The 72089-nt window shown below is 41.5% G+C and overlaps 2 long non-coding RNA genes across 14 annotated transcripts in view; one reads left to right on the top strand and one right to left on the bottom strand.

Annotated features, from left to right (window-relative positions):
- Positions 1–3750, top strand: part of LOC116782041 — a 153500-nt gene extending 149750 nt beyond the window's left edge. The window contains exons 5-6 of the long non-coding RNA XR_004355101.1: positions 1109–1167; positions 3624–3750. This is a non-coding gene — a long non-coding RNA (uncharacterized LOC116782041). The remainder of the gene's footprint in view (positions 1–1108; positions 1168–3623) is intronic.
- Positions 3751–29293: 25543 nt separating this feature from the next.
- LOC116782040 lies at positions 29294–69140 on the bottom strand. 13 transcript variants are annotated; one of them, XR_004355093.1, is made up of 7 exons: positions 59381–60088; positions 53195–53276; positions 44255–44340; positions 34977–35103; positions 34679–34811; positions 31916–32152; positions 29294–31050 (listed from the first exon to the last, which is right to left on the bottom strand). It is a non-coding gene; the product is annotated as an uncharacterized LOC116782040 (long non-coding RNA). The 13 variants fall into 13 exon arrangements; XR_004355100.1 differs by lacking the exon at positions 31916–32152 and having other exon boundaries at positions 29294–29890; positions 30347–31050; positions 59381–60086; XR_004355092.1 differs by lacking the exon at positions 31916–32152 and having other exon boundaries at positions 59381–59485; positions 59946–60086.
- Between the last annotated feature and the right edge of the window lie 2949 nt (positions 69141–72089).

Genomic DNA, 72089 nt, shown 5'->3' with positions numbered 1-72089 from the left:
GTATCATGCCACTTATATTTGCTCTCTCTCAAACACTCTGCATTTTCAGTATTGAATGCTAAGTTAGACAAATTCAACCTTGAAATAAGACAACCGTTTCCTAGCAGTAAGGGTAATTAAACACTGGAAGAGCTTACCCAGGGAAGAGGTGGACTCGCTACATCTCGGAGTCTTTAAACTGAGATTTTAGAAGCCTAAGACAACTTTCTGAAAGACCATTATTTAATCCAACTTCCATCCTCAACTGGGGAAAGATTCTAGTGTACCTATATGGGAGGTCATATGAGACAATCACCCAAGTCCCTTTTGATTTTTCAGCCTGTGGCCTAAACCTGCGTTTGGATATGTTTTGGTTCACATTTAAAGATCAGTTATAACATCTACATACAGAAATTGTCTTTTGGGAATATTAAGATTAAATATGTTTTCAAAACTTTGTTGTCTGCTGTAGACAATAATGTTTGCCTGCTAGGTTTTGCACTGCATTCTGTTTTGTTTTTATAAGTAGATACAAATTACAAAGGTTAATGCAGATTAAAATAGTCCAGTACAAGATTGCTATGGCGGAATAGAAGGCTTTCAAGCCTAAAGATTCACAAGTGGAACAAATGCAAAAATGATTTCTAGTCTGTTGGCTTCTCAGGTGCAATAAATACTTTTTTTAAGAAAGTACAATTAATATATTTTTCTAACCATAGAATACTGTGATTGTACTTAGTGTTTCATCTCTTTTGAAGCTTATGCATTAGATTACATATAATTGCCATCAAACAGTGTGGTAGTATTCTGTATTCTGGAAGGGTAAACAAATTCTGTTTAGCAGTCGTTAAATATTTGGTTTGCTGCAGTTTGGCCTTATGAACACCTTATCCTTGTTTTCCCTTTAAAAGGCAAAAATTAAAAGTAAGAACCATTAGGGATTTCTCTTTAAATCCAGCAATCTATGCATACTACTAACAATCAATGCTCTGTAAGCGTCTGGTGTTCTGCAATAAATTCTAGCTTTTATAGACTTTTTCTGCGGCCAGGTAGCTTCTAATGCCATAGAAATTGATTATTTGTGGTGTTCTTATCACTGCTAAAATATCTAATTGCTTTTTCTCCACAGATTTGGATTTGGCTTGCTTGATGCTGACGATTAATGAAGGAAGCCCTAACTGGACAAAGGTTGGTCTCCTGAGACAATGTGTTGTTGATAATGGGTCTGATTTGAGCAAGTCCAGTCAAATTCAATTTTGATGGGATTAAAGGCACACGCAGGACACATATCGCTGAGTTTTCAATTGGTTGTCAGGTTTCTTTATGTCTGTTGTGTTACCAAAGCTTATTCCCATTAAGTATTAAAGTTGCAAAGCAGCAAAGACACATACCTGTCAGCCGCAGAAAAACAAATCTTGCCTCAGTAAAGCAAGTTTTGTTCAAAATTTGCCTTTATTTCTTTCACACTGTGCAGACTGGAATATGTAATTCATCACTGCATGACTGTTCCCGTGGAGGAATTATTGCACTGATTATTTGAACCCTAAAAATTATTGATTGAGGTAAAAAAGAGACCAAGAAGGTATTGCAATCAGTTCTCAATTTAGCAAGGGCAGCCTTTTTAAAGGCAGCTAATCCTTAGCCTAAAGCTGTATGCAGTTGCTACTGCTCCTGTAGGATTTTTCACGAAGCTGTGCCTGTGTCATTTATGTGAAGTTAAGTACAAAACATTTTCCACTGCACTGCCAAATGAAGATAAACACCAAACATCAAGTCACTATCTTACTGGATCACTGTATTAAGTGTGAAATTCAGCTCACAACTCAGTCCCAGTTCTAGCTGAGGAGGAAAAGATCTCGTATGCCACCAGAACACTGGACTCCAGGATGTCTCGTTCTCATCAAGTCAAAGCAATGACATCTAGAGTTCAGTAGGGTCTAGAGTACTTTCCTCCTTTCAAGAGATCTTTTTGCTAGAGATAGGTAAACCAGAGGGAAGTGGAACTTACATCATGTACTTTGCACCCTGTCTAGCCATGGTGACAGTCTCTCTTTGTCCCCAGAGAGGGTTACTGAAGGCAAACCTAATGGCCAGCTCCCTGGAGGTCTAGGCATGCACTGTGCATTGTTTTTAAGCACCAGCTCGCAGAAGTGACTGCAGACCCTGGTGTTTGTTGTCTTTTGAACACTGTGTAGGGAAAGGTAGAAATCTCAGAGTGAGAAGAAAAACGTATGGAAAGCACAAGGTCCATGCCCCAGCTCCAGCATCTGTCTGTAATCATAGCACTTTTAAGCAAAGTGGTCCCTACCTGGTTTGGGGCATGGAGTCCTCTCCTCAAGCTGGCACTAACAATATTAAATTCAAATAGATCAATAACGCCATTCTTGTCTTTTGCAGCATTATCACAGTCACAGCAGTCATGTTGTAAACTAATTTTTTATCTAACAGTCTAGTAATGGTTTAGGCAATGTTTCACTTATGAGGACACTCCAGGTCAGTTCTCTCTCCAGCCCCAGAGCAGTCAGCCTTGTCACTACCACCTTGCAGTGGCACCCCTTAGACACAATGCTCTGAATCAGAGTGCTCCCTCTCTGTTGGGGGCATGCAATATTTTAGGAAACAATGTAAGGTTTATTAGTCTGGGAAAAAACAAGAGACACACCATAATTTCTTTTTTTCCTGCTGTGCAGGTACAGGACCCAGTTACCTAGGAGGAGCTCACTCCACAAGCCAAGGCATGTTTTTGTTTATGCATTTTAGCCAGATTAATGTTAATACAGATGATATTCAAACAGCTGGTTTTGTGCACCTATGGATGAATGACTTCTGCATGTTTTTCAAGCCTTTCTATAGAAAGGGCAGGAATGCTCTAGAAAGGTGCAGTCATGTGACGTCATTGCTTCCCAAAAACTTTTCCTCTGTTCAATCCTGCAGTGATTCTCCAACAAAGCAATGGCTGAGAGTTACACCCCAGAGGGACAGGAGCACTTTCCCTTTTCTCTGTCAATATTACATGTAAAAGGCACAGCAAGGAAGTCTGTTTCTCAGCATTGTACCTACTTGAGGCTCCTAAAGGTGTGATTAATTAGGTGTGATTAATTAAACCATGAGTCATGACCTTTTTTTCCTGTCACATTATTATGAACAAGAGGGCAGTCAGTGACATTAAATGGTATGAGAAAGTAAGTTTAGAGGAAAATTTAGAAAGAAATTAGTTGTGTTGCATGTGGTCAACCTAAGGGATTTGCTGCTACAGGTGACCACCTGATAAATAGGGTTCCATGGTTGGAAAGAGTAGTTGTTAATGCTTTTACCATAACTGATGGTACCAGTGATATGTTTCTTGGACTGCTGGTTGCACTGGAAAGGCAGACGGTTTCTGCTTGACTAATAAAGTAAGATCAATTCTCCATGTACTGGAAGTCAGGCAGGAATGCTGTCCTCCAGCAGCACTGCTCTGTTAGCTTGATCTGTGAGTGCCATTTTCTTGTTTGGTTGTTGCTTATTTTTCTGTCTTTTTAATTCCTCATGGAAAATACTGTACTGACTCTCTGTGTTGACTGAATGACCAGGCTTTGGCAGAAGACATAGCATTCTTCTTCTCTGACCTTTATATCAAATCGTTAACAATAATTATTTTGCAGAAAAGGATTGACAATAAGATGTGGATGTCATCTTTAATGAACTCCAGTCACCAAGTGAAACATCAGCTAATTTTTGATGATGCAACAGACCACCTTCTCAGCAATAGCTGAATATTTACTCCTTCACGAAATGGCAAAGTAATGTGTATTCATAGACAATATGAAGAACAACTTTTTGTCTCTCGTAATTTCCTGGGACCTTTCTCATTAGTGGCAGTAGCAGGATGTGCTGGCTAGTATGTATGGAGTCAGAAATGGCATAACTTAGAATTAGAGCCTGTGTAATCCTGTCAATATTCAGAATTTTGTGTTTATGTATTTTAATCTATGTAAAGTTAAGGAGTCCACTCATGATCTAATTGATTTTGTTTATTATCAAGCTTGCCATTTTACAGAAGAGTTCACTGGAAGGTGTCTATTTTTTATTGTTCTCACTTCCCTAACAGAAGACCTTATTTAAAAGAATCTTTGTTTTCAATTATGAAAATACTTTCCTGATCTCATCTCATTAAGCCAAAACAAAGATGAAGTGCTATTTTTCCTTTTTATTTGTGACAATACAAAGTAAACACACCTATGGCAAACCAATTACTGTATTTATTTTTTTTTATACAGAGCAACCTATTAACAGTGAACATGAAGAGATGAAGCAAGCAAAAAACAAAGAGAAGTGTGAAGAGTTTCGCTGCTGTATCATCTGTGACACTGTATCAGCTCCTAGTTTTAGGACCATGAGTAAATAGGTATATAAGAGATATGCTGTTATTCTACAAAGAAGGGTTATTTAAAAGAAATAAAGGAAAAAAATTAAAAGGGATGTCAGTATATTCTTAGGTACTATATGATGACAATGTTAGAGAGGGAGCTTCATTGGTGTTCTTCTAGTTTTGAATCTATACGTGGAACAGTACTACAGAGAGATCTAAATAATAATGTCCTTGATCTTGTCAAGTATTGCCATAGGACTAGTATTGTTACTTTCTTGTTGAATTTACTCATGTGAGAGGAACCACTCTGTTATATAAGTTAAAGGTTCGCATTCTGTCGTGTCATTTTTCGCTTTACATTATTGTTAAATAGAGAAAAAAAGGGACTAAAGGAGGCAGGAAGAGAAGCAAAAATAGAGGTGAATTGATAGCAAAAATCAAATATTATAAATTTCCTTTAACTGCAAGTCAGAGATGGGGATTATATTTGACCAAACAACCAAATCCTCCACCACAAGCCAGGACTTCACTTTTTATTTCAATACTCTTGATAGAATGGACCCAATCAGTTATTCTGTGTGTGCTAAATAGTGTACTACCAACACTAGTAGACCAAGCAGATAGTTTTGTTTTATTGTCTGAATGGTGTAATATTTTACTGCAATATAAATAGTGTAGTCATTTGCCTGATCCAAGTTCCCAATGTACTTTAGAATAACCAAGTAATTTTGAGAGAAATATGTTGACCAACCCTAACCTAACCACTATTCACATAGTTTAATACTGAAACAAATTCCATCCACTAAAAAGTGAATGGTATTGCATCTACTTTACAAGTTGAAGGACAAGGCAGAAATGCAAGAGGTGAGCAATAAGAACCATGTGGTCCCTGCTCTTTAAGGGTCTCATCCCGAGTCTGTTAAGGTAATGTGCATATTCTTTTTGATTTTAACAGACTTTGCATAAGTCAAAAACTATTGAAAATTAAGAACAGGAAAAAGAATCACTCTGTTTACATTTGTTAGGTTATATCCATAATAAACTTGTAAAAAATGAAAACAGAAGAAATATTAAAGCAGATCCAAATATTACATTTATTCTAGAATTCAAGATTGCTTCATTTCTGCTCCAATATAAGTGCACGATGTCACGAACATCAGATTTTTCCAAAGCCTTTACTGGAAACCTTTCCCATCATGGAATACTTCACCTTGCTTTCTTCTTACAGCTGTTCCTTCTAGAAAAATGCACCTTCGGACAAGTAGTTATGAATATCGGGGGTAGTCTGGAGGCATACCACAATGGAGGCACCAAAGCATTACAGATTGCTCTCATGGAATTGCTGGGTGGGAGGGTGGTGGTGGGTCAGAAAAAAAGCCAAAGCAGAGTGCCCAGGAGTGCCCCACGGATCAGAAGCAGGGTCAAAACATCACTCTTACAAAGATTTCTGACCTAATCTAGATTTTCATTTATGGTTAGACCAGACAAATTTTATTCTTATAATGGATTTTTATCTCAGATAAATCAAACAAGCAAAAGGACTATAAGATTAGATCTCATTCTGCATTCCACCAAAGGAGAACTGAGGAAAGAACAGATAGAGTGATTTACTGGGGCAAGATGAGCCCTAGGTTGAAAGAGACCTCCTGTCCTGTTCAGGAGGCTGCGCTTCCTGACTGTGATGTAGAAGAAACACAGCTATCAGTAGGCCCTTACAAAAACCCTCCACCTGTTTTTACTCAAGTGACAAGCCCAGAGGACAATGTCTGTATTCCCTACTGGTCTGTAGGGAGTGTGATGTAGCTGATGCAATTCCCGGCTCCAACACACCTGCAAGGTCTCATTGATCTGCTGCTCACTGCTCTGAAAACTCAGAAATCTATTATCAGTGCAAGCATGTGCTTATTGATCAGATTACCTGCTTCTGTTCCCTGTGTGCACCTAATTGTACCAGCGTGCGCGGCGCGCACACACACATAAATACACACACATGTTTCATATATACAGACACGAACACACAGGTTACAGGGATGTGTGTATGTTAAAGGCTTTACCTTTTTTTTTTATTTTATTTTTTGCTTACAAAACTGCACATAAATAAAAGAATGGACCTTCTCTGTGAAACGTGAGCACAGGAACACTCACAAGTGGCCAAGAGCTGCTAAATAATTAATCAATAGAGCAGTGTGGCAGTTTGAAATGTAAATGTGATGGATGAAGGTGTGATGCTTGTCATCAAGCAGAAAATGATGTGACTGGAATGGATAACCCACAGTACCCTGCTAACTTGCAAAAGCTTGGACACAAAGATAAAGTAAAGCCATCAGAAAGCAGCCCCGGCAACCCCTAATTCTTGCCTTTGACCCACAATTCACTTTCATGTCTCTATCCCAGAAGAGATGTTTAAAAAAATGATGAAGAGAGATCTTGGGGTGGGAAAGGGGAGAGAAAAAAAACCATCTGAAGAAATGCTACCTGACAAGGCTGCAGGCTACATTCTTGAGAACACCTTTCTTTTCTTTATGTTCTCCTACTCCTGTTAAATAAAAATGCGGCTCTTTTTTTCCCTTTCCTTTCTTCCAAAACTCTCCCGAGCCATTCCTGCAAGTGGTTCTGTGACTCGGGAGCTGACAACAGCCGCGTGCAAAGGAACAAAGAATGAGAGTGACAATTCAGAGTGCACGCAGGTGAGAAAGACACCTTTACTTATCAAACTAGGCTGCAAAAAATGCTCTTTTTACTCAGTGAGCTAGAAATAGCAGTGATCTAACAAGGCACTGATCCAAATTCTTTATTTATGCTGAGATGTAATGCTAACAGGATTTTTAGGTTGACTAGTAGTCTGTGGCCCCTCCATTCAAGTAAGGAAACATTCCTCTGATTTGGAAAGAGGAAAATCCATATAATTACCGTATATTATGTGACAGGAAAATGTATGCTGTGATGGTAAAGGGTGACAGAAAATGTCCATCAAAAAATTTGTTTTCAGTGAACTTCCTATGCCAGTCATTGCATTCTCTCCATGGGGAAATGCAACCTGGTGGTACTTATTCTCCAAATTTCCTTTTTTTACAAAAGTGATTTTTGATTCTTTTTTTCCCTATAAAATTGCAAACTTGCAAGTAGGATTTAAAAGTTTGATGGCTCCTTCTCCCTGAAAGAGACAATCCTATTTCTCAGTAAGAACCACTTAGCAGGTTGAGGGATTTTTTGCCTCTTTTGTTATCAAAAGCCCATTCTTTACAGAAAGTGAAAAATGCTATAGTTTAACATTAGATTTTCAAACTCCCCAAAATATAGATTAGCAGATAACACCCACTAAAAAGTGAAAGCTAAATATAGATATATAATAGTGCTTTGTCACACTAAATAGGTGTTCTACGATTCTTAGATATAAAATATACATACAAGTATTCTCTTAAAATCTTTGGAGTTTTTAAGACCTCTACAGACATGAATTGACCTAAAGAAGCAGCAGATCTCTGGGTGAACTGACCAGTGTTTTCATATTTCCTCAAATTATTATTTTTACCTTGTTTTTGTTGGGATCACGTTTTTAATCTTTATGATACACTTATACAAGAGGCAGCCAGAAAACACTTAAGTATTTAACCCAAATTAATTTTAGAAATCAGGAATTAGAGCTTACATTGGAATAGAAGTCCAACTGACCAAGCTTCATAGTAAACAACCTACTTCTGGTCTGGGACTTTCAGTCCTATAACTTGGCTACCTGGATAAGCTTAAACAGAGTGCCATCTATGTACACAGGAAATCACCACACTCTAAAGAAATATTTCCCATTTAGAATGCCAAAACTGTGGTCTGATAGGTAATTAAGCTTCAATTTCGTTTCTGTGGCATTGTAAATTTTGTTTTCAGATTTGTGCTTTTGGAGCTTTCATCTAGCTCATGCCAAAGCCACTCAGCTGTATATCTTTACCTCCATGGCAGGTACATTCATATTAATTTTAGTCCTTTTGCACAACTTCTGGAATGCAATATCATTATAAGTAGGAATCAGACCCTACAGTTTGGAACTATCTGGATACACTAGTCTAGGGGAAGGAGGAACGACCCCACACCATACATCTGCTATGTTTCTGACAGGAAACGTTCATAGATTTTGCATTAGACTAAAGAATTTGTCTAATGGTGCAGAGAGATTGATGTTGAGTATAAGCAATTGCTGTATGTAGTAATGTAGCAATATTTATGACTCGTAGGACTGGTAAAGTGGAAAAGAGCCAATTTAGGTCTATGTTGTCACTAAGCTCATAGAAGGCATTTCTGTACCTTCAGTCTGTCTCAGCCAGCCACAGAGGAACTTAAAATAGGGAAATGACAGATTAGGCTGCAAATGTGCATCAGTCATCCCCAAACTCTGGGAAAGAGATGCACCTACTTCAGGCTAGAGAGAGCTGCGATGCACCCTGTCCTTGTGCCCACTCTGGAGGACCAGCTTGCTAGGACAGTGAGACATGCTCCTACGTGAGCTCTGTGCTGCAGAGCTGCCCACATGTAATGTAAAGGTGCCTACCAGCCTAGCAGTAGGAGCAGTGGTTCACTGTGGCAGGGATTGTACAGATACACCAGCAATCAGCCACTAGTTTCAAGTATCGTAGAAATACAGAGGGACCAAAAAGACTTTGGTTTCTTCATCTTTCAATTTTCTGGGTACATAGAGGAAAGGGACATAAAAATTGCCCTAAGAAAGGCAAATCTAAAAAAAGACCCATGTTTTAACCCCAACAGTGGCCACCAGCAGCTGGTTACTGAAGAGAAGAAGCTGGTAACCTCATAGCAGAGTGCTCCAGCTCACTGTCCCAGCCTCCAGAAATTTGAAACTTGGAGACTTCTCAAGCTGGAAACTTTGCCTGACTTGCTATAGTGATGATTGGTTAAATATGCAGCAATGACTCTCCTATACCAGCAGGCTTTGTTTCACCCCAAGTGTTATGCAAAATAGTTGTATATCATCATGAAGAATAACGCATTTCCCCAGAGTTGATTTCCTATGGCACATTTTACTTAAACACTTCCTCAACACCCTCACAAATATGTTATATATCTAAAGCACAATCTCCTTTTCAATATGAATGGGTATGATTACAGACATATTCATTTTGTAAAAGGTACAAAAGGATACAGTGTGTCTTTCCATCTCATATAATGTCAAAGTAAGACCCTCTTGCCCTTTTATTTGATCTCCGCCATTTGAAAATAAAAAAAATGACTTGATTATATGTTTTTTACCATTAAGTGTATAATTGCTTTTGTGTTTTGACATTTAATTCCTCTTACCAAAATACATGGTAGAAATTAAAAGTCAAATCTTTTATGCATTTGATGTACAGATCCTTCCATGTATTTCAGTAAGAGAAATAGAACAGTGAAACCTTGTGTCAAGTATAGTGAAGCCATCTGAAAATGAAGACACTTTTTATACTGGAAATTTGACTATGGCCCCAGTTCTACCCTCCCTTATCCAGGTCATTGGTTTTTTGAAATTACTGGAATGTCTGAGTCGAAACCAAGCAAAACCTGCAAGACTTGACCTTTAAAATAGAGGTGGGGCAGATTTCGAGGTTACAGTCCAGTCTGAAAATTACTTTCGAAAGCCCTAAGAGAGAAGCTGACCCAGCACTTGAGTGTATTGACCTGGTATGGGATTACAGTAGTGAGGAACGCAGGTCCTTATAGCATCAGTGGGGTGTCTTGGCTGGCCCAAGGCCAGCAGGAGGGCTCTGATGCTGAGAGAGGAGGCAAACTCTGCGGGCTGGTGAAAAGGTGTGGCTGCACGCAATATGTTGCTTGTGGATGTTTCAAGTGGTTTTTATCTCCCCTTTGTCTCAACTTTCCCCATAAAGTTTTTCCCACCTCATGCACTGTCCTTCCCTCCACTGCGTTATTCCCTCTCTTGCTCATAGTTTTCACTTTCACTACTTGTGCCCTTTAACTGAATTCTCTCTCACTCCTTTCTTCTCTGTAGGGCACGCAAAATTCTTCATCTTTATTTTACTTTCTGTTCATACTCATCCAAAACCTACGTGTTGAGATTTATTCTGGCTGTATTTCCCCCCACGAGTCACAGTGCTGTGATTTATCGCCATTCACTGAACTCCTAAAGTGGCTTGACCCTACAGCCATAGCTAAGATTAGTTCCCTAAGATTCAGATTTATGGAGTCTGGTGTTGTCTGCAAAAGTTTTCTGCAATCCAGGAAGTAGACACTAGCTGGGATCTCAGATGAACTTGAGCTTGGGACTGGATGAGCAAGGAATGTTGATGGCAGGCAGTAATGGCAAACAAGAGCTCAGCAATGTTCTTCCCAGTGTTAATATTCTCACCCAAAAATTCTTGTCATGCCTTCTCTATGCCCATTAAAAAAAAGTGGTTCTTTACATGAATTTGCTCTTGGAGTAAGATTTGTGCTGTCTTTCTCCTTTTCCTAAAGCCAGGGACAAAATTTTTCTTTATTTCATCTCAGAAAAGACATCCTCAGCAAAGGTAAAGGACAACACACGGGTATCCAGAAAGAGAAGTAAAGGGAGCAGGAAGGGTGCATCAGGAAGAAGCAAGTCAGAGAGACAGGGAAGGGGGAGAGGGAATGAGAGAGAGAGACACAACTGAGTGTATCTCCACACAGCGATTGTGTCACCATATCTCATGGAGACACACTTCGCTTCCCGTAATGAAAGCAGCTTGCATTGCATGGGTGCCAAGCACGTGGATGCTAGAAGTTGTCTCCCATTGGCCATCACGTGCTTGCACTTTGCAGGGGGAATGAGACAGGCTGGGTCTGCTCCAGCCCAGCCACGGCTTTCAAGGGCCTCCTTTCCATGCATCCGACTGCTGATAGGATTGTAAATGTGAAGCATTTTTCAGGTACATGTTAAAGGTGTGTTTAGACATACACACACGTGTACATGCACGTGCACTTGCACATTTTTTCCTAACATTTTTTGTACATGAAAAGTTGCACATTTAAAATTAAAAGGGAATGGAAAGTCCATAACATGCAAATTATATAATTGGTCCCCGCTCATATCTTCAGGAGAGGCAGAAGGTAGGACTTACAACCAAGAAATGGAGCCAATGACATTTTTTTTTAAATAATAGAATAATATTTATAAATAGAATAATATAAGTAATACTTATACCTATGTTGTCCAATCTTTGAAGAAGTCTCTTGATTAAAGTTTAGGATCAGGTATCCAGAATATCTTGAGTTTGTTCTTGTGAGTAGCTATTTTACCCACAAGGTGGGTGTTATTTGAAAATTCTGTATCTTTGAAAATCTGTATCTTTGCTCGAGGGCTCTGCTTCCCGGTAGTCATCAACTCAAGGAGGTGCTTCAAAGTTAACCATTTTTTTTCTTTTATGATCGTGCAATTCTGAAATGGGGAGGTGCAAGAGAGGTGCAAATTACTGCTTTCCTCCAGGTCAGAGTGACTGAAGTCTTCAACAGGTCACCTGCTACAGTATTTCACAACACACTTGCATACAAATAAGAATATTAACTAACGCTACTCATAAGGGATTCTCTGTTCACACCAGTCACAGAATGGCTTTGGGGTCATTCACCATGCCCCTTTAAATATTTTTTTACAGTAATAATGTCAAAAAACTATAGAATTTACTGCTTCTTAGCCTGAAAGGGAGATGGTTCTCAGAACAGGGAACTTGAGGAAGATGTTTTCACTCATTTGGAAGCTTTATGGGGCAGATTTCATCCACAGTCCAGAAATAAATGTCACCTCCCTCGAGATTTTGAAACTCAGTGCACATTCAGCCTCAGAAATCAGGTGATGAACCAGAACTTCAGACACTCAGAAACTGAACACTTAGTGCTTCAGAGAGATTTGGTTTAGTTTTATTTTTTCTCAATTTTTTTTCCTTTTTCTTTAATTTTGATGGATGGTGTTTTGTTCTGCAGTAAGTTTTAATGTGTGTCACTGTGGAACATTTTCAATTGTCGCAAACAACAACAACAAAAAGCAATATTTCAATATTTCTCAAGAAAAGGCTTCAAAGGTTTCAGATCTTTTTAAAATGTTTCTGCTTTATTTTGACGTGGCATAAAAGTTTTGTATGCATTCTCGCATCCGCTATTGTGACAGCTGTATTTAATGAGTGCAAAATGATCAGAAAAACATCCTTTACTGTTGGTTGCCATTGCCAGCAGATGACAGGAGAGAGGCAGTACTGTAATAACAGAAGCGGTGAAGTAGTTCACATTATTACTGATAAGGTATTTCTAGCTCAAATGACTAGGTACGCCTTTTGAAAATAATGTATTGGTCACATTGCCTAATCTTTTCATCAAATTTTGTTTCCAAGTGCGTTTTGAAAAAAAAATCTGCATCCTTAGCCTCAGGTCATTATGTGGTTGGTTGCGACATATTATTTGGGGAAAACACAGTCAGTTTCCATAAGATGAAGAGGGAAAGGTCCTGGTCTTGCCTATAAATACCAGCCTTTCCATCAAACTAATGCTAAGCATGAAGTGCAGATCCACAGATACACTAGAAATGAAACATTACACAATACATTTGATTTCTATTTTATATGCATATTTAATATCTGAGTATTTTAGTCAAATTGGAAAGAGTATAAAAATAAATCTAAATGGATTTGAAAGGCAGGGTATTTCTTTTTTCATAGCTTCATCGTTCCTGACTTCGTCTGGTGACTGTTAACTTATCATGCCTTTGTACAGGAGATCTAAGTGTTTCATTCTCTCTTGTGTCTCCATATGGTACCATTTCACAGATAGTCTTCCTTTGGTCACAAAATGACAGTGAGAATGGATTGTCAAACTGGACCACTATGACAATTTACTCTGGGGGAGAAAATCCTGTGAGTGTTTAGAAGCTTTACCGTAAGTTATATTTGATTAACTTATCCTACTACTGACAAATAATTAGGTCAGCAATTAATTTCAGAATGCAAATGTGCTACAGGCCTTCATGTTTTAAGAAATTCCCTTTGTCTTTAGTTTCTACTTGTGTTAAAGTCTTAAATGGATTTAGCTGAGTGAAGAAACAAAATTATGTTTTCTAATGCTTTATTTACTAGGTTGATTTGGACTTTTTCAGCAAATATTGACAGCAAACGTTTGTTCAGAAATGATCATGTGGGATGGAATTTAATGGAGTAAGAAAACAACAGAGTAATGATGAACCACTAATTTAAAATATATGTACATCTACCTTCATGAAGGAGGAACAGAAAGACAAGCCAGAGGGTCAGGAGCAGATCATCTTAGCAAAGTCATTAGTACTTGCTTAAGCAGTCTGAGAAACCACAGTATATCAGAAAAAACCCAGTGCTTAATATTGCTACAAGTGTGACTGAAAGAAACCTATCAACCAGCCTGTCTCAGGGTTTTTATTATTAAACAAACACAGATTAAAGGCTCAGACCTTCCCAAGAGAAGCTCGAGGGAGTTTTCTGTTGACTTTAAGGGAGTGAAGCCTCTAAGTTTTCTGAAATTAAAATCATGCAGCTTTTTAGAAAATAATCAAAATATGCAGATGTAAACAAATCAAATCAGCTATCCTCATGTAAAATCTGAATGAATTTACATAGGTGAGAGAATTACATTAGAATTTACTAAAAATTTATTTGCTTAACTGTTTCAGGTCAAGAAGGAGAGCAACTACTCAAGAACTGGGTGAGGGTTTTTTACAAAATTTTTAATGACCCAAAGATGAAAGCCAGGGGTTTTATACTTAACTATGCAAACCACTTTGGAAAAAATAACTATTAAAAAATAAAAGTCAAGGTTTGTTTTTTCTGGGGTTTTTTTGGTGCAAAATGGTACTTTTACATCATATTCACTTAAATTAATAATGTAAATAATTATGTGAGGAAAAAAAATCCAGAAAAAAAGGATAAAACTAAACATTGTATGCAGGACAACTGCATGGGGGAAAAAGTATGTGTCTCACCTACACCGAAAAAGCTTGGTTTCCAATCTCCTCCGAAGGATTACATGCAGGACCTTCTTTCCATCTTAGGCAGCATCTGAAGAACTTTGAAGGTTTCACTAGGTAGGAGCAGGCAGCACAAGGCTGATGAAACTTGATTTTGAGTGAGGGAGAATCTCTCTCTTTCCCCCCAGAGCTGTGGGAAATAAAATCAGAAATAAAACTGGATATGAGAGGGCTGAGCAGTTGGGAGCTGTGCAGACAGAAGCTTTCTTGTAAGATAAGGCAGTGCTCATGCTGTTCAGCTGTACACTGGCATGGACCTCCTTTAAAGCATCGCTTTTCAAAAAAGATACAGCTGCCTTTAAAATTGTCCAAAGGAGAGGAATGGGAATGATCAGAAGTTTGGGAAATATCACCTGCAAGAAAATCTGAACTGGGGTGATTTCATCTGGAGAAGAAAATGAGTGGACATAAAAACAAAAGCCTTCAAACATTAAAAGCCTTCTGCAAAGAGGCAGGGAAGAGTTTGTATTTCAGGACTACAGCCAAATGACAGAAGGTTACAGTCCTACATTGAAACAAAGGAGAGTCGGGTCAAATGTTGATAAAAATTTTCTCACAGTGAAGACATTGAAGCTGTGGAAGGGATTGTCTATGGAGAGTCTGGAGTCCCCCTCACTGAAGACTTTTGAGAATAGACTGCACAAACTACTTTCCAAAATAATGTGAATATTGTTTTTAGTTGAAAGCAATTCCTTAGCAGATATTACATTAGTATTTTTAATTGATTTTAAGAAGCTGAGAGAACTCCTGCTTTTGTGGTCTTATAAATAAACTTTTAAACTAATTTTAGGGAAAGAAGTATCCTATGAATGCTCCGCACAGCTGCCATAATGAGTGACAGCAATTGCAATGGGGTTTTTCTGCTGAACCTGGACAAATAGAATGGTCTGAATGACCAAAGTTGAGCTCATTTAAAAAAAAAAAAAAAGATTTCAGTGATCGATAAGCTGGCATTAAAGACTATAAAATAAAGGAAACCAATATGCCAGAACTTGATCATTAAAGCTGGAGTATATTCAACAGCTTTTAGAATCAGAATCACGATGACTGTGCCTAAGCAAAGAAATACAAAGCAAAGCAATCTCAGAATCTGTCCTAATGTTAATATCAATTTGATATAATAGCAACCTGGCAAAGATATATAGAACATAGCTGGTATAATGCAAATTTGAGTCAAAAAGATTATTTTTTCCAGGTAGTATCTGTACATTTGATGAAAAAAATAAATAACATAAAAAATAAATTACCCTTATATTTAAAAAAAGTAACAAATGTCTCATGTTGTTTAAAACATAAGTCTTTCAAATCAGAATGATCTCTGGAGTCACCTGCATAAGTGTTAAAGTATGTAATAAGGTAGAAGGGATTTTGAAATATTGCCACACTAAAATTAGGACATTTTAAGTTATTTTATCTCTTTACATTGAAGTGAACACACTAAATATCGTGGCTGCTTTACAAAAGCCTTCTCCTGGCATCCCTTCCCTTGGCTACTTGTGTGCTAGCGTTCTCTCTTTGTCTCAAACAGGGAGCAGCACATCGTACCTCACACAGTCTCTCTTTCTCTCCTTCTGTCATCCTTGGGAATGGAGGGATTTTCCTTATCCTGTAAAATGGTGATTGAGGATTGCCTTGTGGGGATCAGAGGGGCATTTCCCCTGGGATTGCCAGGCAATGGCTCAGGCCTGACGAGTATTTGTTCCTCCTGTCATCCATTCTGAAGGGCATAATCCCAAGGAAATCAGTAGGGAGTTTTAATATGGACTTTGAAGGCCAGATATGCCTAAGAACATAAAGGTGATTAAGAAATTATTCTACTGAAGCTTTCCCAACAATCTGGGGTTGACTTTTTTTGAAAGACAAATCAAAATAAAAATTTCTTGCTTTGTTTTTCACGAATATCAGATGACAAATCTTAGCCTTTTCTTATGGCCTAAACCACATTTGGCATACAACTGCAAACACAGGTTCCAACTTAGGTAAACTTGTTACACGAAATCCTGCCAGTGGTGTCATCTGAATCCTAAGTGTAGTTTTGAAGTTGGCTTCATTCTTTTCTCATGTCAGCTCCAGTAAGGCTTGTTCATGTATATATAAACTGTGGTACAACTGCCTTTTTCAAATTAGTGTATTTCACAAGCTTTATCAAAAAGAAAGTTTGATTTGATAAACTTTTATAAAAAACATGCAACATTCTGCTTTGATAAAGTTTTTTCTTTGTCATAGTATGCTAACATCTCTTTTTTGTATAACAAGGTAGAAGTCGGACTCCACAGACTATCTGGTGTCATCTCAAAGCGCGTACCCCCTCTTCACCTCGCAGCAACCCAGCAATCTGTCTTTGAGTGCCTCCCATCATCTTGGGTGTCAGACACTAGGCATCCCTTTGTTTCAGGGGCCAAATCTCCAAAATAAGGAAGCAGACACATACTCCAAAGGACCAACTGCCTTTCAGAACATGGTCTCAGCAGAGTTAGGAGCAAAGGGGTAGCTTATGACTCTTGAAAATCCTCTTCAGTGTTCCAAAATCCCCACTTTAAGTGTCATAATCACTTGCTGGTGTCAGCATCACTTTACAGCTACCACTGAAGAGTAACAGAGAGAAGACAGATGCTTTAAGTCAGATGGGACACTTTACTTTTTTGAGGAATAGTGTAACCACACACAAGCCAACCAGCAAAGCAAGAGTGGGGAAACAGAGGGGAATTCACTACCTAGAAATAACACACACTGATCTGGTAAAGGAGGTGAGGGGAGCAGCTTCCTTTTCCTCAGAAAACACATATTGCAGCATCTTTATCCTCATAAGAAACAAGCATGAAGCCTTGAGAGCAATTACTTTAGTGCTACTCTCTTCCTTACCACCCTAGTCAGCCACCCATGACAACAGAGCCAGTTAGAGAATCCCAACTGGCAAAAGGATTAAAAAAGAAACAAGTAAAGTGGAAAAATGCCTCAGGCCCCACACATGTGACTTCACAGCAAAACCTGGAGCCAGCCCTGAGGGGTCTGGTACAGAGAGTGAAGTAATGTGACTATGATTAGGATGTGTGAAAATTAGAGGCCCTCTTGTTTTAAGAAGGCAGGTTATCTACTGAGCTTGCTCTACACTTCTTTCTACTGTAACATGGAGAACAAAGGCTGTCTGTAGAAGATTCTGTATTTCTCTACCCAGTCTATGTCAGTTAGAGCTTTTTATGCTAGACTTGTTTTAAAGACTTCTATTTAAACCAACATGAAAGGTCCTTAAACAGTAAATAGTATATTATATCAAAAACAAATAGATTAAAAAGTGAGCAACCATAGCCAGTATATTTTTTTCCAGAGGAGTTTCACTTTGCACACTAACTAAAACTGTAAGACTGGCAGATCTGGGCCAGAGGTTTGTTATGGGCCTTTTACTTTTTTTTTTTTCTTTCCTCTCCAGTGATAAATAATCAGTTTTAGAGAACTGATAAAAAGAGACAAGAATGAAAAGTGAGTATGACACATTTATGAGACGGATTTTTCATCTGTTTCTTAAATACAGCACCCTTATTTCAGATTGAATTAAAAAAAAAAAAAAGACAGGAGAGTCAACCAATTTATGTTGTGCTGCAGTAGTGAATACATATGAATGTACGAGGTGCAGTCTGAGAGAGCCAGAAAATTCACCCAAAATTTCCTGAAGAGTTGAAAAAAGTTATGTTATCATTCAAGAATCATTTATTTGAAAAAGTACAATAAAAAACAGGCCACATGACTAGAGGCAGTAAAGGATAAAAACACATTGTTTCCAGACGTAGCCCCCTGAAAAACATATGACTCGGGACTGTGAAGTCAGAATATCTTCATATTTTAAATTTCTATGAGCACTTTCAAGAAAAGCTGGAGTTCTGCTGTAGGATTTGCTGCACACTTTTCACTACTGATTGATAACAAGTAGTAGCATTAGCGGTATTTTTCCCCCATCGTTCCTCTGAAGCTAATGAAGTCAAGGATTCGTTACTTGATCTAATGGCAATAGCTTTCCAATAGACATGCACAGAATCATTGATTAGTTTGTCCTCTCCTTGTTTGCATTGGAACACTGTTCAATTTACACCAATTAAGGAATGCTTGGTTTGTGTATTGAAGAATAATTAAGGGATGGAATTCCCTATAGGCTACTAAAAATGACATCTGACTGGAATGGTGATTACAGCATGAAGACAGCATTAGTATTTAAATAGTTTCACTGCTATATAAAATCATTACAGCACTCACCATGAAAAAGAGCATTAGTTAATTTTGCCTATAACAAAATTAGTTGTATGTATTTGCCTGGTCACTTTAAGTAAATTTGACAAGGCTAATCTTAAAGCAAGCATTCCAGGTTTGGTGGAAGGAGCAGATAGAGCACTGTTTAAAGTAATCATCTTGATAGATATGTATATAATCTTCAACCAAAATACAAATACACACAAATGAATAGCAGAGCTTTTCCAGAGATGCTCAAATCAAATGTAAACATTAAAAACACATCGGTTGCTGAAACTGAAAATCCTAGGGTAACTGGCATGTTAATTATACAACAATCAAGGTTTCACAAACTGTAAACACACAAGAAATCCTTATTTGTCCATCACTGTGGTTGTCAAACCTTTACTATGCTTTCTAGCACTGTATGGAACAAGGAATCACGGGAAGCTATGGAAGGACTAGTAGGACTCTCTTGTGAAATATCCCAAAGGATTAAAAACATTGCAGTGGCCTAATATATTCATGCAACGCCTTCTCAGACAAGCTTGATTTTTTCTTTGGATTACAAGGCGGAGCTTCATCCTTGAAAATACTGTTGAGGAAAGAGAGCTTTTTATCCTCTATTTAAATTTCTCCCAGGCATATTAAATTCTATCTCCTAGCCTTAGATTATAGTATCTACAGTAATGATCTATCCAAAACATGATAGTAACATTACTGTAACATAAACTGCTTGGGGCCAGTCCTGAAGCATATTTACATTTCCACAGCCTACTTAAATATAGTGTTTGTTTTACTAAATTTAGATACTGTAGTATATTTTATAAGGTCATCTTCCTGCCTCAAGACCTCACATTGCAGCTACTATTCTTCCTATGAGAATTTATGCAGTTTTGATTGAAGGTTGTCAACACCCTCTTTAATTCAGTAAAGGAACATATGACTTTTCCATTTAAGCCTCTAAGCGCATGTAGACATGCTTATCAGCATATCTGCATTGTGCAATGCACAATCGTGTTAAAGATGCCCAAGCTCCCAAGCCCAAGTTCCAGATGAGGTGATGCATATGCACAGCACAATATACCCTTAATTTGCACGGCCCAGGAAATTTGCATGGCCCCCTCTGGCCAATCTACAGTACCTCTTTGCAGATCAAATCAGTCTTTGATGCTGTGCTGTTCTTGTGACCATGCCTGGTTCTACAGGTTGCTTATGGGTATCTCCACAGCACCATCCATATTCCACCAGATGGATCTGCCCTAGAATTAGGTCTGGGACAGTACACCTCATCAGTGGTTCACAGTACAACCACTGACTTTCCATGGGGTTTTGTTCCAACATTTAAAAGGTCTTCTGTTCTGGCTTCTGTCTTCATGTTAGACAAGTAGTTCTTGCTTCTGTACCAGACCTCCTGTTGGGATCTCCCACTATAATCTGCCTGACTAGACCTTGGGCTTTCAGGAGTGAGGCTAACGCTTCTTTTCAATGAATAATATTCTTTTGCAACAGGGCTGATATAAGGGTGTATTCTTCCTTCCACCCACGAGAAGAAAGTCCATTAATTTCAATAGAAAATTCCCATGCAGAAAAGGGAGAATGGTGCCCCAGGGAACACTCATGGAAGATTAATGGTGAGGAGAGAAAAGTGATACAGTACAGGCAGAACAAAATCAGAACCCACCACACAAATAAAACTGGACAAGGGTTCATTTTTTAAAAGTCAGTCAGAAAAGGCAGGAAAGCTTTGAAAAAAAATGAGGGCTGTTTCAGCACACTTTTGCATACATTGGCTTTCAGGAGACATGAATAGAAACCTAACAGTAACTCTTTTTCATACCTCCTTTCACAGGTCTCACTGGCAAAGAAGGATTTAGCACTTAATTCCTGTACTTTTATGTGGCAAATTAGGAATTTGCACCTTAAAAGGAAATTGCTTTTCAAACTCCCATAAATTCTGGATTTTATTTTTTTTAAATGGTGGAAAACATTCCCCAACTTCATCCCAACACATAATAAATAGCACTCTCCATTAGTTCGCCTCAAAAGGTGTAGGAAAGTGGACCTGGCCAAAGAGAGGTGTTTATCATTCCTTCTGAGGAGATGCTAAGGGTCTAGAAAAAGTGTCCTTAACTCTTTCGTCTCCTCAGCCCTTTTTACTTCAACTTCACACATTTGCTCTCTTTCTTAAAATCAAGTGTCAGTTGAGAAAAATATTTACCTTGAGACTTGGTTACTTGATGAAGTAGAGCCTGCTGATGCTGAATAATTCAAACCAAAATTGGAATATGAACAGAGTTGCAATGTGGTTTATTTTTCAATTTACCATTGGCTAGAAGAAAAACCCCTACACCATTTTTGGCATCATTTTAGGAAACAACTGGTTGGTTTGCAGCTGCACTGAGACAGAAGGAAGCTGGTGAACCAGACTGACACAGCACAAGATGCTGCAGCAGACGACAATTGGTGACTCTGGCAGGAAGCACTGAATATGTGGATCGTTATGCTGACCCCAACACAAGGTCCCATTTCTGTGAGGCTTGAGGGTGAGGTGTCCACCAGAGTGGGACAAAGGACCTGGTCAGAGAATCTCTGAAGTGTTTTTCTTCATGAAGACAAGACTGAAAGACAAGGACGTGTGACCCAGTGAAGAAGTGTTCTCTCACAACATGGCACTACACTGGCAACTGTGGTTGTCAACAAAACACTTCCCATTCTGACTGTTGATACTGAAGTGAAGATAAGCTTTCAAAAAGGTTATACACATCCTAACTTGTTTTATTTTTGAGTCATTTTTGACCCAGTTTCTTCCTCTCTGCACTTCTTGGCATGACAGAAGACCAGAGGCAGGTGTTGGGATGGCACTGGTTTTTCTCGTTTAATCTGTGAGGCACCATAAAAAACAATCAACAATCATGGAGCATGCTCTGGATTTGTCTAAGCATAAGTGGCTCAAATACTAATGTGAATTTAGTAAAGTTAGAGTCCGTGGAATGGAGATATATTACAACAGCAATTGAAGTTGAATGTGATATAGAAATCCAAGTAACAGAAGACTATCTGGAAACAATTATTCAGAAAGCTGCTGACCCTCTATTTCTTTAAAGAGTTAAACATTTGAATTGGTTAACTGACAGCCGCAATAATAGACATATGCTCTAATCTTTGATCCATAGCTGAATTTGCAACTCTTAGTATGAGAAGCAGATCACATAGATTTGCATATTTTTAAGGATCTATAGGGAGAAAAAGAAGAACAAAACCTGCTTTTTCAAGATGTTACTTTGAGATCACACAGAGTGTCATGGGTTCCCCAAGTACACTAGTGTTCACAGCCAGTTGCAAGACTCACGGATTTTATAAATGTCCTTAAACCATAACATTCACATCTGAAGATGAATCAAAATTCCTCCTAGAACAGACCATCGTAAGCTGAGGGTGCTTCACAGCGTTATCTACATCTACCATTAAGATCTCATTTCCACATCCAAATCTGTGTCAGAACTTCCCTAAAATCTTAAAGTCTCCAGAAGTAATAAATAAATTAAAAATTTTTTTGTGACCAAATGAGAAATTGTTGAATAGACTCAAATGTAACAGATTTCTACCAAGGTCTTGACATCATCTTAGGTTTGGCAAAATTTTTCGGTGTTAATGAAAATTCTGCAGAGACAAGAAAACCATTAATTGCCCCATGAATAGAATGGATGCTAACCATCCAACTTTTTTTGTATTTAAGGTTCATTTCTTGCTCATTTCTTTTTTCACCAACTGAAAGATGTTTACTAATCACTCATTTTGGATCAACATCGTACCTATGGCACAGAAGGTTTCCTCCACTTGGTAGTATTCTCTCAAAAAGTATCTCCTACTGAGAGAAGTGAGCAATATATTGAGTACTGTGAAGTGAGTCATCCCTGCAAATGTTCTCAACTGTGGGATGTTTCAACATAGTTTTTACTCAATTTACACTTTACAATAGGATTCGTTTCCTGGTTCACCTACCAAATGTTCTTTGATATCAACAAAGATGATGAGAGTAGTTATTTTTTATTTCTCTATGGATACTTCCTATACATCCCAAACAAAAATACAGATTACTGCATGGGACTATGTAGATATGTACAAGGAAAGCAATGTAAAGGAGTCACTTCAAAAAATGTTGTATCTATCTTTCTTATAGTTCCCTGCAGTAAGCCATATGGGGGCATGGAGATATTGTAGAGAAGGTAGACTAAAAGCCTGACTGACACAGGAGGTGGCACTTCCAGGCAATATCTACCTTGTCCTTTTGATAGGAAAGACTTTGTAAAGTCCTGGCAAAAATTGCATGAAGAGGAGAGGAAGGTGTTGTACATTCCTGCATAAGTGTAGTGAGAAGTTGGAGTGATGCAGTGGTGAGTGTGATAAGATCATTGACGGGTGAAGCAGAACAGATGTTATACACGGTAAAGTTGCCTCCTACAGTTTATTCCCTGTTTCAAGTTTGTACTGCACTACAAGGCCATTTGCTAAGATTTTCCTCATGCACTGTTAAGTGGGATCTTAGAATACAACTACATTCAGTCAAAATATTGCAAGATGAAATAAGAATACCTGTAGGTTATGAAAATGAGACCAAGGAAGTAGCATTTCTATTTACACCACATAAAGCAGAAAATCTGGAAGTCATTTCAGTAAAACCAGACTAGAAATGGGATGTTATTGTGGACTACAGTAAAACAAAAATATATATCAAATCTGAATGACTTACCTTAAATCAAAAATGTTAATGAACCAAGACATTAACAATGAGATAATATCACCTTAGTGGTTTGGTCTAAAGCAAATGCCCATGCTCCTTCTGTAGTGAAGAAACTCCACCAGTAACAGAAACTTATTTTCCTATAGCCATCTCAGATATCATCCAAAAATGGCCATATGAAATAGCTGAACAAAGTGAGATCTGGAGGTGCCATCCACAGCACACAGGGAAAGAAAAGAGTTACCTCAGACAAGATTGCCAATTCTAAGACAACTACAGCACATTGTAATTACTCCTGCTCTGCGAATTCCCAAACTCTAGGAAACTAAGGGTCCAAATAATTTATTAGGGGTTTTTTCATTTATTTAACCAGATGTAATAGGGATGAGCATGCCTGTTTGTATCTTGACATAGATTACACAGGCTGGAATTCAACTGGCAGCTCTGGAATTATGAATCCTGAGACATATTTTGCATAACCTTCCTAACCTTAGGAAGGTTAGGAAGTTCAGGGTCTTTCATCTGTTCACAAAAGCCCATAAGAAATAAAGATGTTTGGTATTAGATTTTAATTCTTCATTTGAAATAAAAAAGTTAGTGAAATATGGATACCCAGTACCCTTTCTGAAAGATAGGACAGCCTTAACAACAGCTTGAATACTTTTCTCATTGATGGATGAAGTCATGGAACTGGTTTCAGCTATAATTTCTGTGTCTGTGCCTTAGGCAATTATAGTTAACATTGATCTCATATCCATACCATATAAAAGGGATGTTCTTCTGCGTCTCAAATCAGATCTATATATCTTTAGCTACTGCAATGCAAATTAAACTAATATTTGGGGTTTAGTTTTATAAACAGACAAAGTAATGGTCATCAAAATTTATTGAAATAAGTTTTGTGTGAAATAAGTAGTGTTTGTTAACATGTGCTTTCATAAAACTGACCTTCTTTTGAAACATCTGAAGGCCAGTCTATACTGGCCAGAGAATAAAACAGGGCATGAAGAGTATTTCTGATGTTCTAGTTCTGTCCATCAAAGTCATTAAAGACTGGATTTGCCATATGGCAGTTTCTGTCTTTCTCAAAACAGAAAGGGAGTGGGAAGAAACAGAAATAAAGATACATAAAAGGGAGAGCCGAAAAGATTGCCACGGACCTCCGGCTTCCCTTTATCAAAGACAAAAGACCAAAGGGCTTTTCACTTGTCTGAGGGCCAGACCATGGCCTAGGATATGGGTGCTGCTCCTCCTGAGTTATGCTGCTGAGGACTCAGCCTGCCCCTTCAGTGTGACATGCCAGGGGGTCAATTGCCATAGCGCTAGGGGAGGGTCTCCTGCAGGACCAGCTCCTCACCCGAACATCTTCCTAGGAACAGTGCCAGTTTTCATCAGCGAGAATGTAACCCACCTGCAACAGATGTAGTGCAGAGGAATGGTACTGGGCTTAATTAGCCAGCCAAATAAGACGTGTTGAGAGTGACTGTAGTAACATACAGAAATATCCTTCAGTGGAGCAGCAAAACTAGTTGAGAGACAAACCTCACATGTTAATCTTAGCCTGGACTATGCATCAAAACACTACAGAGATCCCCACAAATCCATATACAGTGGGTCAGAAGAAGAGTGCAACAAGCTAGCAGAGGAGTTAAATGAATCTCTTGCATCCTGTCTGCTGTTGAGAGTCATGTAGAAATTCCTATGCCAAAGACACTTTGCAAAGAAAATCAGAGTGTGGCCTTTATATAGAATGAAGTCTCTATGGAGGAAGTTGTAGAGTAACTTGAGAAACTCAAGTGTAGTAAATCACCACAACCGGCTGGTGTTCATCTGGGAGTTCTGAGGGGAAATAAAGTGAGAAAAAGCCGAGATACTGACAAGGGGATGCCTTCTTCCCTTGAAAAATGCAGCAACACAAGAAGGCTGGGAAGCCCTATTGTATGTTGCCTGTCTTCAAAAGGAGATGAGGAAAATCCTGAGAATAGCAGAGCTTTGAAGTTTGCCACAGTTTTAGGGAGCCCAAGAAACTGGTTCTGAACAGCAGCTCAAGAGATAGTTTGTTGTTTCAGTCTCCCAAACTAAGGCTGTTACAAGGGGAAGAGTGTCTCTTTGTGGGACTGTATTACTTTAAAAAACCAGTGGGGCAGCCTTCAGAGGGAAAGTGGAATGACAGGGACTTCTCAGAGGAAGGTGACCAAGTGATCCAAATATTCAAAACTGCTAGCAGAGGTCACTTAAAGCAATTGTCACAGAGAATGTTCAGAAATAAAACTGAGAAAAACACCATGAAGGTGATTTGATCCTGGAATGAACTGCAAATCAGTCTTGAATAAGTGAATATGGGAAGCATTTCTCTTTCTGTTGAGGAAGTGAAAGGTGAACACCCAGTAGTGGGTATCAGAACTAGTACTGTAACAAAGAAATGAGTCTGAATCCCCAATCCTAATTCATTCAAATTAGCACATCCAGAATTCACCCCAGATCTGGATTCAAGTCACACATGTGGTTCCCATCTTAAAAGAGGACAAGCCAGTTCCTGAATTGAAACTCCTTGTGCTCTGAGGTTTGAATACTCCATATTCAAAGACTCCAGCCTACACAACAGTTACATGTGAAACACGAGGGATGGGAGGAGTGCATGTGTACACATAGCATGCCAAGGAAGCAATTAAATAAAAACTCAAAACAATTTAAAAAGTGATTCATGGCAAAAAGTGCTCTGATGTAGAGACTGCATCATGTATTTGCTCTTGACATTACTTGCTGCAGCTAGCTGAAAGGGCAGCAGATTACAAGTACTAGGACAGTGGGAATTTTGCAGAGTTTGGTGAGTCCAGTTACAATCAAACATTTCAGTTCCTGTAGGCCCAGTGCACTGAAGGCAAAGCTGCTTCAGTTTTAGTTCACTTTGTCTCTTGAATTCATTAGATTTTGAAAGCTTTCAGAGGAAGTCAGAGGTAGGAATTAGACAAAATATAGAAAGTGGGACATTTCTGACTGGCTTGTGTGTTTTCGGAGTCTAAAAACCAATATTTTTTTAAGCAAACTGTAGGAGGGCTCGTAAAAATAGATGTTTACATTTACATACCGGGACAGATTCTCAGCTGCCATGGAGTAGTATTGCTCTATCTTCTTGCGCAGACCTAACTCTATCCAGCACAGCTGAGAACTTGCCTCTCACACATGTGCATATATGTGTGAAATATATTTAGGATTCTGTATTTTTTTGAGTGTAGAGAAGCTGCTTCTCCCTCCAGGTGCTTTTGTCTGTGCACTGAGTTGTGGGAGTTATAGCTCCTCTGTTTTTCACTGAGGCTGGTGTCTTCAGGGAGGTAGGGTGAGGAGGAAGGCTCAAATGCAAGGAGAAGAATGCATGTGCAAAGGAACTGACGTGAACAGAGAATCCCAGAGGAGAAGGTGGGGGAGAGAAACAGGAAAGAAAATGGTGTCCCACATAGCCATGCTGTGGTCTAAGAGCATTACTTCTTGACAGTAACTGAAAACCAAGCAACATCTGCATTCACAGCAATGGGGAGTTAAAGCGTGATTGATCAGCAACCATGACTTTTGGAAAACACTTCAGGTGTTGCCTGCTAGGTAGCAGGAATAGCAGGAGACCTGCTATTGGTAGCAAGGTGGAGAAAAAGCAGCTCTGCCCTAAGCTGTGCTGTTGCTGGAGTCATGTAACACAGGAGAGAGAGTAGGTGTCACATCAGATAGTGCTAATGGGTGCCAACAACTACCTTCACTCCTTTCCTCTCAGTCTCTCTCTGCATGAGAGTAGAGAGAATATCAGTGTGGAACAACTGTGTACGACTGTGCTTCTTGCCCACACAGTGGGACCCTGGTAGTGATTCAGACTGTACTGGACTCTGGACACGTAATGTACACTGAATATCCATAATAAATAATAATTACCACAGTAGGGGGCAGCAGCCAGCTGTGGAGGAAAAGTAGGGCCAGCTGCTGGAAGACATGTAGGCACTGGTTGAGCATGCAAACCGGGCACTGGGGAGGGCGAGAGGGCCATGGCTGTGAGCCAGTGGCAGCTTACTGCCAAGCAGTGGGAGATAAAAGCACAAAAGAGGTTCACCAGAGGGAGCTGCCCCTGGCCACCCCTCAGCAATCGGTAACGGCCCTGATCCAGGAGGGAAGGCTGATGGCAAACAGGAGCATCGCCAGACTGAGTGCAAGGCCAACACTGCTCACACATACCATGATGGAGCTAACAGGATGGGTGGGTGTCAAGCAAGCCTCCTGCAGGGAAGCAGCCCTGCACAGGCCTCTGGCTTACAGGAGATCTATACCTCCTCCAGAAATGAGCACAGACCCATCCTGTTCCCCTCAACATATCCCCAGATGCATCTCCAACTAAAGCAGGGTCAACACTCCAGAAATGAGTGCAGCTCCACAAGAGACTGATAGGTACCCAGTCAATACTTTTCTGAAATCCCCTGATGCTCATGTCCCCTTAATTTCATTTACAGAGAAGTGTCCTGGCAGCTCTGAAAATCCCCAAAGAGCAGCACTATTATTTGTCTGAATTCCTCTGAAGATCTGACGCTTAGCACTTGGAGTCCCCCAGTGACAAGGCAAATGAAAACCTGCTTTTGAACACAACGCACACACTTAGCAGTCCAGTAATCCGGTACAACTAAAATTTATCTTAAATTTAAAATATTTTTCTAACCATGCTGAAAAGTAATTTCTAAGACCAAATCAGTTCACCAACCTCATTTTCACAAGGCTGTTCATGGCGTGCTCCCCACATACTGGCTTCTAAGCAAAGTCAATAGCATCAGTAACCTCCTCTACTTGCCCCATATAGAATACTTAACTATTTCACCACCACAGCATAACAATTAATTAGTGCATGTTCTCTGTAGTAATTATAAAAATGTGGCACATTTCACTTGAATCTATCTTAGTGAAATTTAGCTTTGCTTATGTTCATGTCTTACCTTCAAGTGCACTTTCCATGCTTAAGTATTTTTCACTGAGTTCAAATGCAAATAGATAAAACCTTTTTGCTTTTCCCTCCAAAGCAGTGGTATGTTTATTTCCAAATTCCACATACATCCACCAGGAAAAGTCACACATGACATCTGAAGTTTGGTTGTTTGGGGGTTTTTTTGCTGTGTTCCTAGTTGGCCGAGCATGGTGGGCGAGATGTGGGTGATGCTAAAGGGAAGCCGCTTTTCCTCCATTTCTCAACAGAGAGGTTGAGGAGTTTTTCAGTCCCAGTAAAAAGAAAGAGCTGCTATCTGAGTCTCAGTTTATGTATCCCACAAGAGAACTCAACAGAGGACATCTCAGAAAAATAGGGTGCAACGTCAGGGAGAAACATCCATCATTTTTGCAGGTAGTGGACAAGCACTATCCATGTGTGAGTTTAAATGCAAATTTATGGGCAACAAAGAGCCTATATGTTGAATATATATACAGTTCAAACATAAAGAAGAAAATTCTTTCTGAATAACTTACATCTGAACATCTGACCTTAAGAGCCAGCCTCAGCTAAATGCTGGCAAACACCAAGATTTGGAAGGAAGCTGGGGGTGTTGCACTATTTTGAAAGCTCTGTTTTGAACCAGCTGTCATTACAAACGTCTGCTGGTACCCCATCTTAGCATACAGCCTGTCACTGTTGAGCATAATGAGAATGAGCCAATGGAGTGTGTTGAGCATGCTTTCTTTCATGTCCTTGTAGCTCAAATTATCCCTTCACACAGCCATAACAGGTAAGGTTTGAATCTATTTATACCACCTTCTAATTGGTTCTGTTTAATTTATGCATATGCCTCTCTACGTGTGTTTGTATATACATATATACATATTTATATGCATATATGTACAATTGGACATAATTATTAAAAGTAAATATGCATATTGTCACAGATTATTGCTATGTTCATCACAGATTCCTAAAGTAGTTGGCTTTATTATGCCATAAAACCATATAAATTTATTACCTTCTTTAGAATAAATAAGGAACACAAGACTCATTGTACCATTTATGTTTAATGATTTGGATTTCTCAGCACCCACATGAAAACAAGGAAACATATATTGCAAGAGACAGTATAATTATTTCAGCAAAGAACATCCATCCCACACTCCTAGCAATATGAGATTCAGCATCATGAGATTCTAGAATTATGTCATCAGCTGCACGAGTTTCACAGCTTATCTTTCTGGTTTTATGTTACAGAAGTAAACTCCAACAAAAATGTATAACACTGCCAATTTAACAGCACATTCATGTTAATACTAGCTGCAATGATTTTAAAAAGGTGAATAGAATTAGCATTTCTATACATATGTGTACACTTATATATATATACATATATATATAGGCGTACACACACATGCACATATAAATGCAAACATATGTGTGTACTACGTATTTAAACTGTATTTAAACTGTGTTTAGAAATACCATTACTTTAAAAGGTCGATTCCGAGTACACTAAACTTGAAAACAGTGTTCCATACAGTTGAGCAATTTAAAGAAGTCCCTGCTGGTGCATGGAGGAAGATCAAGCTAGCTGATATCATTAAACATCATCAGATGAGGCTGCAGGTAGCTGAAATGTTCCTTAATGAAAATTTAAAGACAGCAGATTAAAATTATATTCCTCCAATACAACAGAACACTAAGGTAAAGACAGTCCATTACAACCAAGATCATATTTAGCTCTAAAGGAGTGTTGTTTGTAGGTCAGAATTTATTGCTTGAAGTGAACAGTCAGGCTTGCGACTATGTATATAATTACTTTCTACAGTGTACTTTCCTAGCACTCAGACATAGTCATGGAAGCTGACGTCTTCCATAATTTTAGAATATGACATCCATGACCAAGAACTAGAAAATCTCAAAAACAGCAACAAAGGTCTTTTTATCTGTACTAATCTGTCTTTTTTACATTACGAGAAATAAAATAAATCCATAATGACATGCATTTGTTTTTTGAACTACTACATCAACTGTTTCAATAGGATTTTGTTGGCCAATAGAGTAAGAGGCACCAAGGAAGTGGTTTGAGCACTCTACCTGTATGCCCGTTCAGAGTGCTGGCAGCTTTCCTCTGGGCACATCAGGAAAGATTTTCAGTGAGGAGACATGAATGGTGCTCAGCTCTACATCAAATCTGTTGCTAGTTTAGAGAAATGTACCGCATGTTTAGAATGTCATAGTAAAAAAAGATATTGACAGGCTATCTAGTGTGACTAGAATAGATGAGGAGTAACAAGAAAACTGAAAGGACTTCTAGGTTAGGGAAGATTAAGTGATCCAAATATCTATGGGTTGGCTTAATGTTAACTGAACACATCACCACACTAGTTAAAAGATATCAATGAAGGGAAAGAAGGAAATTTGCAAAGGGTTGTAACAAGAAGAAATATGATGATGTTAAGAAAGGAAAAAAGCTCCTGACAAAAGATACTGTAGGCAGCACAACCTCTCCCTAGAGGCATGGCATCACCAGGGCATTTAATCTAGGAACAAAAAAAACCCCAAAAAATATACCATATGAAACATTCTCATTGTGACACGGAGCTGTATTGGATGACCTAAAAGGTACATTGCTAATTGGTGTGCACCTGTTATCTGTGATTTTCCTTGCTTGTATGGCCAACTCATCATTACTTGTGTGTATTCAGTTTCTCTGGGTCCAATCCAACTCATGCTGCAGCCAACAGAAGTTTCCAACAGGAGCAACAGGACCTCAATGTCTTTTCCATGTCTTTGCTGTTCTAAAAAGAAAAGGGTTAAAAAAAGCCACACTACTCTGCAAGAGCTCTTACTGCATCTGCTACATGAATGTATATATATAAACCAGATTGTTCCCCAAGATCTTTTTGGATATTTAAACCTGTGTTTATCCTTAGAGATATCTAGGGAAATGTGCATTTCCTTTCATACAGTGCAGCTAAAATGTTTGCTAGGAAAGAAACTTAGAGTTCATCTAAAAATAACTTCTGATGAAAAACTACCTTGGTCATTGAAGGATGAAGAAAATTCTCTACACTGAAATAAAAAAATGTATTACACAGAAATGGCAGAGCTCTTTCTGTTGCTAAAGCAGTAATGCAACTGATGAAAAAAAGCTAACAATGAATTCTGAACTCAAACTAGTTTTCAAATACTTTTACCTAATATCTTAGTATATATAATCAAATAGTGCTAAAAATCCAGTGTGCTTGCAGGTAGGGAATCACTGTTTGGTAGCAGTTCAGTGTTGGCCTCTTGAGAGACACAAATTTCTGTGTAAGTGGGGCTGGATGTTCAGGGGTCAGAGCTGTGTGCTGGTGTTGTTCATGTATCTAGCAGCTGGTATTGTAAATCTTTAGAGTAGCATTTCTTGAAAATACTAAACAGACATTTTGGTAGCCGGTATTGAGCCTGTGGCTATACTGCTTCAGGCTGTGATCTTGTCAGCTTTTACAAGATAAGTAGGGTCAGGCAGGGTCACCACTTGGATTGGTAATTCTAAGGAAAGGCAGTAGCTGCAGGAAGTATCTTAGGCAATAGAATAGCTGTAACCATTTTCCCTGAGCCTTTTCTAATACCCTGATGAAGGCATAACGCCAAGCTGTGACATGAGAGCAAGATCCTTACCCTCTGCAATCATCAAGTGCCTCATTTTCAAAGGGGTCTTCCTCTGACCTGGCATGGAGGTGTGTGGTACAGTAAATGGGAGACTGCAGAAGTCAGGTACTACTTGCACATGTGCGTGGTCCTGATTGAACAGCATGTAAATGTATGGCTCCAGCATGTTTCATCAGGAAGGAGGTACAGGTGAATGACATTTCTGACATCTTTGGGGATACTGGCAGCTCAAAATTATGTCTTTGTCTGCATTTATAAGACAAAAGACAAGTCTATTGAGTCAAGACCTTACACACCAACTTTCAGTCTCACACATTTCTACGGTAAGTATAGAAGGGTTGATAATTATATTCTTGCCCGATAGTCTACATTGCCAAGAATTTTAAATTGTAAGTTAACCAATTTCTCCTCTAAAGTTCAAACAATAAATAAAATTCTATGTGAAAAATGAAGCCTTTTATTCCTTTGTTAAAATGTGATCAGAGTAAACTACAGATGTTAAAAGGCACTGTAGTTCAAAGAATTAAAAGAATCTTATGGGGTTTGTACAAAGATAAGAGTTTTAGAGAATAATATAGAAAATATTATAATGCTATTATATAAATCAGTGGCACATCCTCACTTTGAATACTGTCTTCAAATTTGGTCACCTCATTCCTGAAAAAAGAAAGTGGAAATAGAACAAGTCCAGGGAAGGGTAATAAAAATGATAAAAGTCAAAAGGATGGGAAATTTCTTGAGAAAAGTTAAAGAACATAAGCGTTAGCTTGTCTCTCAGGGAAGATTTATCCTCATGGGACATTCACAGATATGGAACTTAGGGACATGGTTTAGTGGAGGACTTGGCAGTCTTAGTTTAATGGTTGGACTCCATGATCTTAGATGTCTTTCATCATTCTATGATTCAAATCATACACAAACTGAATGAACCCTCTCCATAAAATCTGAATACATGTTGCCTGAGATAATCTAGACGATGTCCTTGGACCCCAGCAGTTCTTCTGGAAGGCTCTGGGCCCTTGCATGAATCAGATATTGAAGGTATTTTCCACAGTGTACCCTGTCCTCTCATAGAACTTTCAGCCACTGAAGGCCAGTCTGACCCATGCATAGTGGACAGAACACAGAGTTAAGTAACACCTTTTTTCCTATATTAAATCATAGGATTATAAAATGGTTAGGGTTGGAAGGCACCTTAAGTTCTAGTTCCAAGCTGGCACCACGAGCAAGGACACCTTCCACTAGACTGGGTTACTCAGGGCTCCATGTAACCTGGCCTTGAACACTTTCAGGGATGGGGAGTCCACAACATCTCTGGGCAACCTGTTCCAGTGTCTCGCCACCACCACAGTAAGGAATTTCTTCCTAATATCTTATCTAAATCTAATCTTCTTCGGTTTAAGGCCATTACCCCTTGTCCTGTCACTACAGGAAAAGGGAAAATCCTTTTCCAGGGACTTGACCGTATCCCTGACTTATTTTTCTGGTCTTTTAGAGACTTTGCTTTTCCCTACCTTTCTTTAAAACCTCTGAAAGTCAGAGGTGATTGAGAGGTACAAATCCATTGACTTGACTGGTAACCTTTTCAGTTAAATCACTCGTCTTCCTCAAAAATGTTCCTTTTGTCTATTAAAATAGTCTGAGCCCCGAAGGACTTGCACAGTCTCCCTCACTTTGTGTGGTGGGATCTCCAGGCTGTGCTAGAGTTCTGCTTAAGCATGACTATAATATAAATAACATTTCATCCTCATGATCTTCAAACTTAATTAGCAGCAAAGGAAAAAAATCTTTCCTATCCTGCAAGGTGAAACGAAAAGGTATTGAATTTCAAACGGATAGGAGGTATTGCTTTTCCAAACAATGTACAGTTAATTAATGGAACTTGCTGCTGCAGAGTTAGTACTGAGAGAAACAACATCGTATTTGTAAGCGAGGAGGCATTTTTAGGCATAAAAGCAAATCTTCACACAAAGTTCATATTGGGTTAAATTCAGTAGCATGCATTAAGCAGAAGATAATATTAGATGACAGTAATGGTTGCTCCTAGCCTTAAGAGATCTATGAGTTTCACTAGATGCAATAATGTAATAATGTCTAATGATCTCAGGGGTTCATGGTGTGTGCCAGTCAACAGACAGTGTCAAGACAGCACCTTAATCCATGGTAAACCATGACACTGTTAAATGCACAGTGAGGAGGGAGAATCTCCTTATATGTGGTCTGGTATTGATCTCTGTCAAATTCCAGGCATCTTAGGATTGACCAATGCCAGGGGCTGCTGAGGAGCAGCCAGGAAGGCCCACTACTCTCAGCTTAACTGCAGAGCATCATTAAACATCTGTGTATGAGAAGCAAGGGGCTCTCTGATCTATTGATGCATTATCAGGGCAGGCACCAATTCCTACACTGGGCCTTCAGAGGATCAGGAAAGTCTAGGAGGTTTTTCAAACTGGTGGCTATCATATCTCTTTCTAGACCTGGAAAAATCCTTTCTCCTCCAGCCCTTTGTGGGAACCCTGGAGGCAACAGTCATACTCATGCTAGCATGGTGTGTCTTCAGCCCTGCCTGTAGATCAGGAAAAAGCAGACCAAGTTCAGTAAGGTCTTGGGTAGAAAAGGTTTGGAGAAAGGTGAGGAAATCAAAGCTCAGTGACTACAATTAGCTGTATCTTTTGATTTGTGTGACAGCACACACGGGAGTCCTAGTGTCCCTTTACCCAGAACAGCACCCCTTCAGAGAGTCCCCAGTCCCCATCTAAACTCCAGACTTACCCACAGAAACCTATGGAGGCAGAAAGTCCATCCTCAGCTGCCCGTGGCTGAGCTGTATATCTGAAACTCAGAAGCAGGACAACATTCGCCATGTTCTGTGGTGTCTCTGGCACTCCTTTCTACTTCAGACATCCTAAGGTGGGGACAGAAGCCAGGAGATCTCATTTGCCCTGAGAAGTGTTACCTTATTATGGTGATGCATGATAGATATCTGATTTGTCCCTGAACTGTTAAGAATATGTTAAAGCAAACAAGGTACCAAGAGAAGAGAGACCCTTTTTTCCATGATTGCACTTACCTACAACCCCAGTCATCTTACAGGCCCCGTAAGAAGTCAAGGAAGATGTCTTCTACGAAATAGCTCTTCTGGAGTCATTTCAATTAAGGGAAGTTGTTTCAGTCTTGTGGGTTGAAAAAGTTATCTACTGGGGGGAAAAGAAAAGGAAAAAAAATAAAGGAAATCAACTCCTTACACCAGTGGTTTGACACCAGCAAGCTGTACTTTTATTTAGAGTCAGAGTATATACATAAAGTAAGCACAAAATGCACATGCAGTTGTGATTCCAGGATGTTTGTAATGACAAGTTAGATTGTAAATTATTTCTTTGGAGGGCAGAAAGCACAGTGAAAATAATGTATATTATTCATAAAAATGATTGTCCTGTTCACTTGTATACCTCTGCAATTTATTCTGTAACAGCTTTTTACTTCAAAGAAATCACTAGCTAATGACATCTCAAACTTAAAAAAATCCACTTATTCACAATCCTGTCCCTGAGGGAATTCTTGCATGTTATCAGAAATTTTTCCAAAGATCATTAACAGATATTACAAACCAATTGAAACTGAGTATTTTCTTTGCAAATTACTTTTAAATTTAGAGCTATTGAAAAAAAGACATTGAGTGATTTAATTTACTTAATCTGTCTACAGATTGCAGCTATGTGCATATCCTGTGATTGCATTTCCAACAAAAAGCATATATAACTATCCCTAATAGGGATATTTTTCTAAATTATCATACAAGATCAGTAAGATCTTTGCAGATATTAATGTTTACTTTTTCATTTAGAAAATTGCACTCAAGAAAGAAATGGGCATCTTTATTCTGTTGTTATTTTAGAAATAATAGGACACCATAATACTTATTTTACCTGCTATTTTAATTAAAACTCCAATAATCATCATATCCTTTGAGAATATGTTCTACTGATTTTTCTGAAAAATCATTGTATTTTCATTAGGCTGAGAAGACAATGTTTAAGAAACACCTTAGGTAGCAATGAGTATACCAAAAGAGATCCTCTATCTTGCACTAATCCAAAACAGCAAGCTAATTCAGCAGAATAGGGATGGAGATTGTATCTTATTCTGCACCTTATTGCCTTAAACTCCTCCCAGAGAACCTTATGCATTTCAGCACTTCTGCAGGAAGTATGGAAAATCTCTTCCCCCATGAATATTTAGCTGGTAGCTTCCTAGCTAGGGTTCCTGCTTTCATTGCAGATAAGAGATAAGGGCTTGGGCAGATTTTGAAGATATTTACTTTGAATGACAGTGAACATGGCTGCTGTACTTTATGTACTGCTCAGTCCTGATCCTGTGTTACACGTGCTTTGCCAGGCCGTTCTCAATAAATGTGTGAGCAAAGCATGGATAGTTTGAAGAGGTGAATCGGGATTGACTGCTGGGAAGTTCAACTCAGCTGAGCTAGTGACTGGCCAGAGACAGGAGCAGAACATGGATTTTAGATGTCTTAATATTCTTCTTATCAAAAATTCAGGTGAACTTGTGTGTGGGTTGGGAATATGGACTTGGACATCTATATCCCACAGGAGTCTCAGTCATCCCCTTTTGTGGCTTTGGGCCCAGAGACAGCTGTTCAGAGAAGGACCCAGATTTTTCACAGAAAAATTTTCATATCTTGCTTTAAGTGGTGGGAGAAGTGTACAGGAAGGGTGACAAAATCTGCACCTTCCTCAAATACTCTGCATCTTCCCACTGACAGGGCCAGAGGTCTGGGACCAGTCTAAAAACTTGTCCATTCACAGTACTATTTAGCTGTCACTCTCCTGCTGTCTTCCTTTCCTGGGTTACGATAAAAAGATCACACAATGAAAAGATTTTTTTTTTCCCGGTGAATCAAACTGCATGGGGTCAATTTACTTAAGGAAATTTTGAAACTGTGTCAGCAGCTGAAAAAATTACTCCCTGAGTTACCTGTGGTCCAGGTTTGTCCTGTAAATATTGGGAGGCCGTAAATCTTTACAAAAGTCCCACGCTATTAGCTTGACAACTTGTTCCTCTCCACCATCCTGTGATGGTATGTGGGCGTGAGAAAGAAGACGAAATGGCTGCTACTGAACAATTAGTATCTGCACTGGTTATTACCTTGATTTTAACCCATGCTGCACTCAGATAAGCAAAATGGGAGGGTATTACTCTCTTTTTTCCCCATAAAGGTGCAGCATCTCAAATTTTTCACATTCCTGCTCTCCGTTCACCCCTATGACCTGCTCAAGACACTCTTCTAGTCATGGTCTGAACCCCTAGCTTACAGCCATAATAGCATTACTACTATCAGTAGCTGCTTCTGTGAAAGTCAACTGCTTCTTAGGATCTCCTCTTTTTAGATGTGTCTGCCCCACCCTTCTGCCACGCATGCACAACTGGCATTGGAGTGTCAGTTCATACGGTGCACATGGAAAGCCAGAGCCCAAACATATTTGCTTCTGGCTCTCCCCTGTTACTAGCAGTGCAATCTCTTGTGCAAACCCAGCTTCAGGATGAGTCAGTTCAGTGCCGCGTTCTCCCTCTCTTCTCTCCCTGCCTTCCCACTCCCTGTGTTGCTTCTGCTTTAATACAAGCAGCTGCTTGGTGCTCTGGGCTCCTTCCAGGGCTCCTTCTACATGGAGACTTGTGACAGAAGCCACCACTGTGCCTCCATCAGGGGTGACCTGGACTTTCCACCTGCCGGCATCGGGTGCTGTGCTGTCAGCTGCCAAACTGGCACAGCTCCACCGGCTGCAGCAGCTGAGCACTTCTCTTGTCACTCAAACCAGGACATCTCCACGGATTCTGATAACACATCTGCTAATTAATGCCCATTGTGATCATTGGTCAGATCCTCAACTGGGATAAATTGAAATGGGTCCATTTAAGCCTGTGACAATTAGTGGCAGCTTAGAGCTGACCCGGTGGTTTTTTCTATGACATGCATAAACGTCTTGTTGAAAGTGAATAAAACTCAAAAAAAAATTGCACAGAAACTACCAAATGAACAGCGAATGAAATGATTACTGGTAACTCCCAGTCTAGGCCAAATTACAATGGTGACAAAGGAGTGATAACCACAGGTATGTTAATAACTCTCTGAGCTAGCCAAGTTCCTTGTAATAAAAATAATTAATGATAATAGATGTGCTTTTGGATACATTCACCTTTCTGTAAAGAAAAGTTAATGAGTCTGTCTTTAAAAAAAACAGACTATCAGGAAATTTGAAAGTGATTCTACTAACTTGTAAGCAGAGTGGTTTACATTATAACAATAGAACAGATCAAATCTATTCTTTAATTCAGTTTTTAAGACTTATAAGCAATATCAGTAAGTGAAAAGGAACAGCCCAAGAATTTTCTTGGAGGTTTTTTTCTGCCATTTGTCAAACTTTCATTTCAATTAATACTTCCACCCTGTTAGGTTACATTGCCAGTCCTCTCAACCATAAAAAACAGAGTTGTAGTATGTATTAAATCCTAAACAGAGATGAGTAAAGCATCTGAGAAAGAAAGAAAAAGTTTGATAGGTTGTGTCAAAAGGAACCGCTGTTATAATTTATTATTTGTTAAGCAATGACAATACGCTCAGTTCTGCTGATTAAGTTTTTTTGAGCAAGTTCTACTGATTATCTTCTGAGGACAACACACTTTACTACAAAGAAGATATGTGACAGCTATCAAGACTTTTGCTTTCAAGACTCACTTAGTAAAACAATTACATGCCAGTTATGCAGGTTTCATGAAAAAAAAAGGAGAGAAAATGCATAAACTGAGTAAATATCATGACTTTTGTGTTCACTAATTTTACCACTCCAGATCTCTCACTTCAGTACTGTCTGACAACCTCAAAGTTACACTGAGATTTGAGGAAGATCTAAAGCCTCATCCCTGCTTATATTCAGTTTTTAAGCATCATGTTATATTAGAAGCAAGCACACAGGCTATATCGTTAGGATCTGTCTTTGGATCTGGGACTCGCTCCCCAGGAAGGGCAGAGATGGCTGAATGGGGCCAGCCTGAGACAGACAAAAATCTGAGCAGTTCCAGACTCACACATATGTTTCCTTCATACCACAAAGACAGAGCTAGGCAGTGCTCTACTCGTAGGTGTAGACCTGAACTTAAAAAGACTTTTGGAGGTGCAGGTCCCACAGGGGAGCATCTTTCATATCCTGCTGGGTTCTTGCTAGGCTGTCAGGGCTGTTTCTCTAGCGGACCTACTGTTAAGTTACTCCAGTCTGAGATATAGGCACATTTTTAGAGGGCATCTAGGAGTCAGGGATGCTGGTTTTCTGCTGGTCTAGAGCCATTGTAGCTATTCTATTCCTGAAAGTCCAGGTGAACTTTGTGCCTGTTTTGTATCTACTTCAGCATGTAAAGGAAACAGAGTTTCTTCCACCACCTTTACCCTTAGATCATTTATATGCAGTTTACCTCCTGGGTGGCTGATTCCCCAAAACAGCCATTTGATAGCAAAGTAATGTGCATGCATCTGTGTGTACAAAACAAGGGACGGGGCTGAGGACTGCTCTAAGAACCCCTGGCCACATTTGCATATCAGGAGGGTGCCAAAGAGGCACTGTCCCTTGCCCCAGCCAGGCAATACCTATAGGCTTTCAAACCACAACGGTACCAGAGTTCCAGCTGCACAGATGATCTCACAAGAAAAATTTCCTTTTGTCTGCTGCTATACTTTAGCCTGCACACTTCCCTAAATCCCACCAGCATGCTTTTTTTGTCACTGACAGAGAGAAGTGAATTCTTATATAAATCCTTTGTGTGAAGATCAAACTGTGTGCATGTAGAACTATTATTTTTTTAGGGGAAAATCTGCCCTAAAATAATCATTCCATGTTATCCTCACAAAGCATCTGTGCTGCCTTTTAAAATGCATTCAAGGCCACCCTCAAGACCAGAGTCAGTGCTGGCAGGCAGTGAGCTGCAGCTGAAGTCTCTGTGCATGCGGGGAGGGCAGCCCATGGGCAGCCCAGGGCAGGACTGGGGTCAGGGGCAATGCAGCTGGAAGAGACCGTAATCTGAGTTGCTCCTTGCAGACAATGTCAGCTTTTGTACTGATAGAAACTTGTGGGGCAACGTGGGAGCTGGGCTGGATCATGTGAAAAAGGTGTTTCTTTACCTAGCCAGCTTGGACTCCTCAGACATCCAGCTGGCAGATCCTGAGGTTTCAGTCAAATCTTGTAAGTTAACATTACTTTACTAATAGACCGAGGAGTGGAGGATTTGTTTGAGAAAATATAACCTTTCATTCATAAACTTGGAAACCCTTGTAATGGAAGGGAGAATCAGAAAAATGATCAGTTGATAAGAGTACTATTGGGAAATTCTTTTTAAAAAAAAATATTAAGGAAGAAAACCCCCAAACAGTAGTACAACAACAGTTTTAGGATCAACTTCAGTGCTCCTTGATGTTACACTATTTAACAATTTGATTACCAGCTAGAAAAATGATCAGGTATTAAGCCCCCCAAGCATGGAGGAGTAGCATGACTCATTGTAGCAGCTTATCTTTGAGAAGCCTCCCCCTCTTCCTCTTTCATCTTTCTCTTCTTCTTTCTCTCTTCCTATGCTTGCAATTGCCTTGAATACAATACAGTCAGAGTTTTACAGCCAGCTCTAATTTTCCCAGAAGGTACAGCTCTTTAAAAGCAGCACAAGGTCTTTTACTCAGGACCGTAAAAATGGACTTGCACTCCAGTGAAACTATCTAAAAGACAGATGAACCAATTCTATTAAAATAAAAACGTTCTACCTGTGTCCATTCCCCAGCAAAGTTTCTGCCAAAGCCGGAACTAAACCCTAATCTAACCTATATTAAAGTGGAGAAAAATCAACTTCCTTTCACTCCCCCATTCATTTTCCACCACTGTGATTCACTAAATTTCAGGCAAGCCCATGACCAAGAGCAGCAGGGCCAAAAGGGGCTGGATGTGCCTTATTCCTGGCCCAAATGGAAGCAGGAAATACTAAACATCTTGCATGGAAGCCTGTTCTCATCAGGTTTATAGCCCAGCTTTTTCTATCAAAAGCAGTGAGGATAGTACACGGTTCAGAAATGCATCCAAGCATATGGGAGTCTATCTACACTAATCCTCCTTTTGAGCTTCATCCAGCACTAAATCAGAGCCACACCGAAGAGAGGAATAATGCAATAACTTGTGGAAAAAACATGGCTCTTCTCTATTAAAATAGGGAAAATCAAACATTTCTCAAACATCACTTTTCTCCTTAAAAATTGTTGGAGGAATACTAACAGTGTAAAGCATGACAGAGACTGGGGAAAAAAAAAAAAAAAAGTCGGGTACTACTTTAACTTGACTGCCTGAGACTATAGATCCCTGTGCAGAGCAGGCTACATGCACAGGGCAGTCATTGCTGGGAAAGCACCAACGGCCTTGGAAGAGTAACACGATAACTATACGGGTGACAAAACTCACCTGCAAGGATATGAAAACACCTTTTTACAGAGTTAATCTGCACCATGCTCACAGCATTGTGGCTGCAGCCACCACCTCCCTCAGTCCTCTAAGAGTATCACTGCAATAATTCAGGGGAAGGAGTGATGCACAGCCTTATTTTCCCTGCCAGAATACGGGACGCTCTGTCCATGGGAGAGAAAGGGCTTTGCTGAGCTCATCAGAGGACAAGAGGGCCATATGGCTGTGGCAAGGCCATCAGTGCCAGCTTGGATGTGGGAACAGAATGAGCAGAGCAGTGACACCCTACTCTCCACCACAGTCTCACCTACTGAAAGCTAAAGCAGCAAAAAAAGCAGCAAGACAAGACCTACACCAACTGCTTGAGATGCTGTAGCAGCAGTGGCGTACGCTGTCCGGGGCTTGAGCCCTTCATTGCTTTTTCCCTATGCCCAAAGCAAAAAGAACAATTTTTCTAAGAAGTACAACCCTGCTCCACAGCCTCCAAATGCCACTTTGTGGATCTCGGACAGGGTACAGAAACAAAAGTGTTCAACAGGAGTGCCTCAGGAGTGCTGAGGGGTTAGGGAGCTGAAAAAGAGCTGTCAGCTGACAAAATGACGTGGGTAAGTCAGGGGTACAAGTTAGGAGACAGTTTGGCTAAACAGAGACAGGAAAAATAAATACAGCTCCAAGCACACAAGCAGGTACAAGTGCAGAGTCAGCTTAGGACTTGCAAAGAGCCTACTTTTTCCATACATAAGCAACTTCAAACTAGAATTTTCTTGATCACACATATTGCCTTTTCCTAATTAAAACTGAGAAAAATCATATTTATCTATTTTCTAAAAGACAGAAATCAGTATGTGACTCCCAGTTCTTGAAAATTACTGACTAGAATCTCATTTGGCATAACTCAGCCTCGCTATCATCGAATCATAGAATCACAGATTTGTTTGGGTTGGGAGGGACCTGAAAGACTGCCTAGTTCCAACCCCACTGTCGTGGGTAGAGACACCTTCCACTACACCAGGCAGCTCAAAGTCCCATCCAACCTGGCCTTAAACAATTCCAGGGATGGGGTATCCACAGCTTCTCTGGATAACCTGTTCCAGTACCTTACTATCCTCATAGTGAAGAATTTCTTCTTAATATCTAATCTAAAACTACACTGACATCTACAAAGCACCATATCTTTACCCTAGCTTAAGATCTGCTCCCATATGCTGTTTCTTTAGAACAACTTGTCTTCCCCTTTTTCGTTTTTTTTCTTTTTTTTTCACAATATGCATCTGGTTTAAGGTGACTTTTTCTTTCCCAGCATATGGAGCTGAATGATTATGATGATTTACATTTATTTTAAATCACAGCCTATTAAATGGAAAAATAAATGCTAATATGTTGATATGGTTTACTTCTGAATGAATTATTGATATGAATGAGTAGTTGCTGCTATCATAATTACTGTTTATTAAATAAATATATTTTGAATTAGAGACCCTTGATTAAGAAATCACATTTTTGTCTGAAAATTGTTTCCCTGCTGCTAGTATAAGAAATACCTCACATTACTCTCTATAAAAAAAAAAAAAAGCCAGTGAAATGATTCTTTTTTTATCTTTTCCTTTGCTCTGTGAACTTGGCAGCGCTTTGTGCATATTCCCTTTCACTGCTTCACTCCTCTAATCAGTTAAGTGAGGCTCTTTCCCCTCTGTTGTTTGTGTGGATCTGTCACATAGCACCTAGAGACACAAAAAACCATTTTAAATAGGAAAATGCAAAACACAAAAACTAAAGGATTAAGGATCAGATACCTGAAACTCCTCTCAACATTTTCTTTCAAGCTGAGCACGTTTCAGATTAATAGTGACTCTTTAACATAAATAATGATCTAATGAAATAAATATGAAATTGAAAGAATCATAAAAAGAATTTTACATTTAAGAATGCCATCTGTGTAACACTTAGCCTAACAATGAAATCATTTCAGTGCCAGAACAGCTCACTCCGCTTCTAGTACAAGTTACAGGAGAGGGTAATGGCTTTGCAGAATGGCACAAAAGTCTGAGTTCAATCGCACAAGGAACACCTGGGTTCAAACTTGCTGCACTTCACACAGACAATGGATCTCACACATGAGTTTTGAACTCTCCCCTGCTAATGTTTCCACCTCGAGTCATCACGAATTTTTCACGCAGCTGCCGATTTTTATCTCAAGGAAATTTAGATATTGGAGAAGATTTTATGGGTCAGCATGAGCGGATCTTGCATCAACTGTTGCACTGATTCTCTGCTTTCCAACTGTGCAATCCAGAGTCAGTTTTGTCAGACTGAAGTGCACAGGACTCAGAAACAAGACCCTCTTTTAATTATATCTATACGAGAAAACTTTGCCCATAAAGCATTTAGGATTTAACACCAGACCTAATGTCAGTTTTTAGGAACAGTGTCCTAAGGTACCGGTCTGTCTGGGCATGTGGCAGAAAGCTCCATGTCACAGGATGGAGATCCCATTTTTGTGAACAGGAAAGCCAAGCTCTTGCTATGTGCAAGGCAGTGCAACAGAACCATGTGGAACACAATGGAGATTGTTTGTTTATACCAGCCCGGGAGAAGGGAACATATTTGTTTTGAGTGAGCTGTGTTAGAATACATATTGTTTTATATGCCCAGGCCTCATTACGCCATGTTAGTCTTCAATATGGATCAGATCCTAAAGCTGCTCAACATACTGAAATAAATGTGAGTTCTACCCACAGAACATCTCCAGACTTAGGCCTCATGTCTGTCAATGTCATCTCAAAAAAACAAATGTTCAAAGAAGAAAAACAACAAAAGTATCTTAGAGATTGTGGAGGATGCTCACGTGTGGCAGATGTCTTTCAAGGCGATGCCGAGGAATTACTTGGAGAGAAAAAAATCCACATACCAGGAGTGGAGAAGAGAGCAGGCCTAGAAAAAAAGCAGAGATAATTAAGTTTCACTGGAAGAAATATGGCTTGTTCGTATTTTAGAAGTTATTCTGAAACCAAGAGGAAATTCTTCCTTCATATGAGTGATGCGGCCACATTAACATCTCCTCGGGTACAGGTAGCCACAGCCCACATTTTGCTTAAAGATATAATTGTAAGGGCATTCACAGAGGAAGAGTTAAAGCGCTGTTCAACAAACAAGCTGAAGTGCTGTACACTGTATTCATATAAGGGAAGGTATGAGCCAACGGAAAGAGATATTCAGTTGCAATCAAAGAGGATCTGAGCCTAACTGAGTGCTCACATGACAGTTGGGATCATTTCAGATCCCTTCCAATGAAGATAAAATAGCATCAAAAGCAGGGAGGCTTTTTTCTTTCTTTTAGGGATGAAAACACATCATCATTAGTCAAATTTACTCTGAACTTCCACCTTCTCATGTTGATTTGTACTCAGGTTCAGTAAACATATCTTTCCATCAAGGTAAATAAATGTAAAAGCCTATGAGTAACTTAATTGCTTAATGATGGATGCAGTATGGGGTGTAACACTGTTTCTGACTATACTGTTGAAGTTAACGACCTCTCAAAAACACCTACTATACAGCTTGGCAGTAAAAAAAAAAAAATCTGTTCCTTCTTGAAAATCTGCTTATAACATTTTAACCACTTTCCAACCATTTTTTCCTAGTGTTAGGGAGGAGGTGGAAACCTCTGAGGAAAATTTTCAAGGTGGACCAATGTAAAATGGAATTTATTCTGTTAAGACGCCATCCTTTGAGGGCCTGCATGGCACAGAGAAAAGCAGAGAGCCCACAGTGAGGGCAGAAGTTACACAGAGTGTAACTCCAAATTAAAATGGCCACGGTATTGAGTAGGACCATTCAGTTGGGTGAGTGGGGGGCTCAGTCCACAGACGTCAGGCAAGAGCCTGATCTTGGATACATAGCACACACCTAGGGACATCTGGGAATGTGCTCTCCTGTGTCCTTGCATGCCTAGTGCCCTGGATTGAGAAGGACCCATGGGAGAAAGCCGTTGTTCCCATTAAAATCAAGCCGCTTAATAGAGGTGCAGGCAAAATCAGCTCTCCAGTGAGAGGACAGTGAGGGAGGAGGGTACACCAAGTATCTGAGAGTGAAATCTGGCTCGTGGTGGGCAGTCAGGCAATGTGCAGAGGCACAGCTGCCAGCCTGACATGATGGATCAGGAAAGATACTAAGGAGCTGCGAGAGTCCAGGCAACAGAAACAAAGCAAAACATGAAAAAGCAATAGGTCAGCCCATCTTTACAATCTATCAATTAAACAATCATCCACTTCCAAAGGACTCTGATGTTCCTAAGCAGTACACATCCCAGCATATGATTGCTACTGTGATGGAGCGACAGGCTTACCAAAAGCAATGAATAATAATAATTATTAGTAGCGCTAATAATTTAGGTTAGGTTGTTCTGTAGTGAACCCCTCTGAGGAAATAACATGGTTGGGCATTTTGGCTTAATTCTATAGTCCCGTACCAGCTTTACTCAGATTGCTGAAAAACAAAGGTGTGTTCAAAATTGTCCATTACATGGGAGGTTTGTGCCAAAATCTCACCCTCCTTCAGTTAGGCAGCACTGGTGAGTGCCGCAAAGTCGCCTTCAGCTGCTTTCTCCAAAACCCTGAAGCTTTCAGAAACATGCATTTCTGCTGGCATCACTCAACAGCTCATTGTTAGGATTTGTTCTCATTGACATGCATGAACTGAGACTGATGTACAGGGTGATCCAGAGTGACAGCCTTCAGCCCTAAAAGTGGATGCCTGCTTCCCTTATATAGTCCAGGGACTCACACTTGACTCAGAAGGATATATACAAAAATTATCTTTCCTCTCTCATTTGCCTGCGTTAAGCCTAAGTGTGTTCAGCCAAATTAGCAATCAGGCAAACTGTGCATGCAGAAATCTGCACTTGTACAAACTGCATTTTTTTTAAAACATTCCGAGATTAAATATCTTGACAAAAGATGAAAACTCTTTAACAAATCTGCCCCTAGAGAAAAGAAACATTTTTTTTATTCCATTTACTGTCATATGACATATAGTTGAACACAGTCCTATAGGTTGATTTGTTGCTTTAAATAATGTCACTAACATCCAGATATCAATGTGATGGTGCAGAAAAAAAAAGTTCACATTGAGCTAGATTCAATTACAGACCTAGAAATCGAAATTAAGTCTGATGCTAGATGCTTAATTCATTTGTGTTTGACTGAGAAGAGGAGTATCTAGTTTACCTTGAATTTCCTGCCTTAGTGTGGTGAAAACATGACCCGTTGCATTAATTAAAAAATAGTTTTCAAATGTAACTTAAGTGGTATTGCACTGGCAGGAGAAGACAAACACCTTTTTGTCCTTGACATGTTATGTGATATAAAGGAAGCTGCTCAATAGCTTTTTTCCTGATTCTTAGCTATGTAGGTCTTACAATTTTCATTGAAGAACAGGAAAAGGTATGATGACATCTCACAGTGAGAAGCCAAAGATTCTTCTTTAATAAAAAAATATTTAAGCATTTATTCCTCAAAATCCATAACCCTCTTGTGACCATGCCATTTGAAACAGGTGTCTATAGGCAGTTATCATATATGTCACATGCATCTATCCTAGGTTGATATGTTCACATTTAATCCCCCAAAATCCTCTATCATAGCAGTGGACTTTCAACCAGCACACGTTCGACTACTCATTTCACATATGCGGTTGGGACTAACTTTTCTCCTAATATGGTGATGGCACAGGCACTATTTAAATGATTCCTGAGCCTTGTAAATATACACCAGATGTATCTTTTGTAAATGTTACATTTTTCAACATCTCAGCATTTGTGAATAGTTGAAAGCGATGCCAACCATGCTTTAATGGGGCACAGAAGCATAGTGCATTCAAAGAAATGGCACACCATTGCAATAGTCAAAATTACAAGCGCTGTCAAAAAGCTACATTTTTGCTTTATTGATTAGCACCAGGTAATGCAGCACTCCACATTGCACCCTCATACATGCCTCTTTCAGCTGATGATGTTTCCCTGCACGTGGGTACACAGAAAGGGATATGGAGCTTCCAGGGCTGCTCTGGGGGAAAAGGGCAGAGAGTCCTGGAGAGCCACACTGCCCCTGTCCCAACCACCATGATGGTCAGAGATGGAGCAAGAAGGTCTGTGGGGACCACCACTCCTGCAGCTGTGGTCACTGCCAGCTGCCAAGAGCAACCACAGGGATGTACCCGCCTTCCAAGAGCTGGGGAAGGAGCAAGGTGCACCTTTCCCATTGGCACTGATGCAGTTTGAGGCTATGATACACTTTCCAGCGGCTCAGGCTCCTGTTGCTTGGTCCTTCCTTCTTGCTGAGGTAACTCAGCACAAGGAGAGGCATCTCCTGCTAGGGACTTCTCCTGGGGCATAGGGTGAATTCATTCAGCTGTAAGAAGAAGCCATATCCTGGGTTTTCCCAGACCCCTCTTTTTCCCTAAGCTTTTCCTGGCTTTCCTGTGTCATTGTAGAAATCTCACAGAAGACCCAGAAGCACCTGTGTGTAACAGCTTATGGGAAATGTCCATTTCTACCTCCTGGTACTTGCCCTATCCATCACCACCACATCCTGATTACCCCAGTGGTCTCCCTGTTAGCACCAGGCAGTAAAATGAGCTGTCAAAAATCAGCCATCACATTTACCTGAAAATGCACTTCTTTGAAAGATTTGTCCCCCAGCTGTCCCACAGATAAGAGGAAAGGCCTTTATAATACTGCACAGTTACTATTATTTGCAAGGCAGAGTGCTTTTGCTCAGTGAATTTTGTGCTGGAATTGCACAGTGCGACTCAGTCCAGCAAATCAGCTAAAATCAGAGCTAGGTGACACAGGACAATAAACTTAGAGGGAATGGACTAGACATAATGCCCCACTACAAGTATTATTTCCAAATTCACAGGCTTGCAAATTAAAATGTCCCTGGATCACTGCCATAAAAAAGAACATTAAAAATCAGGGGAAGAGGTCTGGGCATCTGTTAGAAGCATCTAATATATACCAAATGTGTATGCTGAGTTTCTTAGATATATGCGTTGCTGAAATATAGCCTACAATTAATGTAAAAGTAGAAATATTTTAATTGTATTTTTCCATTTGATATTCAAATGAAAAAATATATCTTATTAAACACAACACTTGGCTTTGCTATTTTAATAAAAAATAAGTTGTTGAGGAAAAGAAAAGCAAAACTACTGATTCCTTTCCTTATGATGATCAAATGAGTCTTTCATGTTTGTATCTTATACTTCACTTTTTAGCATTTCGAGGCAAATAGCAGATATCAAAACTTAGTAAATAATCAAAGACTTATTCGGTTTTCCAAACTGTCATGCTGCTTATCTTGTAATAACTGATCTCTTAGGTAGCATAAGCTATTTAATTGCTACTGAAGATTATTTGAATGAAAAAAGAGACGACATTCTCCCTTACCCCTCAAAAAGACAAAACTACATTCTTCAAAAAGACGCATGCCGACAGATAGATTCTGATCTCTTCTACACATGCACAAGTGCAATAGCTAATTTTACAAGATTTGATAGGAGCTGCGTATCTGAGATTACACCCTGTACTCCTGACTGCACATTCCACATGGAGAATGACTTAATTTGGAAATAACTTTTGTTGCTGATAAATCCAAACTCTGAATCTATTAAATTATTTTTAAAAACTGCTTCTGCATTTTAAAGGGACTTTTTACAGCGTTGGCAAAGTGCGTATTCATGCATCCCCCCTGACATGATAGACTGTAATGGCTCCAGTCTGTCATGTCAACCATCTGCATATTAAACAGTCCCTAAGTACACATTGACACAGCAGACCCTAATAGCTCTGAAGCCGTAACAATCTATTGAGTCAATAATATGCATGTTAAAGAGCATCTCCTCTACTTCCATCAATATCTTTTATCTTTTCCTTAATTTGTATCTTCTTTTTATATGTATATTCAGAGTTAAAGTTTTAGGAACCTTTATCCTTTAACGTGCAGCCGCAGCTGTGAAACATGTGGCACAGAGAGACATATGCAGTAGCAAAATCATTCCTTAGTATCTGGGCCAGACCTTAAAATGAGGACTATAATATTTTTATGCTGGCAGCACACATTCTTCCAGATAAGGTGGAAATAGCCCCTTTTTTCTGCTAGGCCAGACCTGGTGCTAGTGAAGAGCCCGGGAAAGGTTCCTGATGATTTCACAGGCTTTGGATGGAGCCCAGTGTGATGATACTCATTTCCTATTATACATTTCCTTCTAATTAAATGAAATAGGTCACCAGAGGAAAGTGAAACAAAAGGCAAATGTATTTACTTACAGTAATGTCAACCCCCCAAAAAAGACAATCAGAAACAAGAGAAAAGATAATACAAAACACACCATCTCTTTATTAACTTGAAATTATGTCTGGTACCGCAGTCTTAATTCATTCCCGTATGGTCCCAAGATCTTTCATAATATGGAAGAGGGAGATTATTATTTAAGCATAAGAAAACGGTAACTTAACCTCATTTGTCTAAAAAAACAGATAGAAAAATCTTAATTTTCTTTTCCTCAACTTCACATCACTGTACCATGCTGTGATTCTCTCGCACTGTCATCACAGAACTTTCCCATCTTCTTCCACTCCTCTTGCTTTTTGTACACATCAGGATTTAGATCATTTTTAAAAGTGAAACTGAGGTGCAGTTTGTGTTTCCAAAAGGTAGACCCAAGGACAGAGAGGCCACTTGACCCTATCGGCAGATCTTAGTTGGCCTCAATTCCCCTCTCCTTTCCACTAATTTGACACCAATGTATCTTTGATGCAAGTAGGGATTTATTCCAGTGTATTCTGGATTAACTTTCATTCCAGTGAGGGCAAAATCATGCTACTCTCCCTATTGCTTTCCAGGAGTGTGCAATTCATCCTCCCCCTGCCTTGCACCGTTTCATGTCACCAGGCACATCAGACCAAATCATCTACTTCTGTGCCTCTTTCAGAGCAGCATCCCCTAACCTCATGACAAGCATTGAAGGCACCTGCCCTCTATTTAGTCCTCAGTAACTTCTTGTAGTTGGCTTTTCTTTCCAATGCAATAGCAGAGAAGCTGATCAGATGCCCACATGCATGCCGAGGGATTTGCCCAACCATGAGGCCAGCCCTCAAAGCCCCAGACTAGTGCATACATTTCATCCTGTGTGTGTTATCAGGACAGGACTTTCTAAACTGTGGATAGCACAGTACTCACACAGCCACAATAATCATTATTTGAGTTTATCCAACGAAGATCGAGAAAACAGATTTGATTTAGTTTTGGATGGGTACATTTTTTTCTTAAATGAAAAAAAGCTATTGAAAAAAACAAAGCAGATGAACAAAAGCTAAAGAGGTACCATGAAAAAAAAAAAAAAGACAAAAGCAAAAGTCACTGAAAGTCCCGCTATGTAAGTTGCCTGTATTTTGTTTAGCTGAGGGAGGCAGCCCAAATGGAACTCTGGAAGGCTTGTTCCTGTGGGAAACAGTTCATTGCCAACTCCCCTCTGTGATGCTACAGTTCAACACCAAATTAGAGACATAAAGCACAGTCCTCTCTCTGCAATATTATAGGTACAGCCATGTCCGTTCGAGAAAAACATGTCCTCTCTGGACCTACTGCAGGAGTTCTCCTTTGCTACTCATTCTGGTCAACTCTGGTACTTGCTGTGTAGCAATCTGACATCCCAGACCAGTCCAGCCCTGGTGAAGGTAGGAATGTCACACAGCAACCACACAGGAGGTCTGGATTATTTATGACACCCATCTACTACCTTGGCCCTTCTGTTTGTGCCTGACAAGTCTTGTAGGCTTCTCAGCACCTAACAGTTACCAGACAATGGTAACGAAGGACAGGAGGAGGACTGCTGGCCACACAGCCAGAAAGAGAGTCCTTCAAACACAAATCCTCTACACCTAGGATTATTGGGTTGGGTAACTTTCACTCTGGATGGCCAGCATTTCCAGGAATTTATGCAGAGAAGTCACCCAGCCCAACCCCACGGACTTAAAGCAACTGATACCTGCCCCCAGGCAAAAGAAGAGCCACCAACCTCGGTCAGTAAATGAGACAGGTAAAGGTGATGAAAAGAGGACAACTGAAAGAAACGCAACGCCATATGCAAAGTCTTTCATGTTCCCCCAGCAACTTCCTTGTGCATGCTGCAAATGCAAGGTGGGCTCTTCAGAAAGGGCCTCACTTCCTCTCACCATGTCCCCCTCCTGCACAACCTGTCCCATACCTGGCTGCAGCTGAGCCTACTCCAGGCTGTCCTGACCCCAAATGGAAAGATTCCAGTAACTCCAGTGAAGAGGGCTCTGTATCCTTAGGCAAATGTGGGAGAACAAAATTTGGGCAGGGTTATGATTTCACTGCCTGTGTGCATAGAATGTCTCTTTTCCTGTACAGAGGAATGCTGGCCACCCTTCCCACTTTTTTGGTTCTCAGTGTTCATCACTGCACCTGGAGTTATCTCCCATTTACCAGGGAGTTGCTTTAAGTGTCTGACTCAGTCACATATGTTTGGCTCCCTTATTCAGAGTAAGATTTGGCCTACTAGCTGTGAAAACAGCTTATATCACATGTGCTGCAAAGCCTAGCCAGAACAGGCTGAATAAAGGATGAAGTTTAATCATGGAAATGTTGACCTACAAATAGAGAACAAAATGTTAAACCACATGGTATAGGGTGCTGCACGCCCCAAATATCGAGGAGAGGAAAGAAGAATTGAACACATTTGGAAAGTAAAGCTTACTGTTTGGGGTTTGGTGGTTTTTTTTTTACTTTTTCTTTCTGCATATTCAGAGAGTCAGACCCACACTGTTCCCGCTCGCGATGACACCCTGGCATCTGAAGAACAACATGACACCCACCACAAAATGCTGCTGTTGGCTGGCGCCGTCTAAAGCAGCAAGGTTTGGTGAGGAAGGTGAGACTGCCAAAGGCAGGCAAGTGGGGGTGTCACAGAGAGCAGGACCTGGCCGACAGTGTGACTCCAGTCTATGGAACCTGTACAAACTGGGGAGAGGTAAATGTGATGAGACTTGAATGCCCCTTTGATCCCATGTCCTTGAAAACTAGCAGTGGGCTACCTCTTACAGTTGGGGAGTGTCATTATTTACACACCACCTTTTAGCTGGGACCTTCTCACCTTTGTGGGTTTCACATAAAGAAAGGCAGTTTTTTTGTCAGAGAATCCATTTCCCTTTTTAATCACAGCCATCGCACAAACTGTTCTTCTCACAAGATGTGAAAACTTTGTCATAGGCTTTATTTAACATCTTTTGGGGGGTTGCAAAACACAAAGAATAATTTTTTTAATCAACCATCTTACTCTCAATAACTCAGGGGCTTTGTCTTTAGGTACACTGCACTTTAGAAAAATGTAGTTAACAGCAGCCAGCCAGGCCTTACTGACTGACAACTGTTTCTTTACAGGATTTCTATGTGCCGAGGAGCTGGACAGTAATATCCATTTGGTATTCATGGAAAGTACTTGCAGAACAATAATGACAATAATTGCTTCTGATTCTTGTGTTTACAACACTGCCAAAGTATCATTAGAGCCTTATTTATAGATAATAATGCTTATTAATCACACATATTTGAATTTTGGAATGTATTGGATTAATATTCTTTTGTAACTTGGTTCTGTATTACTGCTATGAAAAGCACTTTCTGAATGCAGCCCACTGGGAAGTGCTCGCTTCAGGAAAGTAAAAGCATCCAAGCCATGTGCAGGTGAGGGACAAAGGGCATACCTCTTCCTCAGCAGGCAAACGCCAAAGCTGGACACGCCATTTCAAAGAGCAGCTCCTTTGGACTAAAATCAGGGGCAGACTCCTGAAAAAAAAAGTACCATGAAAGGTGTGACAGTAGTGTCATGTTTGAGTTTGCTATTTAATGCTCTATGAAAGGGTTTGCTTTCTACTGCTTTCTAAAGAAACCTGTTTTGAAGGTGAGAAATGTGTCCATCTATCATCTCACTCTTTCTCACCACGCGTGATTTTAGCCTGGACCTCAGGATTCCTTTTCAGTCAAGAGGCTGTAAATGAGAAATACACTACAAAAATCACTTCTAATTTTGGTTATTAAATAATTCCAGCTTTTCTATATCAATATCTGCTGCAATTCAGTAGCATGATAGAAAAAAAATAAGTTTTTTAAAAAGACAGTTAAAACAAGCAAAAATGTCACCCAAATCTAAAGACCAACTGCCATATATTCATATTCTCCTTTGTCTCCCTGTAGCCCATTACAATGCTGAAAAATACACCAAAGCAACTGCAGTACCAAACTCTTCAATTTTTAGTGTGTGGCCAGCTCCATAAATTTGTACCTAAATAAATAAAATCCATAACAGTGTAGAACGTCTATTATTATTATTACTGTTGTTATTTGATTATTATTATTATTATTATTTTCCTTGAGATAATTCTTAAAATTTATAAAGGTTCTGTCAGTTTAGACACACATTTCCATCTCTTTGGTTTTTTCCTTTTTACCCACTGCTGACGTAACATAACTACTGTAACAGCAGAAAATAGGGAAAATGGGAAGGGACAGAGGGAGATGTATTTTATTCTGTGTCTCCGTTTTGTGTTTTTTATGGTGCTCCCTGCACAATGAGGATAACCTGTTCCTCAGTGTCACAGCCCCATTGTCTCCAGGGATCTTTCACAGTGGCAACAAAAAAGAAGTAATTAAAACACAGAAGCTCTAAATTGTGAAGAACACTTGTGGCTTTGCTGCAACTCCCCCAAGCTGCCCCTGACCGATATATTTTAACAGACGAAAATTACAAAGTGGTGTTGCCTCTTTAAAATGTGCTTCTCCCATTAATATTCCACTGTGCTTTTCTCACTGTGTTTAGAAAGTGCCAGTATTGAGGTTTCCCAGGAATTTCAAACCTATCAAGACAGGCGGTGCTGAGCGCAGCCCAATCGTTTCTAGACGAAGTCAGGATTTAAAATTAAAAAAACCTAACAGAGAGGTTAGAGATGAAACCGGAGGAAAACTGACATCAGGATGCAGAGGGGAGCCTTGTGGGTTCCACACAAAAAAGTGGCGCAGCCCTCCTACCCCAGGGACCACAAGTCCTGCTGGGAGCCATGGGGCCAGCTTGTCCTGGGTTTTGCTGGGAGAAGGGTCCATGGCTTCAACCACCACTTGCAGACGAAGAAATTATCCCCTGAGTGTGGACATTGGTGGCGCAAAACGGGTTGGATGGGACCCCTTTCCCACTTGCAGCTTTACACCATCCAGCCAAAACTGATCCCAAAACGTGATAGTGTTGCACTGAGGGAACTTCGATCAATAACCGGTTGTGTTTTGGTTCTCCTGCTACTCCTCTTTTGAAGAGAAATCAGTAGCCCCAGGTGCACATGACCTGCTATGGGGTTCACTGTCAGAGAGGCATCTATGGATACTCTCCTCTCCCCAGATACTGATTGCTCCTCAAAACATTTGCTATATTTTTCCTAGGCTTCAGCATGTCACAGTTCAAAAAGCTGTCCCTCTAACAGGTCTTTGAAATGTGCATCTTATTCTTTCCTGACAGTAATAAAAATATATGCAAGAGTTCAGTATGAAGATACTAATTTCAAAAAGTCAAATCAGCAGCATATAAAATCATAATTCACCTTACGCAGATTCCAAATTTCTTATTTTCTTAATTGAGTAATGAAGAATAATTTCTATTATTTCTGTCTGGGTTTTTTGGGGCATTAGTGGTTTAATCATTTTTTCTACCTCAGAACAAAAAGGCAAAATAAACAGTTATCACATGGGGAAAGGTAGGTTTGTGCTTTATACTCAAAGGGCTGACGCGAAACCTATACAAAGATAAAAAGAGACATTTCCAGCTATAGCATTTTACCATTTTTTTCAACCAGAGATAAAAGAAATTTATCAGATTTCTGTGTCCACATTCCACTTTCTAAAGAAAAATGGGCACTTTTCTTTTAATACTGAGTTTTCAGAGTTCTCACTGAAGTCAAATGAGAGGGTAAATGCCCAATGCCCTTGAAAAATAGTCCCTATCCTGCAGTGTCCCTTTCCTGTGCCTGGATGAATCCCCAGTATGAAAAAGCTGACCCTTCCACACAAAATAAGGGGATGACCCTACAAACACTGCTGCATGCCCCAGAAATTTCAGCACGAGTCAGAGTACGCAAAATCAAGTTTCAAGCAAAACCCAAGCAACAAACAGGAAAATCACCTTCCTAATATCAAGTGAAATTGCTACAGGTTGCATTTTTGGATTTGTAGATATGGGGTAGGAAAACAAAGAAAAGTTTTTACTGGCTTGTTCACTAACTATATCTCAGTGGTCACAAAACATTAAAAAGGAATATTCAACTGGAAAAGTTCTAAGCATACGGGGAGTTTCAAAAGTGTCTTTTTGTTGTATCATTTTAGTTGCTATATTTCTCACTAGAACAATATTATTCTGCTTGTATTTAGCATTGGTTTTATAGTCAAATAATTTTTCTTTCTGCTATCAGAGTACATGATTATTGTGTATTTATCCCTCCAGATATGTATCATTAACATCTCTCTTCCTTATTTTTATACCATTTATAGCTACTAAAACCTGGAAATTGTAGTTTCCCATTGTCTTCATAGACACAAGCAGGAATAAAAATAAAAACATACCTTTTCCTCAAGTAGTCTACTAACCAAAAGGAGAAAAAATAAGCTTTGTGTATTTCTAAATAGTCCTGTAGGAGTCATATACTTTTACTACGTGCTATATATCGTATGGTTTCTCCCTCTGTTATGACATCTCTGATTACTTTAAAAAAATTTTTCAAAAATGTTAAGGCACAAACCTTTGTATGGAATACTTTTAGCACGCTTTTTATTCTGACAAGATTAATAATTATCCTATAAGCATGGCACAGTGTTCTAAAATGTTTTTCTGCTATGAGTTAGCATTGTGCATATGGGTATAAATGTGGAAAGAAAGGTTATTTCACAGCAGAGAAATGTATATTTAAATAAACTGTGATTGTGATAAAACTGAATAAAAAGGAAAAGTATGATTTTTTTTCCCATTAGAGTTATTCTGAATTTAAACTCTGTAGTGAGTTTCCAAAGGACATTGGGCATTTATAATGAAAATACAAGCTACTGAAATTATTGGGAGATAATTGAGAGAACCATAGCAAATATCTCCCAGGGCTTTGGGCAAAATTGTCCAGAAAGAGATCTGCTTGTGTAGCAAGTGACAACCGTGTCCCCTCTTCTCCACCACCAACCTGTCTTCTTCTGTGGCACCTGCAACTAGCTCCTAGTGGGAACAGCTAAGTAGGTGGGAACCAGGCTATGGACTAACCAGACTTTGCTGTCCTTCCACAAGACAGTTCATAGGCACTTAGAGTCATGGCAGACTTAGTCTTTTCCAGAACACACAACTGCCCTTTCAGACTCATCTAACACTTTCCACTGATGCAAAGACATGTTTGGGTTTGGGTAAGTTTTTTTTTTCCCCAATTTCTCAAAATGCCCAGTCATACATATCCTACATATCATTCCAATCAGACAAAACTCCAAGTGGCTTCAATGAAAATGAAAAGGAGGATTTGGCCCATCCTAAGGAGCACAGGTTTGGCTTCCAGAGGCTGAGCTGTACCTGCTCATTGGAGCAGATCATTGAAACATTGGAGCCAACAGACTTTGAACTAAGGAGAGAACAAAGGGTGACACTTTGTCCCCACCTAAACCAGAGCCAGCACAGGTAGTGGCACCCCAATTTGCTCCTGAGCTTCAGTGTTAGGCTTCAACACTGCTACCCTCTTTCTACTAACTTTCCTTGCAGGAGTAATTTTAAAATAATGTAATGCCAAGTGCCAGAGGGCTCACTCTTTACAACATTAGGCTGAATCATATCAACTCCCATTCTAAATATAAAATATGACTGCACTACTTGACTTCATACTTTTTATAAACGTTCTGTTGTGATGTGGTTTCACAAGGTATAAAAGCCCATGTGGGTATTATGGGCCATATCAGTTCATTTCATCTCCTCATCAGCTACTTAAAAATGTTTTCCTTGCAGCACAGTAGAAAAAATAAAATAAATATTCTTTTTTATCATTTTCCAAATTAAATTCATATTCCATAATGACTGTATTTCATGTGCAAAATTACAAAATATGCTTACATACCTGACTTCCCTTCTTTAGTGAAGTGCTTCATTTGTAAAATGTTGCATATAAAATTGGAACCTAAAATGAATTACTTGTTTTTTCTTGATGTGAAACCTTGTTTAAGTTCACAGCAATTTTAAATATGATACATTTAAAATATTAATATTTCCCATATATTATTCACTGACTTTCAGGTTTCATCTCAAGTTAGTGGCACTTCATATTTCAAAGGAAGAAGTGTTTCTTTTTTTCAGTACTAATGTTCTATTAATTCACTTTGTAATATCATTCTGGTTCAGACAAATGAAATTACACTAAACTGCTTATGCCAAGAATCATGCTACAGTTGTTGGCATTATATAAAATTCCATATTTCATTACTATTTTACAAGTTTTTTATATCAGTGGCATCTTTTTAGGCATAATTCATAGCCTTACTTAGTTATAGGACAAATACATGCAGAGAGATTTTTATGCTGAAATGGGGGTATATAAATGTATTTAGAGTAAAGTCTGCAACTTAAGTGACTTTTGCAAAGCACCAGATGCAAACTCCCAGTGAACTACTTTAACAGCTTTTCCTTTATGAACATTTTTTATTTTGGGCAGTTTTCTCTTCCAGTACGTTTTTCATCACACACATGTATAAACATGCATGTACACACACATATACATTTGTCAAAAATAAATTTGTGTGTGTGCAGAAATACTTGAAAGGCCTCATATGCATATTATGCAACATATGCCATTCATGTAATCCCTACATACATAAAGAAAATTCATTCTATAGATACAAATAAAATACGTGAAAGAAGTCCTTAAAGGACCCATAAAGGCCTAAATGTAGACGGATTCTTCATCATATCCAAAGAACTGAAAGATACATAGACGTATAAAAAGATTGGTTTATATCCACATATCTTTTATAATCTTTCCATAAAGTCCACCTGGCCACATAACTATTTCCAGAGTTGTGGATGAAAGTTACAGCTGGATAAGCTGAAAATCTTTAATGAGTAAAGCAGCATCTAATCCTATGAAATGCCTTGCAGGAGTGAAATAATTACAAAGCGCTGGAGCAAGAGTAGCAAACAGCAGTAAAATCACCTGTAAATAAATGTGAGGAACTATAAATACACCACAGTATTTGTATGATTGACTTTCTCTGACTGTCATCAAAATCAGATGTTCAGGACTCAGAAATCCAACTCCAAGGAATGTAGATTAATATGTTTATCTGAATATATAGTCTGTGCCTTAAACTCTAAGTTTGCGACATTGTTAGTAATGTATGGTCCTTTTATAATGCCCAGTATTTACTCCCTTGGCAATTATAAAAATAAATTTTTTTCCTTAAATTTGATCCAACTCTTTTAAAAAATAAATTGCAAAATAACTGATGCAAATCCCTGTCACTTGTGAACACAATGAAATTATGCAGAGAGCAAATGCAGGAAAGGCTCCTCCTCAAAAACAGAAATGAATGCCCTGTTCCTATACAGTCCTCAAATGCCAGGATTTTGAAATATGAATTAGACTTCGAATGCAAATTAACCTCGAAGGAGGGGGGGGGGAACAAAAAAAAAAAATCAGAGAGACATACCAAGTCAAACGCTCCTTTTTCTGCCTATCTCGTCCGCAATGGTAAAATAGGCTAAACAAAACAAGTGCACATCAAGATAGAGCCAATTAAGGAATAGAGAGCGGCATGGGGGGGAGGGGGAGAGAGGGTGGAGAGGAAGGCACCTCACTGAGCACATGGGGAGTGGGAGCGCAGCATCCCACCATACCTACCTTATGAGTGTTCAAAGGAAGACAACTGGGGTAAATTGGATCCAGCTTTGATTTTTGCCATCCGGTTGCACCCGGGTTGCGGGGGAGTGGGGGAGAAGGGTCGGTCTGGGCGGGGGTGAAGGGGGGGATAAAAGAAGTGGTGGGGTGGGGGGGAATACTGAGCGAGGGTGACAAACGATATGCAAATTATTGGGCTTTTTGGGGTTTGGGTTTTTTGGGGTTTTTGAGGTTTCTTTTGCGGGGGGGAAGGGATAGGAAAAGAAGGGGGATAAAGGAAAAGAGGGACCCTCAGTGGCGAGGTGAGTGTGTCCCTGCACGCTCCGCACACGCGTGGGGGAGGACGAGGGGAGTCGTGCGGGGCGCGGCGGGAGCCCCGTCGGGGGTCGCGGAGCCGCCGCTGCACTGACAGCGCCGGGTCGGGCGGGGCGCGGGGGCTGCACCTTCCCGGGAGCAGGGGGTGCGCCAAATGGGGGGTGAGGGGATGTGCGTGGATGCGCCCCCCCCGCCTCCTTCCTTCATTGCCTGCCTATCCCCCCGACCACTCTCCCCGGTACGGCTGCCTCACCGCTCCCGGTGGCTCCCCGTTTGGAATTGGAGACCGGCAACTCTCACCAGAGCTCACCAGCATCCCACGGTCCTTAGGAAGGAGTTTGGGGCGGCGGGGGGAAGCGGGAGCGAGGCGGGGGGGGGGGGGGGGGTGTTGGTTGAGAGTGACGGTGAGGCGAGGAGGAGGAGGAAGGAGGAAGACTGGGAAGAAGGGGGTGGGGGGAGACGGAGCTCCTGAAATGGAGCCAGCCCAAACGGGCGATAATGCTGGAGCAGGGGCTGCGTCATTTCGGGGCTGGGAGAGGAGAGGGCTCAGCTCACCCCCACCGCCTCCCTGTCTACAGGCAGTGGGGAAAGACACCGGCAGGCCGGGGCAGGGTGTGGGGCGCTGCGGGGTCGGGGCCACCTCCGCCCGCCCTTCTTTGCAAGCCCCCGGGGCAGGAAAGCCCCACGCTAGGGGAAGGGCTAAGCCGCCTTCGGTCTGCCTAGCGATGTCAGAAAAGACAGGAACAGAGAGAGGCGTACGGGACATGTCGGCCGCAGGGCAGTGGGCAGGACGTGCCTCGAACGGGGGCCCGCAGCAAAGCCGAGTCCCTCGGGGGTAACGAGTCCCGGGATGGCGGGGGTAGGAGGAATGATCAGCATTTATAACGTCGGGGAGGCTCACAGCCTTTCAAAGAGTTTCAGCTGGGTGAGTGGAAATGCCTTCTGCCCCTTTCACATTTGGAAGCACAGCAGTCTTTAGGCGGGAAGAGGAGGGGGGGAAGCCTTTTTTTTTTTTTCCTGCTGGACAGTGGGTCTCTTTCAGCCTATTGTCATGTCCTATGGCTGCAATTATAAATAAACTTTCCTTCTGCAGAAAGGAAATAGCTGAGACTCAGGGTCTGAAGCTCACGAATGGCCAGCAGATACCTTGGCCTCTGCTGGCCCATGCCAAGGGGTAGACGAGGTGGTGGTCTAGCCCTGCACTGAGAGGCTGTGTGTGCAGCATGCTGCATGTCTGAGGCAAAATAACTGGCCTGGGAACACCTTTCCTTCCTTCAACTATACCCACCTGGTCCAAGGCAATTTCCTTCTGAGGCTCATCCCCTCAAAGGCTTCAAATGCTCATGTTCGCTTATTTTATTTTTTTTTAAATTCTTTCCCTGCCTCTCCTGTGGTCTCATATTTAAAAAGCAAAGCTGCTCTTGGTGGGCTGAGATTACAGGTGCCATCATGGAGGCCCATGGTGAGCATCAGTAAAAAGCAAGAGAGAACTGAGTCCCCAGGCAAGATTACAGTGCTAGTACACAACTATGTGTATTGTTGTCCAAGCCTTTTACAACGCCTGCCACAGAAAAGGTGTTGCATGCAAAGTCCTTAAAATATTAGTCATATTCATCATTGTTATGTGCATATAGACTTTAGCTTATTTTATGACTTTGTGTGTGTGTGTGTGCAATATACGTGTGCATGCACATACACACACATTTATACCTATGTATATATTCAGTAGTGATGGGCCTGCTAAACTGAGCAGTGATTTCTCTCCTACAGATAGATGTATAATGCACACATAGTGATGATACCTAAGGTGTTTGGAGGTGGGGATGCATATCTTATAAATTTGAAGTTTTTATCAGGCAGAGCAGATTACTTTAAGCGTTCAATTTCTCAGCGATCCAATTTTATTAGGATTTACTATCATTTGTGCTGCACATCCCTGGGGAAATAATGCTTTGATTAATGTAATCCTGGGCTGGGATCCGCCACATGCCCCTCTCCCAAGAGATGGGCCCTGTTTGACAAACAAAAACAGAGCAGCAACTATTGCAATCTGCACTCACCTTTTGAAAGCGCACAGGCCAGCACGCATACACACACACAAAATATTACCCTCTCCTCCCCCCAGCCCCAAATACAATAGCAGCATCTCAAAACAATGTGCACTTCTTTATTTACACACAATGCCTCTGATTCAGTGTGGGCTGTACAGTCCAGCCCTCAAATGCACAGAGGCAGCCCAAAAAGGATCCTGCTCTGTCCCCCACTGAGAAGCTGAAACATCTCTGGGAAGCTCAATGTTGCTCTGTATTTCAGGCTCTCCTCAGGCTCCCAACATTTCTGCCTCTTTGTTTCCCACTGCAGGCCTTGCTGCAAACCGATTTTAAGTCTACTCCTTCAAACCGCTGGCAGCCCATGGGCCCAAGAAGCTGTCCTTGCAAGGCTCCCTGGCACCCACCTGGGGGGGACATGTGCCTGTCTAAACGGGCCCTGGTAAGTGAATCACTGCCAGACACTCTCCTCAGTTCACAGGGAGAGTGGGGGGACCCAGAAAACGACCTCAAACAGAAAGTCTGGTCATACATTTTTAAAGGGAAGAAAAGAAAGTATTCCTCTACCTTTGAGGGTTGCTGGGGTTTGAGCAGCTTTGTTCCAGTCACCCCCCTCAACGCTCTCCTCCCACCCCCCCCCACCCCCCCGCCCCTTCTGTTTATGTCAAAGGCTGACAGGAACAATAGCGTTTAAACAGGAATAAACATGCCCAGATCAGAGTCCAGCCCTGGAGAAAGCTCTCCCTTTCTTTGCATCCTTAAGTGAACTGGCCAGTGTTTCCCCCTTTCCTCCTTCTCCCCTCTCCCCCACAAAACGACGCACATCATCGACAGCCCAAATAGCAGTTTAATGTTGAATTTCTTCCCTCCACCCCGCCGGAACAAAGCGGGTCATGCTGCACCTGAGGAGGACATCCAGCCTCAAAAAGGCTCTGGCCGCACTTTGACCACTTTATTCCAAGTCCGGATTAATAAATCCAGGGGAAGAAGGAGGGGAGGGATCTCCAGGCTGGAGATGAGGAGGGATGAGGTTTGTGCCGAGGTTTTTAATAAGCTGCTGCTCTCTCTCTCCTTCATGTTTACCCACTGACCCCCAATACGATGACTCAGCGATTACCGAGCACTGGATGTCTGTGTGTGAGGGTGTGAGGGGCTGGGGGGGAATTCCTCCCCCTTTCCTCCTTCTTTTCTTTCTGATGAAAAACGTTGCAATTACATTTCTGCATGCTGATCTGAGAGTTCAAATAACAAGCCTTAAATGCGTTATCAGGAGCTTGTTAAGGAGGGAAAAGGGGAGTGAAGAGAGGGACAAATCCAGATGCATATGCTTCTGTACACGCCTGGATGTAAGTATACCTATATATCTGCACACTTATACATGCATATAGATACATTTTTAAATGACAGACTGCTAGAAGAAGAGATGGTCTGTTGTTCGGCCTGAGTGCCTTCACCCTGGCAGATGAGAAAACAGCACTAACTCAACGAGAGAAGAAAGACCAAGAGGTGCAAATTACTCCAGGGAAAAGTTATTTAGACACAATCTCTAGGTTTTCCCAGTGCAAACTGACTCTCCTACCGGGTTTGATCCAGTTTACCCGCTCCCCTTCTCCATCTCACCCTGGGTTGATTCATCCCCATTTCGCATTTTCCTTCTTTGAAGCATCCTTCTTTCCTGTCGCCCCGCCCGGGAGGGCGTTTTCCGGGACCCCGCGTGGCCGCGGCCCGCTCCGCGACCGCAGAAAGGCCGGCGGAGCGGGGGCCGCCCCCGGGGACGCAAAGTGGCGGCGGGCTCCCCACCGGGCTTTCGGGTCCCAGCCTCCGCCTCCCACACTTCTCCCCCCCCACCCCAGCTCCTAGCAGGCGGCAAGAAATCGTTTCAGAAGTAGGGTGGTGGGGCTGAATTTAGAGAGGGGAGGAGGAAATAAATGCAAGGAGATGATGAATAACGTTAACTTTTGACTGTAGGAGTCATGATGGAGTTGAGCGAAGCTGCAGGGAAATACGTCATTTAATCCCAGGGCTACTGAAGTCCCTTTTATCAAACGTCGGGATGCTGGAATTAAACTGCTGTAGAGTACTTAAAAGTATCCAACATCAGGCAAATATATAGATTGGAGGAATGGGTGTAAAATGAAGGCACGTACAAACTAATCACACGACCGTGAAAACCCCAAGCGGATTAGATAAATATAAATAGATGTGCATTAAAAAAAAAAAAGGCACGATAAAACTGTAGCTGCTGCATTCACACAAGGAGAACAGACAGCGTGTGCATGTTTGTGTGCAATGCCAAAAAGAGCAGCCTTAAGGTTGACCTACTGCAATCTGCACTGAGCTCCTTAGACAATAGACAAGTTCAAATGTCAAAAAATCTAATAATAATAACCAGAGCTGCCAAACTGCATGAACTGTTTTCTGGTGTATCACAATTATTCACCTTCTTATCCTCTAAGAGACTGCCAGTCCTTATGTGCGTAAAAGAAAATCTATGTAATGCATATGGATCTTTTTTTTCACATGTGAAAAGCCATTGAGATGGCAAGCACGCAAATCGGAATGATATCATGTCTAATAAAAGCAGGGCTAAGGTTTTCACAGTCTCTTTTAAAAGACTCCAACTTGTAAATCCCCTTTTTATGTCGCTACATGCACAGTTATTCTGATAAATAAAAATCTACATGTTCAAGGGTCTGGATTGGAACTATATATCCCTCTGATTTTAGCATCGGTGGGAGCATTAGGTTTCCATCATATGCAATATGTCTACGTTGAGCTCAAGTCAACAGATAGATTGTTCCATTCATTTGGCAACTCTCATTACAGTCTGTGTGAGGTGAACCCTGAGCACGACACATTGGGTAATATCAAAATTATGCAGCTGGGAAAGAAAGGACTCCTGTTTTAAAAGCTATCTTGCTTTGCATGTGCAGTTCTGTATTATTGTTTTAATTTATTACAGAACCCGAAATGCTTTGTTATGCTCAAAACAATAAATAAGATTCCGAGTGAAGCCTTCAGAATAAAAGGTATGGATAAATGATCTGCCTGCCTATTGTGTTTATCGTTGTTATCGTCAGACTTTAAAAGTAATCTGTGTATTTTCCTATTTTCTCCAGATTGGTTAGTGTAATATCCCTAGTGCAGCTATCAAGGTGGTCATAAGAACTATGAACTACAGCGTGGGTAAGCTTGAAAAACCCAGAGCAGCTCACGTTAGCCAAGAACGCTACATATCTGGAAGCCAGTCAACTTCACGTTTGCAGCTGACTGCCGTATTATGCACGAATGTGTTTTACATATAGCAGACTGTATACGGAATATGTCTTTATGTTTAACATTTTAATTTGTAAATGCTAATTAGGCAGTTGGTCTCCACGGTTATATTAGTACATACCTAATCATTTCCCACTATAAGTAAATGAATACTAAATACGGTAAACACTTTCATTTCCCTACCTCCAAGACAGTATTGAGTCTACATCCATTTTCCAAAGGCGTCCATTCGGACAAACAGGCATTTATTAAAAGAAGGATGTGAAAAAAATGTTCGCGAAGCCTAGCCATGAAACAATTGGGGTGCCGTTGCAAGCATGGAGCCAACAATCTTGGCCGGACCAGACTCTTCCGAAGGCAGCCAGCAAAGTTTAAGTTTTACCGAATTAACTTGTTGCTCGTTTTAGCGTTAGTTTTTCACTTCGCTTGCGGTATCTCACAGGCTGCTGCTGCTGCTAACTAGGTGCGGGCATACAGCAGAACAGCCCAGCTGCTAACTCCTGTTTTGTTTAAAATATAACGCAGGTTACGCTTGGAGGGTTGGGGGGAGGGGGGACAGAGGAAAGCTGGAGTGAAATCCGCTCAATCCCGACCCCGGGATGCTGAGCTTTCAACTCCAAAACCCTTCAGAGGCGAGAGAAATGTTCACGAAACTACGGCAAATCTCAAGCAAGCCACCACGTTTCTGAAGAGAACTGCGCTCTGGAATGTGTTTTACTAGTCTGGAATATTGCTAGTGCTTACTGCGCCAAACGCGGTAGGTGGAAAGTTTTGTTCATGTAAATATCTCAACCCTTTTCCCTCAAGGTCTCTACACACGAAGATTTGACTCCGTTTTCCAAATGAAGACCCACGAACACTTTAAATGAAAAGTGTAATTTCATGTCAGTCGTTTTCTCTCTTTGATTACTTTTGTGTGCGTCTCTCTCCCTTTTTTTTTTTTTTTTTTTTTTTTTTTTGGTGAGTGTGTTTGTGTTAGGTTTTTAGGCGGGCAGATCATCTTGCCAGGTTCTATCATATTTATGGGCTGTGCGATTTCCAGGGTTCCAATTGGTCTTTTCTTCATGGAGGCAAGGAATAAAACTTTCCCAGTCGCACGGAAACTGCTGAGGCTCCAGCGCGGGGAAACAAAGTGGCTTCAAACCCCCCACCCCGTGGCAGCAGTTCCCCCCTCCCCGTCCGGGGGCTGCCTGGGACATTCCCCTTGCAGGTGCGTTAAAGGATGCTGCAGCCACGCGGGTCCGCCCCTGCCCAGCATCCTGCTGGCGGACGGGAGTGAGAAACAAACGTGTATAAGCAGGAATACTACAAAAAAACCCAACAACAACAACAAAAAACCTAACAAAAAACAAACCAACAAACAAACAAAAAGTTCCCCTAAATTTATCACTTCCATCCTTTCTTGCAATCACTTGGGGAGGAAAGCGGAGAAAAGGGGCACAAGGCTGAGAGTACACGTGCTCGGGAAGGGAGCCAAGCTGTGTAGAGCTAAGTTGTGGTCACCGTGGATGCTGTTGTTTTTAGTTGAGGGTCACGTCTGCGAGTGTCCCGAACGGCGACAACTTGTGCCCGGTGTGCGAGCAGGGCGGGAGGAGTCCGGCGCTGCCTCTGCCGCTGGCTCCCGCGGACAGATAAGTCAGGAAGGGATGCGGGGGGGGAGGAGTGGCCAGCTTGAGGAGGGGAGGAGAAAAAAGGGAAAAGAAAAAAAAAAGAATAGAAAGAGAGAGAAGAACCCACTTTTCCAGGTTTAATGGGGCGATTAAATATTAAATTATGGTTAAAAAAAAAAAGAGTAGTTTTATTGCATCTCCAGAGCAATATTCGGACAGCGCCTTATTCGGACAGGGAAAAAAAAAAAAAGTGTGGCACCCCAGGTTGCCCCGAGCCGCGTGCCCGTGCCTGTGTTTAATTACCGCTCTCCCTCCCTCACAGGCCCCGGGTCCGTCGGAGGTACCGTAAGCGACGGGAACACTTTCGGGGCGGGCTCTGAATCCGCGGCTCCCCGCTCCTCTCCCCCTGCGCTCCGCCTCGTCGGTCTCGGGAGTTTCAGGGCTGTCTCCCCTGGACGGGGTGTCCCGGCGGCTGGCCTGTGCCGGACTGTGGGGCCCGGGGGTGCCCGGGGTTGAGCGCAGGGACCGGAGGTGCCCGGGGGTGAGCGCAGGGACCGGGGGTGCCCAGGGGTGAGCGCAGGGTCCGGGGGTGCCCGGGGGTGTCCGCGGCGCCCCCGCCGCGGGGCCGTGAGGAGCCGGGACGGGCCCGACGGGCCGCGGCGCTGCAGGACGCCCCCTGGCGGGCGGCCGGCGCCCGGCGGAGCTCGGCCGAAGTTGATTTTGCTCACAAGCCGAATCGTATAAAATTAACTACAGCCAATAAAATTAGCCTACATGTTTCAACCGTAAAAGTCCAAAACAAAATAAAGCTAGTTTTAGTGAAGCTAAGAAGCTCTGGTTTGGCCCCGTTCTCTCTGGCTTGAACTGGGGTCCTTTTATCTAAAGCCCAGTGCACAAACATATAGCTTAATGTGACTAGTGTTCTTCCTTTTATTTCTTTCTCTATGGCAACCAATATGTTCTGCTCAGAAATGTTCCCCCATCAAGGAAACAAATGATCTTGAGGGAGCAGCTCTATACGGCATCTGTTCCGATGGAGCACACAGAGTTAACCTCAGTCAAAAGAGACGCTGGGCACGTCAACAAGAAGTGGAAAATGAGCGATTCTTCCTCCCCCTCCCAAACTGAAACCTATACCTCCCTAGTTTTACAAGCCATTTTATTGATTTGGCTATCGACCGTTTCCAAAGAAGTAACTAATTCTAGGAAATTACTATGATCACCAGCTATTGTGTGTCCAAAAGAGCAGCAACAGAGGCGGGAAGGAAAAAAATATGCAAATAACACAGTAAAATTAAAATAATAAAGTCACATATTGGGATATTTAAGCCTCGATAAAGTTTTCAGGAGCAGTATCTGGCCTATTAATTTAATCCTACATTATTTATCACATTATTTATCACACTGACCTAAACGCTATAAAAGAGTTTCAGATCATTAGACTACACCTCTCAATTGGACGGGATTCGGGGAAAGCAGAGAGACAGGCAAGACTGTCGAGAGAGAGAAACAAAGTGAAATCTGGTCTGTAATCCTGCAGCCCCAATCTCCTTGGAGAATAAAATGAAGGGATGTCCTGGTTAGTTTTGATTGATTATACTCTTTCTGATGGACTTTCACTACAGAGCTCTAGATGTTGTGCTTAACCGTCTGTTCCCTAGTTACAATATTAACCCTCTGCGTGCACCGCCGCTCCGCACCTTCCCCTGTCTCCCCCCGCGCCCGTCCCTGCGCCGGCAGGTGCTCGGGTCCCCCGCGCCCTGGCCCGGCCCCGGCCCCTCTCCCGCCCGCCGCACCGGCCGAGCCCCCTCCCCGCTCGCCGGGCGACCCCCCCGCCCCCCCGCGAAGCAGCGTTTGAAAACAGCCTGCATCTCTGCCTCGGCTCCCCTTTACAAATCTGTAATATTTTCGAGAGCTTTCCTCGCCGCCCCCCCCACCTCCCCTCGCCTCCCCGAGTCCTGGTGTTACAATAATTAACAGTGCCCAGAAAAGTGAAGTAGTAACCAGAAAGACTTTCCAGCGCTGAAGAATTGCTTTGCTGCCTTGAGCTTTGGAATGAATCCATGCTTTTTATGTAATATTTCACTAAGGTGCTTTTTGTTGCTGTTGGGATTTTTGTTTTCCTTTCCCTTTCCCTTTTTTTTCCAGCCTGTTTCCTTCCAGGCAGTTTCCATAGGTTTCCCTGTCTTGTCCTAAGCTTTTGAAAATATATATCCAGAAGACTTTAAAGCAAACAAAAGTAGATAAAAAAAACGTAAAACACTTACCGATCATACTTCCAGGATTTAGAGAAATTTTTTTAATTTTTGATTTTAATAAGGTGACAGGGGGAAAAAAGCATGTTCTCAACTCCAGCGAAACGATCCATGTTAAGATTTTCCTTTGCACTGACTCCACTAAGCCCCGCTCTCCACTAGTCTATTATTTTCACCAAAATATATGAAAATTTATGCAAATGAAAATCAGCACTAACTGTTCTCCCCTTGTTATACTTTGGATTTTTTTCCAGACAAAACAATCTCACTCTGCAAGGGAGGGGGTGGGAAGAGTTGGGGAACGAAGTTGGTTGTTTGTTTTTTTGTTGGGATATTTTTTTTAAATAAACGACATTACTCCATTTCAAGCTTTATTTTTTGTTGTCGCTGTTATGAAGGTGTACAATTTTTTTTATTTTGAGGGGATTTCTCCACCCCCCCCACCTTCCTTTTTTATTAAGAAAGTAGATCTGTTTGCAGAGGCGCTATCACGTTTCATCAGGCCACCTGAGACGGCTTTTGAAAGCGTGTACTGTGAAATTCATAGCAGTAATTTAGACAAAATCCTCACTGTATATTAATGAAAGACGGCCCCATGGCACCGTTCCTATCCTCCCCATTCAGTGTAAACAAAACCACGAGACTCACTCGGTTTTTGAGCCTGATCCAAGCAAAATCGGCTGGAAAGGAAAACATGGGGTTCTGGCACTGACTATTCAAACGTCTGCACCTGGAGATCTCAGATTTATTCAATGAAATCTGTGTTGGATCTTTTATATATAAAAAAGAAACCTTGGGAGGACGCATAGGAACAAATATATATACATACATATATATATGTATATATATGTGTGTGTATATATATGTACATATAAAATCATTATGTTTGGTGTTTAGATACCAGCGTCCTTCAGATGCACACGCTTCACTTGAATGTTTTTTCTAACCCGACCTACCATGGTATTTCGTGCTGTGCCAGCCGAGGGCTGGAGGGAGCCCCGAGCACCGGCTGCCGAGCGCGGCGGGAGCGGGGCGGCGCGGAGGGCGCTGCCAGCGGGACGCAACTCGCCGCCCCCCGGGCGTGCGGAGGAGGGGAGCCAGGCGGGCAGGGCCGGGCGGGGGGCGACGTTCCCCATTCCCATGCCCGCACCGCGCGTGTTTCCCTCGCGCGAGTCCCCGCCACCCGGGGAGCGCGCATGGGACGGCGCGGCGCGGCGCGGCGGTCATTGGCAGCGCCGTGTCCCCTCCGTGTCCGAGCGCTGTTATTGCACCGGCAGTCCCCGAGGAGCGTTCAATTTGCCCTTGTTTTTGTTGCCACTTTCTCTTTTTCTGTGGTTCACTGAGGTTGCCTGCGCGCAGCGTTTCCGCTCGGTCGCATCTCTCCCCCTCGCCCCCCGCCTTCCCCCGCCCCCCTTAACTCTTTCCGTTGGACGAGAAATAATACAGCGTTTCATGCCGCGGGGCTGGTTCCCTTCGAGTAGACCGCGGCGCGCAGGGCAAGCCCGGCCGGGGCTCCCCTCGTCACCTCCCCCGCCGACGGGGCGGCCCTTCGCCGGGGCTGCCGGGCCGGCCTCCCAGCATGACGGCTGCGGGCGGGCTGCCGGGGTTCGGGGCGCACCCTGGGGTGCGGGGGCGGACAAAGGGAGGAGGGAGCGGGCGGGGGGCGGGCGCCTGCGGGGCCGAGCACCGGGGAGGGGCAGCTCTGAGCGCCGGTGCGGGCACTGCCGGCGGAGGAGGCGGGTGGGTGTGCATGGCAGCGGCACTTCCACACAAACGCCCTTCCGACCCCCGCCCGGCTCCGGCGTGGTTATTATTGTCGTTATTACTGTTGTTATTACCGCCCGCTCTCGCCCCTGCCCGAGAGGCGACGGCGGGAGAGCTCCGAGGTGTGTGTGTCCGCCGGGCAGGAAGAGTTAAAAGCCGGAGGGAGGAGGGAGCGAGGGAGGGAGGAGGAAGAAGGAAGGGGAGAAGGGAGGAAGGATGGAGGGAAGAGGGGGGCAACTTCCATCTCCGACACCGCTTTGCCTAAATTAAAAGGCAGCCAATCGGAACGGCCGGAAGGGGGGCCGCGCGGCCGGCGCGGGCTGTCCGTCACGGGGCGCGCAGCCAATCGGCGGGGGCGGCGCGGCCGCTTCCTCGCGGCAGGGCCGGGCGGTGGCGGCGCGGGCGACGGGAGGGAGGGACGCACGCACGGACGGGAGGAGGGAGGGCGCGGGCGCGGGCACGGCCCGGGAGAGGGAGGCGGGGAGAGGCGAGCGGCGGGACTCCGGCACCGCCAGTACGCGCTGCCAGCCCGGCAGCCAACTTCCCCGCTGGAGTTAGTGTATAAAGGATACCATATATGCACACACACATACACACACCTCTCCACCAAGGCGCTCCTCCTCCGCCTCCTCCCTCGACCAACTGCTGGAATTAAAATAAAAAGCAAAACAAACACCAAAAAAAAAAAAAAAAAAAAAAGACAACAAACCAAGCGAGAGAGCGAGCGGGAGAGGGAAAGAAACAATTCGCGAGGTAACGAGAAATTTCAACTTTTTAAAAATCTTTTTTACTTCTTTTTTTTTTTTTTTTCGACCGCCTAAAGGAAAGGTAGAGAGAAAAAAAAATGTCTTATCCAGAGCGTGACTCTAGCAAGAAGGCTCCGGCAGGACTCTTGTTTCAAAGGGGACAAAGTGCTCCAGCAACAGCACAACTTTGAGAAATGCATCATCACCACCATCACCACCATCATCATCACAGGAAGTTTTCTTAGGACACCAACAAAACTTGCAAATAAAAGAGCAAAAGGAGATCGAGGAACCGAGGAGAGAAAGACAGAGAGAGGCAGAAAAAAAGGAAAATATACCCACACACAAAGCCTTAAAGGAAGAAGAAAAGGAAAAGTTTCTCTCTGAGAGGGGAAGGCTGAGAGGAGGAGATGTACTCCTAGGGGAGCGGAGGGGAGAAGGCACGGGGGCTTTTTGATTCCCCCCCCCCCCTTTTTCGCTTTTTAGCCTTTGTTTGGTTTCCTCCCTCCGAGCAGCAACCCCGGGCGAGAAGAAGGCGGAGGAAAAATATATATACAGCTAAATATTTCTCTTTTTTTGGGGAAAAAAAAAAAGAAAGGCTTAAAAAAATATAAAAGGCGAAGCGAGAGCCGGCGACCGCAACGAGCGCGCCGCGGAGCGGAGGCAGGACGGCCGGCGGACGAGCGGAGGAGAGCGCG

This window comes from Chiroxiphia lanceolata, chromosome 2 (genome assembly GCF_009829145.1).
Source record: "Chiroxiphia lanceolata isolate bChiLan1 chromosome 2, bChiLan1.pri, whole genome shotgun sequence".
Taxonomy (NCBI): Eukaryota; Metazoa; Chordata; class Aves; order Passeriformes; family Pipridae; genus Chiroxiphia; species Chiroxiphia lanceolata.
This window is presented reverse-complemented; position numbering and strand designations above follow the sequence as displayed.